Source organism: Citrus sinensis, chromosome 8 (assembly GCF_022201045.2).
Source record: "Citrus sinensis cultivar Valencia sweet orange chromosome 8, DVS_A1.0, whole genome shotgun sequence".
NCBI classification, from domain to species: domain Eukaryota; kingdom Viridiplantae; phylum Streptophyta; class Magnoliopsida; order Sapindales; family Rutaceae; genus Citrus; species Citrus sinensis.
The window spans coordinates 17237004-17309092 of record NC_068563.1 but is presented as its reverse complement, the minus strand read 5'-3'; the positions used below and the strand labels follow the sequence as shown (position 1 = coordinate 17309092).

The window sequence follows — 72089 nt, the reverse complement described above, 5'->3', positions numbered from 1 at the left end:
TGAGATTCCGATCCCTTTTCCAGTGAGCAAAGCCTTCGATTCCTTCACGTAAGGGCGGGATGGATTGGTTCAAAAGCTTCTCCAGAGCTTTTCAACCTTGAAAATGGTTGTGGGTTTCATTTAATAAGAGAGAAAATAGTGTTTTGCTTCTTTGGTTTTTTTTTAATTTATGAAATCACTAATTCACCCTCATATACTAACATTTACGAAAACGTGTACTAACGTTAGGGGAAGTCTCTGTAATTACATGAATACTTTTATTAGACTATCAATACACTAAAGCTCAAGGGAAGTCCTTAAAAATAACCCTAGAATTGAATTGATAGCTAGAAAAATTATGCATTTCTAGCCAAATGTATAAAGAAACAAGATTTGATAGTAAAAAACCAAAAACAAACACAAAATAAACATTTAATCAAAGCAATCGCATGTAACCAACAACTCTGTAATATGACATAATTGGTCGTGGCTCGTGGGTTGCAGCTGGGATTGGGTTCGATGGGTTTGGTCGTTGCTCGATTGTGTCACCGGCGTCATGGGTCACCGTGTGCGAGCCGTCAGGAAGTGGCTCATGGGTCGCGATTGGGTTCGATAGGTTTGGTTGTTGCTCAATTGTGCCGCCTGCATCATGGGTTGCTAAGTGCGTACCGTCAGGTTGTGGCTTGTGGTTATTATTAGGTTCGATTGGTTTGGTCATGGCTGGGATTGTTCATATGATTTATGAACTAGGGTTTTATTTGTTTTACTTAATTTCTTTTGTGCTTTTATTTTTTTTTCTAAAGCACTGCAAATTTGATTGGATTATTCAGATTAACCCAGATCTTATCCAATTCGATTCAAATCCAAATCCGATTTGAATTTATTTGGATCGGATCGGATCGTGTTGGATCGATCCGAACCTGATCCGATGCCCAGCCCTATTGACGAGACATTGTATAATTGATTGAATGAAAATATAAAATAATAAAAATAAATCATGTGAGTTAAGTAATGTCTTCATTCAACCATTTATGAAATGTCACATCAGTTTGTACAAAATAGTTTATACAAAACATTTATATCTATATCATTATTCTTTTTATAAATGCAATTACAAGTAATTCATCATTTTTTTTTCAATTATTGTATGTTAATTTCCATGTGCAATGTAAAATATGAGAAATATAATGAAAGAAAACTAAGAAATATAATAAAGAATTTATACAAATTATGTTATACAACCAAGCATTTTGAAAGAAAAAGATTTTACAACCATTGACTTGTGGGTATGATTGCGGGTGAAGAGGTGGAGCTAAGATCAAAATTCTGGGGAGCCAAATTTTATAAAAAGTAAACTTTTAGGGTTTAAAGTTAATATATATATATATATATATACATATGTATATGTATATATATATATAGATATGTATATATATATACATATGTGTGTGTGTGTGTGTATATGTATATATATATATACATATCTATATAGATATGTATATATATATATACATATCTATATATATATATATATATATATATATACATATCTATATATATATATATATATATATGTACATATGTGTATATATATATATACATACACACACACACACACACACACACACACACACATATATATATATATATGTAATTATTGAGTTAAATTGTTAAAGTATTAAACTTGTAGTGGCAAATCATTAAAAAAAATCTATTTTATAAGATATCTATATATATAGGGTCCTTCTATCTTACATGCATGTAAGATAGGGATTGCCATATATATATAGTTATATATATACATACACATATTCATGTAATTTTCTTAAGACTTAGCAAGTGATAAAAATTTCCACTATATGATAGGGCGATAAAAAGTAGCATATTAAAAATAGTTAGTTAAATAACAATATTAGACAATCTCTAAATTACATTTAGTAACATACAATCATAAAAAATAATAGGAAAATAAGTAATAGAGTAGGTGGGTCAAGTAGCCAATTTCATATTTTAAATGTAACTTAAAGACACTACTAGAAAAATAGTCTTTACTGACACTTGCCTTGCGACACTTTATTAAAAAGTATCAGTAATTTCATGCATTTGGGGCATTTTCCGTGTTTAACAAACAAGTATCATAGATCACTGATATTATAGTGTCAATATATTAAACATCAGAAATCATTGACGCTAAGGTATCAATAGCAAAAAAATTATCATTTTATTTTTGTTTTCGCCTCAACTCGAACCCAAGATCTCTAAACTTCAAACTTTTACTTTTAATAGCAAAACCGCTGAGCCTAAAAAATTTTATTTGTTTAATTATTAAAGTCTTAAAAATATAAAATATATCCATTGCAATCTAACGCCGCCTCTCTCATGAAGTCTCTGAAAATTAAAATTGAGAGAAAACAAAACTTCTCTAGTGTCATTTTGTAAGCTACCACGCCAACTAATTTTTGATGAGATTGGATGAAGAGACAGAGAGAGATATCTTTGGTGGACTACGCTTCATCCTGAGACGATGACATATCAGAGCAGAAAGATGAACAGTCACGAAACCCTAACGAACAACCACAAATTTCTACCCACCAGCCTTCTCCTCCTACTCTGCTGGCAAATCCGACCCGGAGCTTGAACTTCGCCTGCGGTGCGGTAACGCACCACCCTGTTGTGCCAGCAGCCAACTCCAGCGTGTCAGCACATTCAACATAGCGTTCAAACTCATGTGCCTTCCAGACCAGGGGTCTTCGAGCCTGCTGCGTACGATTAGCCAGCCTTGCAGCTCATTGACGAAACTAGTTCGGATTCCGGGGGTGGGCGTCTGGGTCCTAACCAGATCTTCCTTACTAAGAGGTTGATAAGACCTCAGGGTAAGAAAGTGAAGGAGATGAAAGGGGAACGTGGTACAGATCCTTAACTAAGAAGTACTCTTTAGCAGGTTCCAACAGAAAGTCAAGATCTATTGATGTTCCGTAATTTCTCTTTTCCTCTTTTAATTTTGATTAAAATTCAATATAATTATATTCAACTAATTTTAGGGTTTCTCATTTGTGGCAAGGAAAATCTAGATTGTCGACTTCAAATCAATGGCTGAAAAATGTGGCACCGCCTTCATTACACCATCAGCTTTCAAAAAACATCTGATGCTTCTGTTCTCTTGAACTTGGCCTCTATGCTTGTGGTTTCAAGAACGGACGGTGCCTCTTGAGTTGCGATTGTAATGGTGAACAAATTAAAGGGTACTATTGATGGGTAAGATAGTTAATACAGTATATCCTTTCGCCATTAATAAATAATTATTTTTTTATTACTTTATTGAATTGCATAAGCTTACGATCTTACTTACTCTAGACTTGATAAATATAAAATTATGGGTGAGTATTGCCCATACGATTGTTGATTTTTTTTGTGAGTACTATTTTTTCCCATTGTGGAAGAGCTGTGAATTGATTAGTTGATCTCAAGATAATCATTATATATTTGGCTAAATTCTGATACTTAGCTACCATGTGAATATTGGGTGGTAGTACCCCTAACCTTTTCGTTCTCGGTTCTTACATCATTTTTCTACTCAATTCAGTACTTCATCTTGATTTCAGTTTTTTGATTAATCAACACATTTGACGGTAGAAGTTCAAATTATTATATGGGGATTGATGATATTCGAGTTGCTGCACACTTGATTTTGAGGTGAAAGATTAATTAATAGTTTACGAAATTATGCTGAAAATTTGAGGATTGATAGACTGTTGTTGTGAACTTGGTTGTTTCCGAACTTGACTAAATGACTTTCAATTGATTTGAAAGTTTGATTAAACTAAGTTTAAATGAGAACATTTTAATTCTGGAAATTTTGGAATGAATTGGGTTTATATTTGATTTTGAATGGATTTATCAATATGGTTGGTTGTTGTCCAATTTTATTAGAAATTACATATGTACCATGTTTGATATTGCAAACGTATAGTCTAACAGAGTTAGAATAAGCTGAAATCTGGATAAACTACACTTCTATTTACATACTTCGAATCTGGAAAAATTTATTTTGATTGAACTTGTAATTTATTTTTAATGATTTTTCAAACTCTGCTGCCTCTGCAGTAACTTCTTTTGACAGAATTGTTCATTAATTTTTGATCCTATCAAACACTAGCCTAATGATATCGGAATAGCCTCAAATTTTAATATGTTGTTGATTTATATGTCCACTTAAAATCTGGAAAGTATCATTATGATATATTTAGTATTTTAAATTTAATAAATATTCAAACACCTGCTGCTACTTTTACAGTTTCATATGCAATTTTAACTTATATAGTTTTATCATGTGAGAAGCAAATGTAGAGTTGTCCAAATGACTTGGAAATTTTATTTGTGGTGCATTGACATGTCTAATTATGTTTTGTAAGTTTCATAGCATTCCAAATTGAATTAAAGAAAATCTTAAATTCAAGCTGTCAATGTTTCCTATTAAATCTGATTAGTGATAAATCTACTAACTTGCAGTACTTTTCAGGAAACAAAATGTGTCAACACTGTGAATTGCAATGGGAGAAGAAAGTACCAAAAGCATAAATCTTTTTTCATTATATTTGGGACTATTCTTAAAGGTTAGTCTTTTCCTTTTTCCTTTTTTTCTTTTTTATTTAAGGTAATCATATTCATTTTAATTTTGCTTGATTTTGCGGGATAGTTGATACAAGCCCGTCCTAGCCATTGCAAAATTGACACTAAAAAGGTTCCAGTTTTTCATATTGTAGTTTGAAAAGTCTGCAATGTTTGCTATGCTGATGCCCCATTTGAATGTTGGAGCCCCAAAAATGAATGGTTTTAGGACCAGCCGGGTGGTTCCAGAAAGCTAGGAGCTTGTTAGCTATTCTTTTTAATTGAACTAATTTAACTTAAATATTAGTCCGATTATTGATTTCTATGGTTTGTGATTGATTTGAGTTTGACATTCTTGTTTTGTGTTGGTTTGAGTTTGACATCCTAGTTTAAGACTTTGAAGGCTTCCAAGAAATGATTTTGGATGATGAGCATATGAGTAATAGTTTGAAAATTAATTTACTGTATCAAATATATACTTAGTGTAGCATATTAATTTTAAGAACTGTGGATTATTCCATGAATATTCTAGTAAATGGTTATGTTATATATGCATGTCTTAATATATAATAATTATATTTTGAAGTTTTTTTTTCCCTTTCTAGGTTTAGGAAAAATGTTTAAAGTGATTTTGGGTTATGATGTCAATCAAGTTAAAGCAACATGACTTGTGAGTGGAAATATATAATGATTATATTTTTATTCTACCTTTTTTTATCTTCTTAAAGTTTTATAATTAGGCAAAATTAATGAATACTTAATTACAATTTAGGGTGATATTCTTTAAATAGTCCACATGAATAGATTTAAGTAGTATAATAAATCTCATACTCATTTTATAAAGGCTTAACTAAGTTTGCAAATATTATTTCTTTTAGTAGTAATAATTTTGGATCGAACTCTCAAATTATTGAAATATTTTATGTCCAAACTTTATTATGCCTAATATAAATATAGAGATTCATAGTTATTTTATGCCCAGTTTAAAGAAACTGCAGTTTGAGGACTTATTTTTTGCCTTGTTAAATAAGCTTTTAGAATGAATAAATTGAGGAAATAAGTGGTGATTTATTTATAATAGAACATTTGTGATAACTTTTAACTATGCACAAAAATCATTTGGTATATGTAGATAGAGTAACATGCTTGTGCTAAAAGTAGATATTACATTGAAAACTTCTTGTCTGCTATAGTTTGCTATATATATAACCTTTACCAAAAGAGAATAATTAAGTTTATTTATAAATAGCTTATAAATATTTTTTTCTTTCGAACAAAATAATTTTATTTCTGTTAATTGTTGTTTCTCTAATGGCTGGATATTGGCAGCTAATTTTTTTTTTCTTTTCCATGTATTCATATGCAGATTTGATCAATGTGTTTGAAGTGTTTATTCTTCAACTTCACTTATATCCTAACCCATACAGTCTATTGAATGGAGAAGCTGCTGGTGTGATAACGCAATTATACTACTCATATTCAAAGAGTGAAAGGCAATCATCCTTCTTAATTTAGCTTCTAGATTTATTAAATTTAGCCACAAGTAGTAGGCATTTGATTGGATGGTAGAAATTGTTATATATTGAATTTGGATTATTTAGTTATGAGAGTATGATATCTCATATTTTTGTTATTGAAGTTTTGGAATTTGTAATATATACTAATAATATTTAAATATGAAATGAAAGATTTTGTGATATAAATCAATTTCTTTTTGTTATTTTGTGGTGCCTTTTAATTTTACCAATAAATCAATAGGCAATGATCCAATTAAATTTTTTATTTTTTTAAAATAAATTAACTAGTGATACCACAGTAACAGTAATCATAGACACTAATAAAATCTCAATAACTACTAACACTATGGTGTCATAATATCGGTGATACTGTAGTAATAGTAATCACTGACACCACTTACAAGTGTCACTATTTTTCTGACTCCCAGATTACTGACACAATTAACAAGTGTCAGTGAAAGTAATTTCTGACACTATTCTAAAGTCAGTAAAGACCATTTTTCTAGTAGTGAGAGCTCCTTTGGCCAATGTGAGTACAGTAGTTTGAGTTTCCATACTCAATTTCTCTCCCAACTGAAGAATAATTGAGTGGAAGCAGCATTTTTCTTTATAAAATGTATGAAATGTGACGGAGTAAACATCCCTCAATTATTAGTGAGAGAAGAAAATTTATATAATACTTCATAAAATTTAACATAAACTAGTTTCTATAATAATCTAACTATAAATATAAATAGCTGTACAATTGAAATATCAGTATAAAAGAAAAAAAGGGTAACGAATGAAGACCCAAAATACAAACTTGATAATTTACTGTATGGTTGACCAATGCAAAGACATTTTGTCTTTCTAGTTCTAGGCCATGGAATATACAACTTAGGTTGGGTAAGGAATGTCATGCGTCGACTAATCCAAATCCCGATAACAGTGCGCTCCACCTCCACGTCCATTTTGTGCTTCATGCCAATATATATATATATAGTCAAAAGTCTTGGCAATTTTCTTCACTGCTTTTGGTTGGGATTTGTAACCGAATCTGCCTATGTATTAACCGAGATGGTAAAAACCTCAACGTCCGTTTTTTATTCTAAATTACTGCATATAGAGGGTTTATTCAACTTACAAATATGCTTCTGAGCATGCATCTTGGTTATGACTATTTTGCCTCCAAACAAAATGTTGCTCCATGCTTGCATGTTGGTGATTATCCGCTGAAGTACTCTTCGTAAATGTACATGCGTACAAAATCTCCATTTTCTTTTTTTAGTTTTAAGTTCAAGAACTTCAATCTTAAGATTATAAATCATGCCTTTCTTTTTTTACTATAAATTTTTTCAATAAGAAACATCAAACCAACATTTTTTTCCTTCATTCAATACAGTTGCATATTCTTTCGATATGAATTTAATTAGTTGCGTTTCAAGAATATTTTACATAAGTGGTTATCATAAATAATGAATGATAACTAAAAATTAATTTTTTTAATTTTTTTGTCAACAGAAACAATCATGCGTGGTGGAAACCCGGCCCAGTTATTCCATATAAATAAAAATGTATGTTTTCTATTTTCTCTTTAAGGTTAAACTTCTACTACTGGCTAATTATGGTTGGTTAAAATTATACTCTTTTTTAAGAGTAATTATATGATAGTCCACATGGATTTTACTTAAGCTACGAGAGAGACATCACAGAGTGGTTCATTAATAGGGGTGGGCTACATTATTATGTTAATTTTAGGTATTTTCCAGACTTAGTGAGGGATTAATGTCATTTGCACAAACTAAATGGGGTCCAAAGTGTCGGTCAAGCTGCATGCATGCTAGCTGATTCTTGCTCTGAGTAAGTAGGTCTTTAGAAAGTGATTGTTTTGATCAATAAAGCATGCTCAAGTATGCGACCTTTTCACATGCAACCCAACTTACTACTTGCCTTTCCTTTACCCCATTTGAAGGTCTCTAATTCTAACGTGCAAGATGGATGTTTCAAACTTCATAAAATATTAGTAAAATAATTAAGAAAAGTTACTTCCTAGAATTGAATATATTAAAAAGGATACCTTTGAGTTTGAAAAGCTGAAGTAGGATTGTGGAACATATCATTATATTTTGGCGTAAAATGTATGCATATGCACATGGCTTAGATAATGACATCCCATAGTATTTGTGTATTTATAGGGTAACATGACCTTTTTATGTATTTGAAAAAGAATGAGAGAATTAAAGTGATGATCAAATGTACACACATATATATATTGTGTACGTTATAATTCTAATAGAAGAAAATATTGTAAAACTTATTATACATTTGTAAAGATAAAGCGTCGGAAAATTATGCTAAAATAATTGTATTGGGATGATGGGTACTGACAATGGAAAGATCATGCGAATGATATGTGTGATCATTTATGTTTCAAGCAATCATATGGTGCAAGTTATTATTCTATTAAAAGCCTTTTTGAAGTTTGGATAAAGTTATTGAGAAGCATTCATTCTCATGATTCTAGAGATTGATTTCATTAATACGTGATTCATCTGTGTAACAAAATCATTTTGGACTCAAAAGTTTGCAGTTTTTCTCCTTTTTTTCTCTGTGGCTATCTGTATTAGAATTAATTGTTGGAGAAGTGGAAGACTGAAAAAATCAATTGAAATTAGAAATTGAAATCCTAAATTATCATTATGTTACACAACTTATGGTTGTTTTTTTTTTTTTATCCCTTTTTACACAAGCCATCTAACTCTGTTCCAATTAACAAACACAATTTAAAGAACTTCTGAAGGAGAATTGATCCATTGCCACCGACTGCACTATCCTCCTTAGGAATAATATATGTAACTGCACTTTCAAGATTGCATGTGAAAATCTTTGTATTATATATGATAACTATAATTCTGATTATGATTAGAAGGTGTATTTAGCTATAAATCAAATAAAGTAGATCTATTGAAAAACAAAGACTGTGAGAAAGTTATTCAAGAAGAACTTGCCAATTATGGCTATCAAGTTCCTCATGATCATGCCAATTATTATTACGTAATACATGCACTGTGTAGCTCTATATATGTATTAAAAGTGCTATCATTATAATCAACACTCAACTACCCAAAAAATATTAATTAAGAACATCTTTCAAGAATTGTGTTTGTTGACTGAAAATTAACAGGATGCAAGGACAAAACTGAAATTAAATATATATTTAAGAGATTAATTTGTCATCGTAAGACCTAATAAACTAAGAGAAACATGAACATTAATAATTACTTGAGTATACAAGCATGATAGTCATTGATTGTTTATGGGATGCATGTATATCTCTGTATCCTTTCATAATTACTAAGAAAAGTACGTTTTTAAACGTGCTACTTTGTCTATCTTTCTTAATAATATGATTTTTAATCCTTGGGATACATATTGAGATAAGAGAGGTGTTGAATTCTATGTTTTTAATATGTAGTTAAAAGAAAATTTTTCAGTTCAGACTTCTAACCAAGGACTAAAATTTGGGAGGAGTTGACATTGGTATTAACATATTTTTATAATGTTGCCAAACAGTTTGCAATGATATAAAAATATATTCACATTATTATCAATCGATCCTAAACTTTAATTGAGTTCAAGGTCCTACAATAGATAACCACTCTACAGTTATATATATATATATATATATATAAAGAGAGAGAGAGAGTGCGGGTGCCATCATTTTTTTTTCATATATATACACACATTATTAAACCGTGTGGTTTAATAAAATTAATTTTGAATACTATTAAATTGCATAATTTTATAGTATATTAAAAATTAATTCTATTAAACTGCACTGCTTAACAATATATATATATTAAAAAAATCGAAGGGGCCGTGAATGATTATATATATATATATATATATAAAGTTAATCATCTGAGATTATAACTTTAAAAAATAAATAAGTGATTCATAATGAAGGGCATGAGCGTATGAGCTCTTATGCATGAACTCAAAATCAAGGGCCCACAAACTCAGATTATTGGCATGTGTTAGGTCCCCATAGCTAGGTCACGAGGCCTTCCATCATTTGATTTGAATGAGATTAATTCAAGATTTAATTATCATAGGCAACTCCAAGAAAATTATAATTAATAAAATAATTAGAATTTAGATATCTAATATTGAGCTGTATTGTGCTAAACCTTTTATATAATCTTCTATTATGTATGTATGTATTTATAGTAATGTACGATAACCAATATATAATTTTAAGGCTCATATAAATGATATGCCATCAAACGCCCCTTATATAAACACCAAACATGCAACACCTCAAAATCAACAAAAAGCCCAAATTTCATTTTATTCTAAAAATCTTGTCTTTCAGCTTCTTTTTCTTCAGTCATGGATTTTAGCAATTTGAGAACCAACTCATCATCAGTACCTTCACCAACAAAGACTAAAAGAAAGCAGCAGAAGCAGCAGCAGCAGCAACAACAAAACCACATGCGACAAGATGAAATAAGATTCTTAGGAGTAAGAAGAAGGCCATGGGGTAGATATGCTGCTGAAATAAGAGACCCAGCGACCAAAGAGAGGCACTGGCTTGGCACCTTCGACACTGCCGAGGATGCTGCTTTGGCTTACGACCGCGCCGCCCGCTCCATGCGTGGTTCCAAAGCCCGCACCAACTTTGTCTACTCCGACATGCCGGCTGGCTCCTCCGTCACCTCTATTATCTCACCTGACCATTATCAACCACCACAACACGACGACGTCGTTTCATCACTCTTTGCTGTCACTGCTGCTGCTGCTGCTGATACCAACACTAACAACAATAATATTAACCAGCTCTTCAACTTTTCTGATCAGTTTTCAGCAGAAACAATAAGAAGGTCTACTACTTACAAGCCAATTACGAGCGTTATGGATGCTGCTGATCAAGCTGATGATCATCAAACGTATACGAATGGGGACTTTTGTGAGCTGCCACCTTTGCCTCCTGATGCTTCATCCAGTTCTTGTTATTATTACAATTATCATGACCCTGCTGCTGCAGTTGCTGGATTAATGGGAAATTCTGATTTGGGTTTTGGAGCTTGGAATGATCAAACAACGGGTTTTGATTATTCATCATCATCATCTTTCAGTACTACTACTACTGGAGTGCAGTACTTTATGCAGGAGCAGCAGCAGCATCATAGCGGCCAAATATTTGGGGGGATGCCATCGGTTTCATCTGATGCTGTAACGGATGGGTTTGATTTCAGTTCATCTTCCTCATCATCATCAACTTATTTCTTTTAATTAATTAACTAATTACAATAATTCAATTACACTAATAAAACACTCGCATCAAGACGTACCCCAAATTAGTACTACATATGTAAATAAAATTAACTGATGACCCAATTATTAATTACTACATAATTAAAGCTATAATTATTAAGTTAATTAATGATTGGGTCATCAGTTAATTTTATTTACATATGTAGTACTAATTTGGGGTACGACTTGATGCGAGTGTTTTATTATGCATTATCTGGCGAGATAAGAGTAATGTTAATTTGTTTGCTTGTTCAAGGAATTGGAGATGCAGTAGCATTACTTCCAAGCCTTAATGTATCTGCTTTTTGATTTTGTCAATTTATGGAGCTTATATAAATTTGTGCTGATTTAATTTATTCCTTTCTCTGCATTCCAATTTGGGCTTTGCAGCATCCACTACCCTCTGATTGATTCTTTGTTTTTAACAGAGACGACTAATGATTCATTGATGTAAATTATAGTCTATAATTTAATTACTTACTGATGACGGTCAATTCATTAGGACGAAATTCGTATAACAAATCTAAACTATTTAATCAGGCCAAGCAATTGTCATTGAATACTAACAATGACGGACCTAACGAGCGACCACAGGGCTACAGGCCTACAGCCCTGGGAACAAAATCTCTTAAATTTATTTACTTATTTAGCATATCTAATAAATTTTAGAGTTAATTATATTTATTTAAGTTCCCGATAATTTATTTCATAAAGGCTTATAACAAAATTTTAAGGTGGAGCTATTTGAATGCACTAATTTTCTCTTTACACCCTCTTTTTAGTTAAGAATTTTATTATCTAAATAATTTTTGATAAAATTATTTCATTAACCTTTCTTCTCTTTCTTTTTTTAATTCCACAAATTCTCATAAATTCATTCAGATATGTTCTTTTAGCTACAAATAATGGGTATCACTGATTAAGAGAAACAAAACATGCCATTTAAAAATGAACACAAAAAAAAAATTAACCATGAAAGTTAATGAATATTAAGAAATTAATTTTTATCAAACATAAAAACCAATGAATATTAAGGAAAAAAATCTTGCACACAGAAAGTATGAAATAGAGATCATGATATTCAAAAGAGATTGAAATTTAGTGTTTAGTTCACAGAATGTGAAAGTAGAGAGAGAATGTGTAATTGTAAAATAGAGAGAGAAAGAGGTTAATGAAGGGTAATTTTAAAATTTTTCATTTTAAATTTTTAATAATGAATTTATTTTTTAGAATGGGTGTAGAGAGAAATCAAATGGGTTCAAATAACCTTACCCTAACTTTATCTTATTAAAATTTAAAAAACCTACATTCTTTAAATAATCAAAAGAGTTAACGGCTTGGCAATATAATCAAATTAATTTTTTTGGTTTTCGAAATCCTTATTTTAATCTAAAAAACAATTTGACTCATGAATTTCTTTTTCAATTCAACATCCTACACCTAGAACCTAGCGATGTTTCACTTTTTGCAAATCTCCAGGCTGAAGACTACAAAATACAAATCCTCTTCTAATTAAGTTCCAACATGTATGCTTAACTCTTATCTTTTATAATTATCATTATAGATTATTATTTCTACTAAGTTATATCAAGCAATAAATAAATAAATAATTATTTTGTTTGTTTATACAGTAAAAACTAAAAAAATATCATTATTCATTATCATCAATTTATTTTGTCTGATAATTTAGTTGCATATACAGAGAAAGACATTTTTAATAGTATTGATAATGAAGTTATCTTACAACATTTTCAAGACAAGTGTAATAATGTATTAAATTAATTTCAAATCTTGTATTTTTGTTTCTATTAAGATTGTTGAAATCTTGAAATTTAGGCTATTATTATAACTTTTATCATTATTTTTATTAAATTAGTTTATTATCTCATTACTAGATATTGATGTTATTGTTAAGAATAACTCCTTCCGAATAAATTGTCTGGTCCCTCACTGAAATACTACCTGTCGATATAAAATTATAATCCAATTAACTACTTAACTTCAACTCCTTTTTTAATATCTATATGTAGCGCCGTAGCCCATAAATCCTTATGGCATGCCCACGATTTGAACACGCATTCAATCATAAGAATAAGACGATCAGGTGTTCACCAACTTAATTAACAAAAAAAAAATTGTTTTTGTTTTTGTCTTTTAAGAGTGAGTAAAACATCATTAAATAAAGACCACATTGGCCAAATTATAAATTAAAAAAAGGAGGGAAAGGCCAACGACTATAGATGGAGAAATGAAATTAAACTCCGACGCGTTGGTGTTGTTTGAATATCTTTGCTATCGCTCTCAAACTTGGACTCTCAAATGAGGAAGAAGAGGCAGAATATATTCGTGACAAGGACATCAGATCAATTTTTTTTTTATATGATTAGTTATAACAGAATTGGTCCTTGAAAATTCCAAGCAAATGTATCATTAAAAGTGTTAAAAATACGCGGGGTGCGACAAACATGACTACCTTTAGCTACCAAAAGTACATAATGATCATTTTTTTTTATACTGATTACACATCAGATTATTGTATTATAGATATATTTACAACTGCTATTATAACAAATATTACACTAATATTTACAATTAGATATACATAACTGAGACTTACATTGTTACATTAAATCTATGAAGTACATGCCCAGACAAGTAACCTTCACAGACGAGGAATATCTCTGCTCCACTCGCATTTCGCAATGGAGAAAGACTTACAAATAAACTACACACAATTATGCATAATACTTAATTGAGAGAGTTTTGAGTCTATGAGGACTCGAACCCCTACCCTCACAATCCTTCTTAACTGTGAGAGTAGAGGTTTACCGCTGGGCAAGTACATAATGATCATTAATTCGCAAATTAAGATCCCAAAAATGACAGTAGAATGAAATTTAGACTCGGTATAATATTGTCTTGTTGTGCTTTTTAGTTATGGTTGCTACGAAATTTAATAGAAAAGTTCATGATATTTGGCAAACGGTAGTTATTAAGTTATATATAATATAACTTACAGCAACCTAAAATAGCTACATAATACTAAAAAAATGATAGTATGTGAAATAAACAGAATGTCATAAGTAATTACTTTTAGGTTTACTGTAAGTTACATATAATGTAATTTAATAAAACTCATTGGCAAACACTATAGGAGAGTCATGTAAAAACTAGTAGGGGAAGAGTCTGTTAGAAAATAAACCAACTTTTAGTGAAAACCTTCACCTAAAATTCAAGAACATTCATTTTATATCACTAAGAATCAACAATAGAATATGCAGAAGCATACATGTATCCATAATGCGCAATTGTTTTATAAAGTCATGTGGTTTGTCTCTTAAATCATCACGAGAATCCTTTAAACTTCTTTTTGCACTCTCTTTGATGATTGGATGTCAACAGAGAATAGAATGGTACGTGTGACCTAGGGACCATAACTACTTATATCGATAACTTTTTCTGTTATCATTAGATATTCCTATTTTAACCATCATAAAAATAGAAATAGCCCTTAAGCCTTTACACACTAAAGATCCACATCATATCAGATACATTAACACCTATATTACTAAAAACCTTAGTAGATGACTTTTAATTGAACTTAGCCTTATATGATAATTCGCAAAACATAATTATTCACATTTAAGCCCAATGTTGAATTAAGGATCCAACAATCTCCCACTTAGACTATATGTGTAACATTATAATCATGCTTTACGAAACATAATCCTATGAGCTCAACCTCACTTTCATTATCGAAATGTATCTATAATCAATCTAATCCATCAATTTTATCAACATAGGATCAAAATGTCATTTGTTACAACTGTTTTAGCTTGACCCATCAATGGCCACTATGCCAAAACAGCTGAATGACATGGATAATGATGTGGATGTTTAGCGTGAAATTTTCATGCAATGTGATTTTAACATGCCTATTTCTAATTGGTCTATCTTAAACCTTAGTGAGATCAAACCATACCAAAGTTCAAAGTGTGAATAAATTAAAACTTCATTTATTCAGAAAATAACCTTAAATATCCATAAACTGAAATGACTAAATAATGACTATATCATAAGAGCATTTAAAATCACAAACTCCCACTAAAACTAAATTTTTTTAATAACACAACACTTATATGAGCAATGTTCTCATAAAACATTTTGGGTGGCAATCCCTTAGTAAGCGAATCCGCAATCATAGAGTCTGTGCCAATGAGCTATTAGACAATTGTCCACTCTAAACTCCTTCTTGAACAACTAGGAACTTGATGTCAATATGCTTCAATCTTGTCAAGCTTTGGTTCTTATTAGAATATAACACGACTAACTTATTATCACAAAATAACTTGAGTGGTTTATCAATACCATCTACTATACACAGCTCCGTGACAAAATTTTGTAGGCATATTTCGTTATTGGAAGCCGCATAATATGCTATAAACTCTACTGCCATCATAGCAGAGGCTATAAGAGACTGTTTAGCACTCTTCCAAGAGAGATAGCACGCCCAGTGAGCAGATAGATGTAACTCGAAGTAGATTTCATATTATCCTAACATATAGTAAAATTAGAGCCAGTATACCCAGTGATCTTAAGCTGATCTGGCCTCTGATACATGAGCATCTAGTCTTTGTTCTTTATAAGTATTGCAAGACTTATTTGGCTGCTTCTGATGAACTGCTCCTAGATTACTTAAATATCTCATCAACATCCTAGTAACGTACGTAATACCCGGCCGCGTATAAAACTAAGCATACATTAGACTTCCTACTGTCGATGCATAAGAAATATTTTTTGCATATCTTTTTCCTCATAATCATTCTTAGGACACTAATTGAGACTAAACTTATCTCCCTTGACCACAGAAATATCTCCAGGTTTGCAATCTTACATGGCACATCTCTTGAGAACCTTTTCGATATAGCTCTTTTGTGATAATTCAAGAATACCTTAGGAGTGATTCTAGTATATATGTATGACTAATACAAAAAAAGTGTTACAAAGATCTTTTATGTCAAAATTCTCAGCTAGAAATCTCTAGGTTTTGTGCAATGAGCCTATATTTTTACTGGTAAGCAAAATGTCATTACCATATAGAACTAGAAAAATATACTTACTCCAATAAAACCTTGAGTATATGCAATCATCAACTAGATTCATCTCAAAGCCAAATGAGAAGATCACTTGATGAAACTTAAAATACTATTGTCGAGATGTTTGCTTGAGCCTATAAATGGATTTCTTAAGTTTACAAACCATATTTTTTCGATCTTTTGACACAAAGTTTTTTGGTTGCACCATATAAATTGTCTCATCAATATTACTATTGAGAAACATTGACTTCACATTCATCTAATATAACTCAAGATTGAAATGCACACCAATGTTGTTATGGTCCTAAAAGAGTCTTCAAAGAAACTGTAAAGAAAGTCTCTTATAGTTGATGCCTTAATGTTGTATAAAGCCCTTTGCTAGAATATGCATGCCTTATAGCTTTCTACATTGCCTTTCAAATTCTTTTTGATCTTAAATATCTATTCGCAACCAATAGGTTTTGTGCTATCTAGCAATAGGATAAATCCCATACGTCATTCTCCTTCATGAACTTTATATCTTTATTCATGGCAGTAATCCAATTTTATGAGGGGGTGGACATCAGTTTGAATCAGTTTGGCTTCGAGATAAACTGAAATTTTCAACTCAATTCGGGTCTAAATTAAAAAAAAAATGATCGGTCTTTTTGAAAAATAAAAATCGAACCGGAACTGATAGTTTGGTTTGGTTCGATTTCGGTTCAGTTTTGATTTCTTGATTTGGTTTTGGTTTTTCAATATTGATTCACTTAATGTTTCGGATTAATAAATTGACTTTTTAGTTCAACTTAACAGTTGGGATTTTGATTCAAGTTCGATTCAATTTTCTGGTGCATTTTCTATTTCAAAGTCTGTACTCCTCATTTTCAGTACTTGTACAATATATTCTGGACTTTTACAGTCAACAATTTTGTCAATTACTACTACATTCATCAAATTATATCATCAACTACTACTACCACATCATTCACCACCATCATTAAATTAACTTAATATCGTCCATAACATAAGTATGTAACAACAGAAAAAAAAAATTACAAAACTGAAAGGAAACAAAATAAGAAACTGTCAAATTCCCAAGTACCAAGCAATATCTAGGCAACATCCATAACCATAAGATACAACATAAAAAATAAAAATCAACCATAAGAATCACCATTACTTTGCTTCCCTTTCTCACCAACTTCTGCAACTCTAATAACTTCCAGTATCCACACTTCCCAACTTAAATCTACACAAATAAAATTAGAATAAGTAAAGTAAACATAAATGAAACTATAAAAATAATATATTAAGTTCATATAAATGATACTTGTTACTCTAAAACATTACTCAATCACCAACTAGTCCTGCATGTGCTTGTTGTGCTAACATTGGCCTCACAAATTCAACAAAGAAATAAAATAGATGTATCAAAATCATTATTTATAATATTGAAGACTACAAATAAATTATCCAAAGTTAACAAGTAATGTTATTACCTGCTTCAACAACTTCATAAAATTCAGTTTCTTTCTCAGTTGGGTCTGTTTTGCGATCCAATAAGAGTTTATCAATGCAAATGTTTAGTACAAATCATCAATTGTTTTAGGAGTCAAAGAACTCCAAAATGGGTCAAGAACGCAACCACCAATGCTAAATGTTGACTCTGAAGCAATGGCAGAAACTGGAATTGTCGAAATATCTTTGGCAATTTGAGACAAATTAGACACTATGCCAATTCAAATCCATCAATTTAAATATCAAAATTGTCATTCATCATCTTGATTTTATTCGACAAGTACCTTTCAACTTCATTTTGCCCACCATATCCATCTTGTGTACTTGTTTTGAATCTTTTAATACTGTGCAAAAGGATCAAGAGAACTAGAACCAGCACACTCACTAATCTCACTATTTTGAACCACGCAACTAGTGTTAGCAGCATTGTTTGGATCACCAAAACTGTAGCTTCCATAAAGCTTTATCAATAACTCATTAAGGCTATGACACAACTCCTCAACCTTCTTGGTTTCACACATACTATTAAAACGCCACATAACAAAATCCATTTTACATTGAGGATCAAGTAATGCTGCTAATATAAAAAACATGTTGACCTTTTTTAAATTATCACCCCAATATTTGACAAACTTTGCTATCATAAGTCTCATCATGTAGAGTAGTGATAGACGTACCAGGCATGTGATAGCCCGAGAACACCGAAATGACAGTAGTAAATGCATTTAGAAATTTTAATGAATTGCAAGTGATTTTCATGTGATCAACAGTAAAATAAAGTTAAAAAAAACAGTAACAAAGATATTGCAGCCATTCCCCCCTGTTTTCTTCTCCAAATCTCAACGAGATCACATTCGTACCCATCTCCAACCAGTTCACCATCAAGCCCGAATGTAACACCATTTGCTTGGTCCTTACTCTTGGTAAGTCAAGCATCTTTTTGCTCTTAATTAGCTCTTGTCGTTTCAATTTATTTTAATTTTTTGATGTTATGGTATTCAATTTTCATCCAATCTTTTGTTATTTACTCTTCCAGTTCCAATTTTATTTTATATTATTTTATTTTTTAGTATTTGATTTTAGCACGTTTGATCGTTCATTTGCTCAAGTGCATTTTATTTAGGTCTTGATTTTCAATCGAGATGGTACATTTGGGTTTTATTTATTTAATGGTCATTTGGGTTTTGTTTATTTAATGGACATTTGATTTTAGTATGTAGCATTGTTTGTTCATTGCTGTGTCAATTTGATTTATTTACATTTAATACGAAAGATTTTTATTGTGTAGAAATTGAAAGTTTGGAAGAAGTCCACGAAGTTGAAGAACTTGATGAGGTTGAGAACAACTTAGAAGAAGATATTGGTAAATGTCATAATATTAAGACTGAGAGAAACGTAATAGACAAGCTAAAGATTGGGATGTTGTTCGATAGTATTGATGAAATGTTTACATATTACAAGGCATATGGTAAACAAGAAGGGTTCCCAGTGAAACGGAGAACTTGTAAAAAAAGGAGTGATGGAATTATAAAATATGTAACATTTGTTTGTGGGCGAAATGGTAGTTCTGAAAGTACATCTAGTAATATCTTGAAGCCTCAGCCTATTGGAAAAACTGGTTGTCATGTTAGAGTTGGAGGTCGTGTAAACAAAGAAGGAAAATGGAAACTTCGAACTTTGGATCTTGAACATAATCATGGAGTAAGTCCGAGCAAGACTAAGTATTTCTGATGCAATCGCTTTATTGATCCACGAGTAAAAAGACCAATTATAAATAATGATCGAGTAAGAATTAGAGTCAACAAAAATTACAATTCTTGTGTTGTTGAAGCTGGTGGACATGACAACATCTCATTCTTAAAAAGAAACCGTAGAAATTTTGTTGCCAATATGAGGCGATTACGACTTGGGGAAGGAGACGTTATTGCACTTCATACTTATTTTTTTAAAATGCAATCAAAATATGAAGGGTTTTTCTTTAGTATGGATTTGAATAACGAGAATCGATTAAGGAATGTTTTTTGGGTAGATCTGAGGAGTAGGGCAGCTTATAAACATTTTGGAGACGTTACATTTGACACCACTTATCTAAGAAATAAGTATGACATGCCATTTGCCCCATTTGTTGGAGGTAATAATCATAGTCAATCTATATTGCTGGGATGCGGATTGATTTCATACGAGGACACTGAGACATTTACATGGTTATTTAGGACGTGGTTACTATGCATGTCTGGAGTTGCTCCAATTGGAATTATCACTAACCAAGACAAAGCAATGAAAAAAGCTATTGAAGCAATTTTTCCCAACATTAGGCATTGATGTTGTTTGTGGCATATACTTAAGAAGGTGCCAGAGAAGTTAAGGGCATACAATGAATATTATTCTATTTCTTCTGCATTCCAGGCTGCCGTTTACGACGCACAGAGCCTTGATATTTTTTAAGATAATTGGCATGCAATGATTTTGAAATTGATTTGGGTAGCAATAAATGGCTAAGTGATTTATATAATGAGAGGTATCGTTGGGTACCTTATTTTTTGAAAGATAACTTTTGGGCAAGAATGTCAACCACTCAACGTAGTGAGAGTATGAATGCCTTTTTTGATGGATTTGTTAACTCAAAAATGTTACTGAAGCAATTTGTTGAGCAATATGACAATGCACTAAAAAGTAAGGTTGAAAAGGAATCTTAGCAGATGAAAGGTTTTTCTCCCAACATGTTCCTTGTGTAACTATTTTTGAGATGGAGAAACAAATTCAAGAGGTATACATGCTATCTAAGTTTAAAGAATTTCAAAAAGAGTTAGTTGGGTTGATGTATTGTCATACACTCGAGTTTGTGGGAAAAGAATATGTAGTTCGCGAAATTGTCAGTATTGGAGAGGTTAAAAAATTGACTTCTTTTAAAGTTGTTTTTGAAGAAGATTTGGGTGAAGTTAGATGCAGTTGTTTAATGTTTGAATTTAGAGGAATTGTCTGCAGACATTCACTTGCAGTATTGATTTGAAATGCCATTTTCGTACTTCTAGAAAAGTACATCCTACAAAGATGGCGGAAAGATGTTCGAAGAAGTTATAGTAGGTTCAAGATGGGTTATGATGTATGGATTTCCACAGAAGAACAAGAGCAATATGAAAAATTGTTGTCTGCTTTTACTGAGGTTGCAGGCGTTGCTTCAAAATGTGCAGAAAGTTGTAATATGGTTTTGGATTGGATTAAGAACACATTGAAGACGTTACCAAAAAAAGTAAGTTCTAAAGCCAATCAACCAACTATTATTGGTCAGGGAAATGGTAACATCAATGTCGAAAATACCACAAACATACTTGATCTGGTAGCTGTTAGCCTAAAGGGCTATACATATTGTAATTTTGATGATAACAAACATATGTATTAAATGATTTAATAGATATTGTATTTCACATTTTCACTAGTTTTTGAACGGTAATATTTATGCAAGTGAAACAAGTGAAATCAAGCTCAAGACAATCAACAGACAACGGCGAAATCAAGAATAAAGTTTAGAGCTCAACGGATAAATTAGTGCGATAAATTCTTGTAAAGCCGGTATGATTTAATTGATACATGATTTAGCATTTGAGAAGCTCAAGAAATTAATATAATTAATTACTTTTCATAAACTAAAAGGTTTTATTTTTATAAGATAAAGTACTTTGTGGTTTTGAGTAATTTGGAATTAAATGTAAAGTTTTGAAATCTTTGATTTAATAAGTATTATTATTGAATTTCGGAGTTGGACCTTTTTACAAACATTTGAAATGTTTTGGGTCATACTATAATTTATGAATATTTTGGACTAAAGTGAAAGGTTTTGAGAACTTTGATAAATATGGGTATTATGTTGAAAAGGACCTTTTTGCGAAATAATAATATCTTTGGGGCCTTATCATAATTTCAAAAAGTTTTGGAAAGACAACTATTATTGGACCTATTTGCAAAGTTTTATGACGTTTTGGGCCGTAGTATAATTATAGAACGTTTTGGGTCAAAGTGTAATCTTAGTGAAGAGTGTTACTGTAGCAAAATTCAAAAATAACGGTAATATCACTGTTCATGAGCGGCTAGCAAGGATAAATCGAGCGGCTAACCGCTTGGGCGCTGGAATTTACCTATAACGGCTAGTTTTCGGGCTTTAACTATAAAAACTCAACTACAACTTCATTTTAAGAACTAATGCAAGCAAATATAAGATCATATAACATTTATTGAGCTTCCAAAACGTAAATCATCATAGATTGAATCATTGTTGAGCAATTATTTGCATATCCACTCTTAAAGATAGTTTTTGTTGTAATTTTCATTTCTTATCAAATTGTGAGTGTATAAGTGTAAGAAACACTTGGGGTAAAGAGATTGGGGAGATAATCTCTTGATTGTAAAGGTTCATTGACACCTTGGAAGTCAATTGTAAGAACTTGAAGCTTTGGGAGGCTTGGATAGTGAAATCCACGAGCTTGGTTGACTTGGAGGCGTGGACGTCGGCGGGGATTGCCGAACCACGTAAAAATCCGTGTGTTTATTTTTCTCTTCCCTTACTCTTTTATTTTTATGCTTGTTTGAATTTATTGTTTTATATTTCATTAAGGCGTTAGATTGATTTGTTAATCGAATTGTATTGCATAATTTTTAGAAACCCAATTCACCCCCCCTTCTTGGGTTGCGTTACTTGCATTTCATTTGGTATCAGAGCTTGGTTCTCTTGTTAGGACTTAACTGTCTAGAGTAAAAGATCCATGACAACCCAAAATGATTCAACCTTTAGGGAAGGACAATCCACAACTAGACCACCGTTCTTTGACGGAAATGATTATCCATATTGAAAAACTAGGATGAGAATTTATTTACAAGCACTAGATTATGAAATTTGGGAAGTTGTATGTGATGGTCCATTCATGCCCTTGACTAAAAATGAAGTCGGGGAAAATATTCCAAAACCTTCACAGGAATAGAATGAATTGGAAAAGAGAAAAGCTTCTCTAAATTCCAAAGCTATGAATGCCTTGTTTTGTGCACTAGATAAGAAAGAGTTTCATAGAGTGTCTAGTTGTGAAAGTGTTAATAAAATTTGGCACAAACTTGAAGTTGTTTATGAAGGCACGAATCAAGTGAAAGAGTCCAAAATTAGTAGGTACACTCGATAAGATGAATTGTTTCAAATGGAACAAAATGAGAGTGTGTATTCTATGCATACTAGATTCACGGACATAGTGAACACTCTAGGAACCCTAGGAAAGATCTTTTCAAATAGCGAGAAAGTTAAGAAAATTATTAGGTCGCTGCCTAAGGAATAGAAACCAAAAAGGACTACCATTGAGGAAGCCAAAGATTTGAGTATCTTACCTATTGATGATTTAATTGGTTCTCTTATTTCTTATGAGGAAGATTTGGCCGCCGAAAGAGGAAATGAGGAAATGAGGAAAAGAAGAAAAGCATTGCTCTCAAAGTCATAAAATATGAGAGTGATGGAGAAAGTGAACCGGATGATGAGGAATTGGCTATGCTAGCAAGGAGGTTCAAAAAATTTTTTAAGAAAACCGGTGACCGAAGAAAATTTAGAAACCTCAAGAACCAAAAGGAGAAGAAAGAGGTAATCATATGCTATGAATGCAAAAAGTCTAGCTTTATAAGATCGGAATGCCCACTTCTCAACAAACTCAAGAAGAAAGCTATGGTTGCTACTTGGGATGATAGCGATGAAGATTCAAGTGATGAAGAAGAGTCGCAAGAAGTATCAAACCTAGCACTTATGGCAATAGGAGATGATGATGATCTCAATGAGGTAAGTGATCCAACCTATGATGAATTGTATGATGCTTTTAAAGAAATGCATGATGAGTTGATGAAAATTGGTAAAAAAAATGCATGTCTTAAAAAGAAATTGCTAGAACTTACAAATGAAAAGGATGCCATGCAAAAATGCAATGAGTCATTGAATGAGAAGATTAAATGATTAGAATTAGAGAATAAAACCTTGCATAATAGAGCTGCATTATCAAATGAGAAACCTAGCACTTCACATGAGCATTTAGAGCCACGTGTAGATGATTTGAAAAAGGAAAATGAAATGCTCAAGAAAAAGAATATTGAACTTAGTAATGTTGTTCTAAAATTTACAAATGGGCAAAAGATGTTGGATAACATGCTTAATTCTCAAAAATGTGTTTTCGATAAAGGAGGACTTGGGTATAAGCCTAACTTGAAGCAAAAGTATTATAAGAATTATTTTGTTAAAGCTACCTCAATAAGTGATCATAAGATTGTTTATCATTATTGTAATCAAAATGGTCACATGAAATATAGATGTCCCGTGAAAAGGAATGCATATTATGGTGTCAAATGTATTTGGGTTCCAAAAGGAACCGTTGCTAATGTTCAAGGACCCAAAAAGGTTTGGGTACCTAAGACATAAGCTTTTCCTTGCAGGGCTTGAAGAAAAAGAAAAATAAATGGTACTTGGATAGCGGATGTTCTAGGCACATGACCGGAAACTATGCATGATTCTCAAGTTTCACCAAAATCGAAAATGGTGGAGATGTATCCTTTGGAGACAACTTAAAAGAAAAAATTCTCGGAATTGGTAATGTTGGTAAAGTTTCCTCAACTCTAATTGAAAATGTGTGTTTGGTTGAAAATTTGAAACACAATTTGATTAGCATTAGTCAACTATGTGACAAAGGTTATAAAGTTGCTTTTGATAAATCAAGATGTGTTATTGAGAGTGCATGTGATGGGAAAATTTTGATTATTGGAAATAGATGTGGCAATGTTTACACGATTGATATTGAGTGTGCATCTACTTATGATAAATGTTTTTCGGCATTGCATGATGATGGTTGGTTATGGCATAGAAGACTAGGACATGCAAGCATGGATTTAATTTCAAAAATTTAGAAAAATGATTTAGTTAAGGGTCTTCAAAAATTCGGTTTTCAAATGGATAAAATTTGTAAAGCTTGTCAATTTGGAAAACAAATCAAAATCTCTTTCAAAAACAAGAATCATATCTCTACTTCAAAACCTCTTCAATTACTTCACATAGATTTGTTTGGACCTTCTAGATATGCTAGTTTAAGTGGTAAATTTTATGCATTTGTAATTGTAGATGATTATTCTAGATACACATGGGTATTATTCTTAGCTAATAAGGATGATGCCATTGATGCATTTGGAATTTTCTGTAAAAAGGTTCAAAATGAAAAGGGTTATTCTATTACTTGTATTAGAAGTGATCATGGTGGAGAGTTTGAAAATCATGCATTTGAAAATTTTTGTAATGATTTTGGTATTGAGCATCAATTTTCATCACCTAGGACTCCACAACAAAATGGAGTTGTTGAGAGAAAAAAATAGGTCTATTCAAGAAATAGCTAGGACCATGTTAAATGAAAATGCATTACCAAAATACTTTTGGGCCGAAGCTGTTAACACCGCTTGTTATGTTTTAAATCGGGTGTTGATTAGACCTCATCTCAATAAAACTCCCTATGAGCTTTGAAAAGATAGAAAACCCAACATTGGTTATTTCAAAGTTTTTGGATGCAAATGTTTTATTTTGAACACAAAAGATAATCTTGGTAAATTTGATCCAAAATCTGACACTGGCATCTTTCTCGGGTATTCAAACTCAAGCAAAGCATATAGGGTTTATAACAAAAGAACTTTAGTTGTGGAAGAATCCATGCATGTTACGTTTGATAAATCTAACCCCTCCTTTACGGAGAAAGGAGTTGTTAATGATGATGCAAATGGAGACTTACAAGAAGAATCATAAAAAGAGAATCAAGAGAATGCACCTCAAGAAAATCAAGAGGATAGACAAAGAAGAACAAACAAATATGGAGCAATAAGAAGGTATTTCTCAAATACTCCCCAAGGAGTGGAGGTATGTTTCCTCTCATCCTGAGGATTTAATTTTAGGTGATCCTTCAAGAGGTATTACAACTAGATCATCACTTAGAAACACATGTGAGCATGCTGCATTTATTTCTCAAATTGAAACAAAATCTTTTGCGGATGCGGAAAATGATGAGTCTTGGATTATGGCAATGCAAGAGGAGTTAAATCAATTTGAGAGAAATAAAGTGTGGGAATTGGTTCCTCAACCGGAACATCAATCCATTATAGGCACTAAATGGGTATTTAGAAATAAAATGGATGAATCCGGTGTGGTTGTAAGAAATAAAGCTAGATTAGTGGCTCAAGGATACAACCAAGAATAAGGACTCGATTTTGATGAAACATTTGCACCCGTAGTTAGATTAGAATCCATTAGGATGTTGTTAGCATTTGCATGTCATAAAGATTTTATTTTATTTCAAATGGATGTCAAGAGTGCTTTCCTAAATGGTTATATTATGGAGGAAGTTTATGTGAAACAACCCCCTGGTTTCGAAAATGAAAATTTTTCCAAATCATATTTAGAAGTTATCCAAAGCATTGTATGGATTAAAACAAGCACCTAAAGCATGGTATGATAGGCTTAAAAATTTCTTGTTTGATAACGGTTTTTCGATGGGAAAAACGGATACTACCCTTTTTATTAAGAAACAAAATCAAGATATACTTGTTGTTCAAATTTATGTGGATGATATTATTTTTGGTTCTACTAATGAATTTTTGTGCAAAGAGTTTTCCTCTTGTATGAGTAAGGAATTTGAGATGAGCATGATGGGAGAATTAAAGTATTTCCTTAGACTTCAAATCAAACAAAACAATGAGGGGATCTTCATCAACCAAGCTAAATATGTCAAAAACTTGCTCAAAAGATTTGGCATTGATGAATCAAATACCAAGAATACTCCAATGAGAACAACAATCAAGCTTGATAAAGATGAAAAAGGTAAATAGGTTGATATTAAAAAGTATCGAAGTATGATCGAATCTTTACTTTACTTAACCGCAAGTAGACCTGATATCATGTTTAGTGTATGTTTGTGTGCAAGATTTCAATCATGTCCCAAGGAATCTCATTTGCTTGCTATTAAAAGAATTTTTCGTTATTTGAGTGGAACCATAGATCTTGGCCTTTGGTATCCTAAAGGAACTCATATAGATTTAACTTGTTATTCAGATGCCGATTTTGCCGGTTACAAGGTCGATGGGAAAAGTACTAGTGGAACTTGCCATTTTCTAGGTCATTCACTTGTTTCATGGTTTAGCAAGAAACAAAATTCGGTTGCACTCTCAACTGCTGAGGCAGAATAGATTGCTGCAGGTAGTTATTGTGCATAAGCACTTTGGATGAAATAAACACTTAGAGGCTATGGTATTAATCTTGAACAAATTCCTATCAAGTGTGATAATACTAGCCCCATAAATCTTTCAAAGAATCCCATTCAGCACTCTAGAACCAAGCATATAGAGATTAGACATCATTTCTTGAGAGATCATGTACAAAATGGTGATATTGCATTAGAATTTATCTCTACTAAAAAACAACTTGCCGATATTTTTACAAAACCCCTTTGCGAAGAACAATTTTCAAAAATTCAGCATGAACTTGGGATGATGAAATTTTCGCATTAACATCTCTATTTATGTTATTGAATCTATTAAAATTGTTTGCTTGATGATTGTTGATGTTTATGAAGTGTTTGATTTATTAATTCTTGAATGCTTATGTGCTTCATGAATATATGCTTGTTGGATGGATTATTTTTGAATTAATCATCTTTTGAATGTTTGAAATCATGATTCATACATTAAATTGGCTCTTGAGATGTTTCGGGATCACAAAATGATCACGGAATTGATCAAAACTAGCCGGAAAGCAACTATTGTGCAGACTAACAACAACCAGGCGGCTAGCCGCTAGCCACTTGGAAACTGTCCCACACCCGAGAGCAAGCGGCTAGCCGCTTGGTCACGGGTTTTACCCTTTTTTTTTGTTTCTTCCTTTCTTCTTCACTTGTTCTTCTTTGTTTCTCTCTCTCCAAAACCGTGAATAATTCTCCTCTATTTCCATTCAATTTCTCTTCATTTCTCACTCATTTTTATGCCCAAATCAATCATTCAAACTAATACCCATGCATTTCATCTTCATTAAACACTTCTCCATCATCATTTCTTCACTTGTGCTTTATCATTTCATTATCATCTCTCTCACACGTGAATAGTGCTTCTCAATTTTTTTTCTCAAATCTCTTCATCTTTCACTCATTTTCTTATTAAAATCAATCATTCAAATCATTATTCATCCATTACTCCGTCAATTTTCACTCTCAAAACAACATTTCATCAACTCTCCACATAAAACCCAAAATAAAAAATCTCACTCTACCCGTTTCTCTCTCTTCATTTTCAAGCTTCTTTTAGCCTATTTTTAATTCAATCTACATCATAAATTAGATTCATTCATCTCTAGGATTGATTTTCTTGCCTCAAACAAATCCATTTCACTCAAATTTTTTTTAAACCCAAAGTTGCATTTTTAAGCTTATTTTTCTTCCAACAATGGCGCGTGGTGATAAGTCCAAAGGAAAACATGTGGCCAAAAAGCGTAAAGATGGTCATGGCTACAATTCGGAGTTTATTTTGACTCATTTTCCACGACCCCTGCTTCGGAAACATTTTGTCGACAATTTCATACCAAAGTCGGTCATTACTCCTTATTTTGTCAATCTCAGTAATATGGAGAATTTAGAAATTTGTGATAAATCTCTTAAATATTTCCTTATTGCTATGGGATGGAAGAATGTATTGGTTATTAAGGAACATTATTATGAAAATTTAGTCAAGGTTTTTTATTCGAATATGGATACGGAAGTTTCGAATAGAATTGTTACTAATGTTGGGGGAGTTCATATTAAATTTGATGTTGCTTTGTTAAATTCTATCCTTGGAACTCCAAATGATGGATTGGAACTATATAGTGCTAGAGTCAAAATAAAAAATCCTTGGTTTTCACTTGAGAATGTTGTTCGAAAAATTTGTCGACGGCATGATTTGTCCTCTGCGTTTTGTCAATCACCTTTGAAATCTCAACCATTACCTCTTCAAACTAGAATCCTTCATTATGTTCTTCATCATGCTATAACTCCTAGGGCTGGACATGCGGATGAAGTTAGCCGTTTAGATGTAGCCATATTGGACTGCATTCTAGAGGAGAGGGTGCTAAATATTGGTTATATTATCCTTCATCATATGCTTAGCACTCCCTGTGTAGCCAAAAGATCCCTTCCTTATGCTAGTATTATTACCCGAATTCTAGAGTATTTCCATGTCCCTATAATCAAGCCAATCTCCTTGAATTCGAGGGAATTAGGCGATGAAGCAATCGCTAATTTGGGTTTTTATTGGAGGACCGATAAATGGTATAAAGATCAAAGAAACAAAAAGGTTACGAAACTTGCTCTTACAGATCATCGTTTCTTTAACGATGTCCGTCCCCCACACTTGCTTCCTAATCTTAGTGCTTCACATTGCTCACGTCCTCCACCTTCCGATGGCCCTTCCCACTCTACTTCAGCTGACTCTGAGGATCCGTTGCAGCAGCTGTTAATTAAAGTGGATTCACTTTCTACGTGGCAAGACAAACTTCAATCCCAGCTTGAAGCTTTTCAACTTCAATCTATTTCCGAGCGAGAGCGTCTCTTTGAGCAGCAGCAGCGCTTATTTGCTCAACAGCAGCAGCTTCTTGATGGCCAGCAGCAACTTTTTACCGCTCTTGGATTTCCACCACCATCCTCTTCATCACATCCACCATCTCCTTAGCACTCTATTTTTATTTTTTCATTTGTCATTCTACACTACATCTCTCCATACATTGTTGTTTTTAATTTGCGGATGATATCTTGTTGTTTGATATTTGGATATGTTATATTTGGATGATGTTTTCGGATTCTTGGAATATTTTAACTCTTTGGTTCATTATATGTTTAATTCTTATGTGTTGCTTGATGAATTGGTGGAGTTGTTGGTTTTGTTATAATTGTTTAAGCTTATATGGAAGTGTTTGGTCATTATATGTTTCTTAATTAACCATTGACATATTATTGGTCTTAGTGTGAATTTATAGTAATTTTGATGATGAAGGGGGAGAGATCATGTATTTTGAATATGGAGACATATAATATGTATTTTGTTCTTAAAGTATTTGTGCATAATTTTGAAATATTCAAGGGGGGTTTTTGTTTTGTATTTGATTTATATGTTTAATTATATATGCCATGTATTAAGGGGGGAGTATAAATGTCAAAATACATGAGATGTTTGTCATCATCAAAAAGGGGGAGATTGTTAGCCTAAAGGGCAATACATAATGTAATTTTGATGATAACAAATATATGTATTAAATGATTTAATAGATATTGTATTTCACATTTTCACTAGTTTTTTAAGGGTAATATTTATGCAAGTGAAACAAGTAAAATCAAGCTCAAGACACTCAACGGACAACGGCGAAATTAAGAATAAAGTTTAGAGCTCAACGGACAAATTAGTGCGATAAATTCTTGTAAAGCCGATATGATTTAATTGATGCATGATTTAGCATTTGAGAAGGTCAAAAGATTAATTTAATTAATTACTTTTCATAAACTAAAAGGTTTTATTTTTATAAGATAAAATACTTTGTGATTTTGAGTAATTTGGACTTAAATGCAAAGTTTTGAAATCTTTGATTTTAATAAGTATTATTATTGAATTTCAGAGTTGGACCTTTTTATAAACATTTGAAATGTTTTGGGTCATACTATAATTTATGAATATTTTGGACTAAAGTGAAAGATTTTGAGAACTTTGATAAATATGGGTATTATGTTGAAAATGACCTTTTTACGAAATAATAATATCTTTGGGGCCTTATCATAATTTCAAAAAGTTTTGAAAAGACAACTATTATTAGGAAATTCTAAAATTGGACCTATTTGCAAAATTTTATGACATTTTGAGCCGTAGTATAATTATAGAAAGTTTTGGGTCAAAGTGTAATTTTAGTGAACATTGTTACTGTAGCAAAATTCAAAAATAACGGTAATATCGCTGTTCATGAGCGGCTAGCCGGATAAATCAAGCGGCTAACCCCTTGGGCGTTGGAATTTGCCTATAACAGCTAGTTTTCGGGCTTTAACTATAAAAACTCAACTCCAACTTCATTTTAAGAACTAATGCAAGTAAATATAAGATCATATAACATATATTGAGCTTCCAAAACGTAAATCATCATAAATTGAATCATTGTTGAATTATTATTTGCATATCCACTCTTAAAGAGAGTTTTTGTTGTAATTTTCATTTCTTATCAAATTGTGAGTGTATAAGTGTGAGAAACACTTGGGGTAAAGAGATTGGGGAGATAATCTCTTGATTGTAAAGATTCATTGACACCTTAGAAGTCAATTGTAAGAACTTGAAGCCTTGGGAGGCTTGGATAGTGAAATCCTTGAGCTTTGTTGGCTTGGAGGCGTGGACGTAGGCGAGGATTGCCGAACCACGTAAAAATCCGTGTGTTTGTTTTTCTCTTCCCTTACTCTTTTATTTTTATGCTTGTTTGAATTTATTATTTTCTATTTCATTAAGGCGTTAGATTGATTTGTTAATCGAATTGTATTGCATAAGTTTCAGAAACCCAATTCAACCCCCCTTCTTGGGTTGCGTTACTTGCATTTCAGTAGCAACTCGGAAAAAAATGTCGTCCACCTTATAAAAGGAAAGAGTCAACTAATTTTAAGAAAGGTAAACAGAAGAAAAAGAAAGCGATACCATTAAGCATTAGTGTTTAAGTAACTTCAAGCATTAGAGTCATTTGAGTTGAAATGTCATTTCTCTATTAATATTTTAATTTATTTTACTCCAATTTGCAGGAATCACAAGGAAACATTCCATTGAAAAACGACTTGGGAAAGAAAAGTAAAGTTATACCATCAAGCATAAGTGTTGAGGCAAGTTCATGCATTAGGGTCATTTGAGTCGAATTGTCATTTGTCTATTTGTACTTAATTTATTAAACTACAATTTATAGGAATCACAAGGAAACATTTCATTTTCTGAGGGGATCACTGAAATCGCTACACGGGAGAGCATTGTGGTAAAAATAACTATTTGTACTATATTTTGATTGATTAAAGTTAATTTGTATTATATCTATACATTTTCTTTGTAATTTAATTTTTTTGTAGGTACCTGAGAATGCTTTCCATTCGCTGTTTAGATATGATCGGCACATTGTAAGTGGAGTTTGGTTTTTTGCGGCTTTATGTTTACTTATTATAAATTTTAATAGAAATAATTTGGCTATTTAATTTACAATATAAAAACACAGCCACTTCCACCACGTGCCACCATGATGCCTTGTTCGAATTCTTGGCCAAGTTATGGAGGAATTCAATATATGAATTTTCAACAACTATTACTTCAACAATTTAAGGAAGATAGTTGTGAAAGTAAACTTCCAAGTAATGAATAAAAGATTCTTTGTATGGTGTTTTCGTGGATTTTTTTGGTTTGTAATCTAGATATTGTTGCATATTGTTGATGCAACAGTGGTGCATATGTGCGGGTATATTTTAGATTTTTTTTAATACAGTTACTAGTTGCCTTAAAAGTGATGTCATGTACTTTCAATAACATTTCAAATATTGTAGCTTTTTTGTTAATTGATAATGAAACAATTGTAATGGGTATGATGCTCGATGTGGTTAAATTGTAATGTGAATTTTGTTGGGTACTGTTGCTGCAAAAGTGGTGTTTAAAATATGTATGGCCTGAAATTTCCCAAAGAACTTGTTGTATTCCCAAAGAAATTTTCCAAAGTGATTAAGAAAATGAAAGATTATGGAAAAAAATATTGGTGAAGTGCCTATAATATATCAGTTTCCATGTCAAGCTCAGACAAACAACCAAGACAGATTTCACATGCTCTTTGAATAGAGCAGGATTAAGAACAGAAAGAAACCACATGAAGATCAGCTACATTCACTGAGAATTACAGTTAAGTACTATTGCTAGTTCATCTATAAACAATAAACATTCAATCTACACTGCTAGCTTTCTAAGATGTCAAATTTCTTGTTGTTATACTTTCGGTCTTCTGCACATTCAATGCTCCTACAGTTAACAACCCCTTATGATCACCGCATTCTTCACATATTCACAGTGAGTTTCGAAGTCACTTTTGCTAGATGACGTTGCGATTAGGAGACTACTGGAATTGACAAACAAAAAACTATCACCAATCAGACAACAGATAATGGTCAAAATACATTTCAATACAAAGAAAACAAATTCGTAGCTTTTTACTACTATGGAACTCAGCTATCTAAAATATACAATGTTCATTTTCCAACACTCCAAACATTTATACAAAACGAAACCCATCATCAAATTAAAATTTCCATGAAAGGTCAAGGCCAAATGCCAAAAAACCGAAAACCATCATCATAGAAAACCAAATCCTCATACTACTCTACATGTCAATTATCTAAATATATAGTGTATATTTTTGAACAGTCCATGCACTCATACAAAATCGAACATATCATCAAATAAAAATTTTAATGGAAAATTAAGACCCAAATTCCATCAAACAAAACCCATCACCATGCAAATCAAATACCAAAACATAAATAAATAAAATGAAAAATAAAACATACTTGGAAGAAGATGGTGAAGACAAGTGAAGAAGCTAGAGTGGTGTTGCTGGGTTTCGTTTTAGAGTGATTTGGGTTTAAGGGATTTGGGGATTTGGGGGCTACGGAACCAATTTGGAAGATAATGGAGCTGGAGACTTTGGGGCTGAATGTTTTCATTTGGAAGATAGTGGAGTTGGGGATTTTGGGGCTGAATGTTTTCATTTTTTTTTTATTTTTTATTTACTACATATCACGTGAAAAACACGTGAGCTCATTAAAATTTCAAAACACAATTAATGTTGTCGCTTCGGTCTTCTCGGGTTTAAAATCCTCGGTACATTTATCATTTTCCCATCATGTAACTGAACAAAACATCATCACTATTATCAAGAGACTTCAAATGAATATAAACTTTCTGCATTTCATTGAAATAATTATTAACAGTCAGAAAAATTAAAATTATTAAATTTTAAAGTCACATCATTGTTATTTTCTTTCATTCTACATACAAGGCCTATTATAATTAATATATAATAAACAAAAATAAAATAATTTACAAAATTCAAAGTGCAACAACATATTCATACTGAGCAAATTATTTAAATAGTCAAAGAAACAAAAAAAATCAGTAAATGGACTGATGATTGTAAATATATCCATTTTTATAAATAATGCACCTCCTATCATGCAAACGTCCTATACTTTTGCAATTACACAAATAATATTTTATTCAATTATGTTACATTTCTACATAGAAAGTAAGTTATTAAGGACGATGAAAGCATGATGTTATTTCTGAAGATCGCTATAAACTCATGTGCTGTAAAGTAGTTAAAAAATAAATATAAACAAATAAATACCACCATACATAGTGAATAATATATACATAGATAGATATAGATATATATATATGTGTGTGTGTGTGTGTGTGTGTCTTTGTGGTCCCATTGGGATGAGAATGGAACATAATTTTACACGCCAAGTCCTGCCTTTATTTGTGGGACAAAAGGAGGATCAACTATAAAATCTTATCTCGTCTTATTTATCCCAATAATAATATAATTTTAAAACTAATCTAAATTTTTAATTATTTTATAATAAGTAACGATTAAAGTTGATACCTAAAGGCTAAAATTAAATAATAAAAGAAATATAATTAGAAAGTGAAGTGTCAACCAAAAGCCATAGTTAAAGTAAATTTTTTTAATTTTTTAGGGTCAAAATATAAGTTAGTTACTGTCTAAACCTATAGCTTTTGAAGTGTAAGCCTTAATATTAATGTGTAATGGACGTAAACAGACAATTAAAAAATGTCAGCATAAAATTGTATTTGAACATGCATGTAGTGAAAATAAAAACTATTATTGGATTATTCTACATTGTATTTATTCAAGATTTTTGTTATATTAAATTATGATGATCCTTAAAAGAAAAAAAATCAAAATTTATTTATTTACATTCAGGACTATTCAAGACAATAGGATGAGACTAGATATTTAACAGGACAAGACTAAGATAAATTTTTGTTCCAAAAAATAAAGGGATGGGAATGACACTTTTTTTTTATCCCACTTAAATATACGAGACAGGACTGGAATTTGCAAATCCCAATGCATCCCATCCTTCAATATATTTTCTAGATCTTTAGCAACTATATATTATTTTCTTTTAGTTAAATGAATCTTCTATGTAGAAAATTGAAATTATTCGATCCATTTCAACACCTGCTACCTCATAATCATTTACCCAAAATTCTATAAATTGTTAATTAATATTCCTCTCGTCTAGCAGCAAGTCATTAGGTTAAATGTTGAGTGTTAGAAAATGTATATTTATAAAGGAGAAAATCATCATTTTACACTTCAAGTTTTACTAACACCCTTATTTTTATGTATTTAAGCTTCTTGTCATTTAATTATGTTTGTTGTATTATAATTAAGTATTTTATGTATTTTAGGGGTATCATAGTCATTTCACAATGAACGAGAGATCAGACGGCAAAACGGTCATCACTTTTGAACTCAAGATGGTCGAAAACCTTAGGAGGAGCATAAAAAGAAAAATGGCACAGTACGACACTATTCACATGTATGGTACTGTCTACGTTACTGTTTACGACACTGTTCACATAGACGGAATGATGACATGGCATTGACCGATGATGTGGCATTGACTTGATGAGGTGTCACGATCTGTTGGACTAAAATTTTTATGTACTGTTGATTGATGACGTGGCAGCATATCAGTGGACCAAAAATCTCGCGTACGGTACATGCATTACATAGGATTATTTTCAACCAAACCGTGTCACTGTTCAAACTGGGTCAAACCGTGTTACTGTTCAAACCACGTGGTCAAACCGCGTACTGTTGATTGATGACGTGGCGCAATCCTGAGCGTCCAAACTGTTTTTAATCAGATGGCCATGATTTACTCAATGTATCTATAAAAAGGGGGCCTCCCCCCCTAATTTGATATCTCTGAATTCATTTTTGGACTCTATTTTCTGTAATTCCTTCTTTATCTTGTATTTTATACGTATTTTAATAAATTTCCATTTTGCACCTAGTTCAATTATGAGTAGCTAATTTTCTTTTAAGCTTGGGTTGAAGGTGAAGTCTCAACATGTGTCATGAGCTTTATTTGGTAAATTTATTTTCTTTTCCCCTCTAATTTTTGTGGATGATTTGACTTTTCGTCGACAAATAATAATAATCTTGTCTAGATACTGGCCTGGTTACACCGGCTCCCTAGTACAAGGTTATTATTATTTGGCACGATAAGCCCTTAGCACCATATTGATTAGAGTGTGGTTCATGAGGTGTGGATTTTCCCCTTATGATTTAATTAGTATTAATAAGAAATATTTAGTTCGTGGTGCATGTTGATACGGATCCAGATACCCAAGTACGTCATTTTAATAGATTTCTATTCAATTTATTCTCGCAATTTAAAATCCAATTTTAGAATAATCTAAAGTCACTTTCACCACAAATCCAACCACCCTCATACAAAATTAATTCTACATATAATTAAAATTTACCTCATCGTAGGATCGACACTCGTCACCATTAATCTATTCTACAATAGATTCGTGCACTTGCAAGTTCAATAAAATTTGCACAACATTAAATCTCAAATATTTTTCACTTTTCAATTTGGGGATTTAGGGTTCGATCAATGGGTTTTACAGGCACTGATGTTTTTTAACTTTTGATTCGAAAACCAAACCAAACCATTCATTTTGGTTTGGTATTAACACGTTCGGTTTTTTAGCTTAAAAAAATATCGAACCAAAAGTGAAAAAATCAAATCAACTTCCATCACTCCATTATCAAAGTCATGGTTCTTGGAGAAATATAATGTAGTTATCTGGCACTACACTTCCTTTTTCTCTAGTGGATCTCCTTAATGACATAGGTTCTTGGGGTGGTAGGGTTTGTTCTTCTAAAGCAATTTCTTGTATGGGGGTTCTTTATTGTCTTGATATGTTATGTCTTAAACAGAGCCAAGAATGAGATCCTAATCAATGGCAATAATAACTATAAGAATATGCATATATTTATATCTTCCCTTGCAAACTCGATATCCTCAAAGAACCAACCATTTTCCGACTTGAAAATCGACTTAGTCGGGGATCATAAAGCTTGCACCTCCTAGATCATTCAAAGTAAGCAATAAAAAAGCAGTTCACTGTCCTTAAGTCCAATTTCCTTTCATTAAACCTTTAAGGATGTGCCTTAGCTAAACATCCCCAAACATACAAGTGCTTTAGATTGGGCTTCTTGCCTGTTTAAAGTTTATAAGAGGTTTTGGCAGCTATTTTAGTTAAACTCTGTTAAGAATATATGTTGCAGTCTTAAATGCTTCTCCCCAGGGTTATCTTAATAAAGTAAAATGATAAATTATACTCCTTACCATATCTTTAAATGTCTTATTTCATCTTTCAACAACAACATTAAGAGTTGGCAAACCCAACATAGTGTACTATGGGATGGTCCTGCATTCTTCTAGTAACTTAGCATATGGTCTCAAACGTTGTTAGCCTGAATCATCATATCTACCACAATACTCACCACTACTGTCAAATCTGATGCTTTTAATTTTTTAAAGAGTTGATTCTCAACTTTAGCATTAAAATTTTTAAACACCTCAAACGACTGTGATTTTTCATGGAGGAGATAGACGTAGTCATATCACGAAAAATCATCTATAAACATTATAAAATATTGTTGACCATTCCAATCAGCCATAGCAATTAGCCCACAAATATCTATTATGTATGAGTTCTAAGACTTCTGAAGTCTTGTTGGATTCAAATCTCATTTCATTTTTTTTGTTTCCCCTTTATATAGTTAACATAAATATCAAGTATCTCCTTTTATTATGAAATCTAAAGGGTTGGGAATTTTGTCTGATTCAAGTGTCTCTACACTTTGTCTGGAGATATGACCTTATCTCTTGTGTCATACATAACCAAATTCTCATTTATTAACATTTTCTTTATACCTCGTGTACTTAATTGTAGAGATTCATTAAATGAAGCTATTGTATCAAGTAAATAAACATTATCATCGGTTGACAAAGAATTGGAACCGACTAGTTTTGAATCATTAAACAAACTGAATTTTTCATTCCTAAATGAAAAAAAAAAACTAGATTTATCCAAAGCATAAATGAAAATTAAATTTGATCTAAAAGACAGAACAATAAATGTTTCATCAAGATCCAAAGAGAATCCAGTCGTTGATAATAATCTAAAATTTTCAATTGCTTCAACTTCAACTTTCTTACCATTGCCTACATAGATGTATCTTTCACCATCATTGGAAGTACTTTCAGAAGTAATTCCATCTATAAGAGATAGGGGAGAATCAACTATCAACACAATATTGAGATCTATAAATGTGAGAACTATTAAAAGGTTCTCTTGCTATGACTTAAAATTAGAGCCATTTAATATATGAATATAATTGATGTTGATAGTAATATTAGAAGGAGTCGTAACTAAATAGAGAACAACAAACAAACAATATGAGCTCTAATAACTCTATGAAATGAGAGTTATTATGGAACTTTTAGACTTAAATCAATACTACTTAGAGAGTAAATTATGTGTTTCTATTCCATTTTTGTTACATTTTGCATAAATAATCATTTTAGTCAATCTTAATAAGTTTTGCTCGATTTAAAGTAATTTGTACTCAAATTGTATGCATAATTGTAGGTTTCCAAAAGCTTATAATTCATGGAAGGAATGCTATGCAATAGGCTTGCAAAAATAAGGAAAGAACATGGCTAAAAAAGAGTTGAAACAAATCTAGAACAGTGCAGTTGCTGTAGATATTGCCGTAGCAACCATTGCTGTAGCAATCCTGGAACAACGACAGAGAAAATTTCGCGCGGCATACTTGCAGAATTGCGATCTGCAGTTTCCTAATCTAACTTATGCGCGACCTAGGCTTCCGTTTACCTTAATTTTCAACTATAAAATAAGCACACATCATAAGGAAAAGAGAGAGCCGTCACCCAAGGAGAAAAACACAAAGAAACAAAAGAAAAACAAGATTCAAGAGAGAGATTAAGGGCTGCACAAGAGGAGAATTTGCAGAAATCAATTGGGAGCCCAATCCTTCTTATTCTTCTCTTGTTTTCTCGTTTTCTATTTATTTATGGGGATGTGTTTCATGACTGAAACTTTGTTCGTTATTTTTCTTTTGCAAACCATGAACTAAATTTATTTGTGGTTTAGTGATAAACAATCTTGATGGTTGAGTGATAACAAAGAATATGCCTCATTAAAATATTTACATAATTGTTATTGTGTAATAACAATCAAATTAATTATGAGAAGATGAAAAGCCAAATCTAAAAGAAAATTTCTCTATTTATTAGATAATAGAGAATATACAAAGATGAGAAATGGTGATACCACATCACCTCCTCAAGTCTCAGCTTTATATATATATATAGATATATAGATTATTCACATATAGGTAGGCTTGGAAATTTAAAGGCTTGGGCTGGGCTTTATCAAGTTGGACAATCAAGCCCCAACTTTTTCACACCCATTTGCATTTGACAACATGGCAACTCAAACTTTTCCACTTGTTTTGGCGACCAACTCCAATAAGACACATTGTCTCTAACACGTGCACTACCACTCTCAATCACTGACAACCCATCATTCACAATTAAATTCAAAATATGAGCCACACACCTCATATAAAAAAATTACCACCCAATATCATTGACTCAATTGACAACAATCCATTCAATCTTTTAACCATTGCATCATTAGTTGAACAATTATCTAAAGTAACCATGTATATCTTTCTATCCATATTCCAATCCAGTAAACACTTTACCAAAATTTACGAAAGACAATCAGCTGTATGTGGGGCTTGTACATATATAAAACTGTCTATTGAAAAATAATAATAAAAATTATGCAAAGTTATAAAAAAAAAATTTAATAAAGTACCTATAAAAATTTAAATATTTAATAAAGTAAAAATACCTTAGGATTCGACTTTGCAAATGCCAAGAGTTGTCAATGAAATGTCCCGTAACAACCATATAACATTTCTTTTGATTATAAGCAGTCCATATGTTTGTAGTGATTGCCACCCTACTATTATTAATCTCCAACAAAAAAGTTCTATAATATTGAAAAATTTCTAAGAATGCAGAATATTTTTACACCATAATGTCATAATAAATTTTCTAACAACACAACACAGGACAATATTGTTGGAAAAACCAACAACCAACAATTAGCAACAAAACCAACAACACAGCTCAAAATCATTATCCAATAGCACAATATTCTTCAACATTTTCTATATTAACCAACAACCAACCTTATTATATTCAATTACTATTTCTAATAGAAAAATTCAGCTCAAAATACATTCATTTCAAATAAACAAATTAACGATGAGTGAGGGAAATAAAGGATTTAGGGATTTTGGATTTTGGTTTCCTATTTTGGGGTTTATTTGATTGTTTCTATGTTTTTTTTTGGTTTTTTTTTTAATTTGAATTTTATAGTATACTATAAAGTTTATATATATATATATTATTCATTGCAAAGCCTTTAATTGAGCCCATTATATATGAGCTTTACAAACTACAAGCTCTTGTCCATAATTTTAACCCCCGGGTTGGGGTTAAAGCCCGAGGGTCTGGGTCAAGTTGGCTCAGACTTTTTTGTCAACCCTACGTATAAGTTCAGCCTTGGATTAAAGATACAACAAACAATATTAGATGAAAGATCCAACAAAGTTTGCCTTTAATTAAAAATTAACTTTTAAATTTCAATCATATTTTGTATTTGCCCCAATTAGTTTTTTAATTTGCCTCGTAGACTTTAAAATAAAAGCTACTTTTTTATCACAAAAAATTGCTTTAAATTAGTAGATCAGATGAAACATTTAATTAAAAAACCAAATTATTTGAAGTACATTAGTTTTCCTTTTGTTATTTCACGAGCTTATTTCCACCACTTGATAACCATTTTAAGGATCAGGCTACGGTGCAACTGTAGTACCGTACCACAGTTGCATCCAGCCGTTGAATGCACTTAGATTGGTGGAGTTTACTGACATCCAACGGCTGGATGCAATTGTGGCACGGTACCACAGTTGCACCACAGGTTTCCCCTCATTTTAAATCTAATTTTAACAAAAATTGTAAATGTATTATATGTTTTTTCAAAGGGTGAAATTATTTTAATTTCCAGCTACAGTTTTACGTGTTGATAAGCAGACTCGCATGTTAATGGAATTCTTTTAGGATTAAAAAAAAATGAAATTTTTATTATTAACGAAATGGTAAAGTTAATTTTTATTATCTAAAAAAGGGTAAATTTTGAGTTAATGATAAAATTAAAAACTTGCTTCCCGAAACAACACCATATTTAAAAAAGATAATCAAAATAAAAAAAATGATACTAAAATTATAAAATCTTTCTGAATCAATTTTTAATCTTTACAATACTTCTTTTTATATTTAAACCCAAATGGTCAATCAACTAATACTATTTAAAAACCAGTCGGGTAGGCTTAATGGAACACTAATTTAAAAGCCACATTGACAAATTTGTCCTAGTTCGTAAAATATTACTGGACATCAGCATTACATATAAATTTCTCAAACCTTTCGTTGAATTTCGTGTGATAACTTTTTGTTGTTTTACTCTTTTTTGTTTTTTTTTTTGAATAAAAAGTTGAAAACAAACCAACATCAATGCACACGTGTCAACATTTGCCCCAGTCAACGGGCCGCGAACTGTTCGTGTAAGTGTATCGGCTTTCAAGTCCCCAAAACATACGCAAACACATTTGACTAGTGACGACTTCGAAGAAATATGCTATGTAAACAAAAGCAAAAGCTTGACCACTGCACCGAGGGCTGCATGTTTACATGTAAAAAATTGAAAGAGAAACTCGTTTTCTCTTTCACTTTCCGTTTTCTCACTATTTCTTCTAACTTTCCTTTTTCCAGGGAGCAGATTAATTTCTTGCTGCTTTATTTATTTGTTATTTATTTATTTATTTCATCTTTAGTGAAGCTTTTGGCTATATATATTCAGGTAAGTTTACCAACTTGTTTACTTTGTTTATCCTTATTTATTTTTCAATTTTTGTTTTCCTGTATTAATTTCATCCATAAGCTTTATGCATTTCATAGGCAACGATAATTTTTTTTTGGTAATTAATTTGAGATGGGGTCCTTCAAAATGAACCTAAATCAGGATCGCCAGAAATTAAGAGGACTGAATTGACTGTGATTCCACAGTTTCAATGTTGTAAGTTGTAACATAATCACATCCCAGATCGCTAGCGAAGGCGAGTCGGGGGGTTTTATAAGCCTCGAGTTTTCTTAACTAATTTTACACGTCCTTGTATCAAGTAACAACTTGAACTTGATTTATTTGGAGATAGACAAGTGGTAAATACATACTCAGTTGGGGATTTAGGAGGGTTGATCGATTTCAATGGACTTCGATGTTGGAATTGAGGATGTGGGGATAGCAGTTTTGCAAGAATTATGGAATAGGGTGGCACTTCAAGCAGTGGATATTGCTAGCGAGACCAGAGATGTGGTACTTGGAAAGGACAGTCTCCAGGGTTTTTCGCGGACAATTGGTGAGTTAAGTACCCTCATGCAATCGTTGGATGTCAAAAAAATTGAATCTGTGATCGGTTTGGAATTTACAAAGGCAGCTCTGGAGACCCTAGGTGCTCAGCTCAGGGAAGCCCACAACATCATCGACGATTACAAATCCAGAAGCCGCCTACGTCTCTTACTTCAATCCAACTCTGTGCTGTCGCGAATGCAACATTTGGCTAGGGAAATTGCCATTACTATTTCCTCATTTCAGCTTGTCAATCTTGAAATAGCACTTAACTTAAAGGCCATGACTGACCAGATTGTCGACAGTTTAAGGTCAATGGAATTCCAGTCGGTGGCTGCAGCTGAAGCAATTGCTTCAGAGATTGAGAGATCCGCGTTGCAGAATAACAAAAACCGAGAGAATGCTCTAGAGCTATTGAGAAAGATTGCTGAAGCTGTTGGTGCTAGTGTGAATGCATCCCTTGTGCAAACTGAGCTGGAACTTCTGAAGCAGGAAAAAGAAGAGTTGGAAGCTGAGAAGAAGCAAGCAGAGGCACTTCAACTAACTCAACTGATGCAGCTATTGTACAGCACAGAACTTGTCAGAAGGCCACAAGATGAGGCAATTCCTACATATTGTCAGGTGTACCCTATTGAATCATTAGTATGCCCTTTGTGCAATGAGCTGATGGAGGATCCTGTTGCAATTGTCTGCGGCCACAGCTTTGAGAGGAAAGCAATTCAGGAGCACTTCCAGCGAGGCGGAAAAAATTGCCCCACTTGTAGGCAGGAGCTTTTATCTCTGGATCTTATGCCAAATCTAAGCCTTCGAAGCTCTATAGAAGAATGGAAGCAAAGAGAAATCGACTTGAGATTCCAAAATGCTATTATCAAAATCAACTCCGATGATCAATCTAGAAGGAAAAGTGCCTTAGAGGAGATGAAAAATATTATGGAGTTGCCTCAGTATGCAGAAAAAGCAGCCAAAGGGGGACTCATTCCAAAGTTAGTAGAATTCCTAAAAGATACCAGGCTAAGCACCGAGGCCATACTGAAATGCCTCTACTTCCTAGCCAAATACAGTGATATTCACAAGGTAAGGGATGTTGATTGTGAACAGACACTTTTCTTTTTTCTAACCACTTGATCTAATGTTAGAGCTGTTTCTGAGAATCACAGGAGGCCATTGTTGAAGCAGGAGCTGTTCGCCGCATAGTAAAGCAAATCTGTAAAGGTGAAACAATGCCTGAGGCTATTGAAGTCTTGTCAGAGCTAACCAAAAGAGAAACCCTGGGAGAGAAAATAGGGAATACCAAAGACTGTATTACTATTATGGTTTCTTTGCTCCATAATAACAATCCTAATCTCTCACAGAAAGCTCATGATGTGTTGCAGAACCTTTCCCACAACACACACTTTGCTGTCAAAATGGCAGAAGCTGGATACTTTCAACCATTTGTTGCTTGCTTCAATCGAGGTAATCTAATGGACCCTACATGATACCTTCCAACCACTGTAGTTTCGTTGTCATTTTGATAGACTCTTCTTGCAGGATCTCAAGAAACTCGAGCTTTGATGGCTTCAGCCTTGAGAAACATGCGACTCGATGAAAGTAGCATTAAAACCTTGAAAGACAGACAATTTATACACAATGTAATCCAGATGCTCTCCTCAAATTCCCCAGTATGCAAATCAGCTTGCCTAAAATGCATCAAGACGCTCATAGCGCACTCCAAGATGGTAAAGCACCTTCTATTAGACCCTGCTACCATACCTCTTCTGCTTGGCCTCATCCAATTTGTCAGGTCTGATCCACACTTAAAACATGAAGCTGCTGAGATTCTAGCTCTGATGGTAGGAGCCTGTCAGCATCCCCAATTTGAGTTGCATCATGGCTTGCAGGAACTCCAATCAGAGCACAATGTCAATGTCTTTTTGCAGCTCATTGCTAATACCGAACGTGAAACTAAGATTCAGTTTTTACACTTACTTGTGAAGCTCTGTTATAAATCTGAGAAAGTTCGGAACCTTATTGAATCCAACAATGATGCCATCACTCAACTTTTCTCCTCCCTAGACAGTGACCAGCCAGTGGTAAGACGATGGGCAATGAGGCTTATACATTGCATTTCTGAAGGTAATCCCAATGGAGTTCCTCTCCCACCATCTCCTGGCAAAGAAACTGCCATCAACACTGTAGCAGCCATTTTCACATGTTCTCCGGACGTGGAAGAAAGGTCCCTTGCTGCTGGAATCATCAGCCAGCTTCCCAAAGATGACATATATGTTGATGAAGTACTCTGCAAGTCAGAAGCATTAAAAGCCATTCATGAGGTGATTTGTAGCATGGATGGGAGACATAATGGGATCAGGACACCTGCCTGTCAAGATGCCTCTCTGCTCGAGATTGCACTGGCAGCACTATTGCACTTCACAGATCCCACCAAACCTGAACTTCAGAGGCAAGTAGGAAAGCTTGAAGTGTATCCATCACTGATTAGGGTGCTCTCCACAGGCAGTTCATTAGCCAAGCAGAGAGCAGCAAGTGCACTAGCTGATCTATCCCAATCCACCAGCGTTTCTGTCTCTAATGCAACGCTCACAGCAAAACAAACTAAGACCCTGATGCCAATGTTTGACATGACAAAACTCTTACTCAGTATGTCTTGGTGCTGCTCATCATGGGGAGACCACCAGAGTTCGTGTTCTGTTCACGGTGCTGCTTGTTCACCAAGAGAAACATTCTGCCTTGTCAAGGCAGATGCGGTGAAGCCATTGGTACGAAATTTGAATGATATGGAATCTGGTGTCACCGAGGCTGCACTTACGGCACTTGAAACATTGCTAGCAGACCACAGCACACTGTCTCATGCTATAGCTGTCATTGTAGACAGCCAAGGTGTGTTGGCCATCCTACAGGTCCTGGAAAAGGGTTCCTTATCTGCCAAAACCAAAGCCCTGGACCTCTTCCAGATGATCCAAAAGCATACACGGATCACTGATACATTATTACAAAGGTCCGAGAGGATCCTCATCCAGCTTCTCGACGATGATGCACTCAAGAAGAAAGTAGCTCTGGTCCTTATGCAGATGAACATCATCCCACATCAGTCATCCTACTTCTAAATTGGTTTTGATTCTGTAAATAGGATAAATTTGAGCTTGAAAGGTAACTATGTGGAACCTCATAAAGAATCCATAAGAACTTTAATAACATACTCTTTGAAAAAAGTTGACCATTAGGATGATGCCTCGGAAGAATATGAACAAATTGGGCAGAGTTCATGATGAGTTGTTGATTTCTTACTGCTTCCAAATCGGAAAATGCCCAACTGGCTACTTATTGAACTGAATGTTGCACATACGCAAGCTACTGGGGTTAAGTTTCACGATAATGTTGTACATGTAAATTTCCCAAAACTCTTTCATTCTGAAGTTAATTCATAGCTTCAACAATGTCAAACATCGTCCATGTGTATAATCGGTATAGTTAGCTTTATTTTCAAGCTTCACTGAATGTAACCAGAATGCCAACTCCTCAGATGTAGTATGGTGAGATAGCAGTCATTTGTTTCAAGGTCCATTTTGTATGAAAACTACATAACAATTATTTGATAGCATGCAGACCATTAAAATTTTCATTCAAAATCTCTCTTTCATCGATAGTTTAAACAAGTCCCGTGAATATGGTTCTCTCTTTTCTGCAATTGCAGCTCTGCTAAAATTGACTCTTCACAAAGAATGATTTTTAGCACATTCATTATTAAAAGTTTTCAGAATTTCATATTTCAAACATAAGAAAGTATTGGCAGACTAATGCCTTCATTTGAAAGCTGAAATCAGGACACTTGTATATTTCTAAAGCCACCAGGGTTTAAATTCTTAAAAAAATAAAATAAAATAAATAAAATTACTTGTATACTGCATCTTTGCTTTGCAAAGAAGAATTCAAAGCTTTCTCTAGTTTCTATCCAATCTTTTTGTAAACTGATTTCCTATAAAAGCTACTATGGATGCCAAGTGTTGCGTCGATTACAATGCTCTAGTGTCAGCCAGACAAGTATCCTTCCCTTGCTCTTTATAAGCAAACTCCCCGGTTTATAACTTGTAAACGCAATTCAACATTTCAAAATAAAATTTGAAATAATAATAATAATAATAATAAAATAATTTCACCCAAATTCTATCTGGGAAAAATGGCTTGCAGGGCAACTGTAAGTTTTCAGAAACATACTGTTTAATCACCAGCAATGGCCAATACGGTGGTTGATGATTGACGATGTTAATTCATTTGCAGGTTTATTGGAGATCAATGCTGATTGGCTTGGGTGGAAACCGCTCATTTGCTACATCAACTACTCCCAAGATGAAACACTTTGCACAAACTGCAGAAGCTGCTAATGGAAATCACTCTTACTCCAAGTTAGTCAATAAACACTACTCTATTAGTTAATAGTTTTAAATTCTGCATTTTATTAGACTGGACAATAATGTAACAAAGTGTGCTATTGATCCCAGGTTTTCGGCAACAGGAGAGTTTGCACCTATCTATATGGTGTTGGGACTGGTGGCAGTGGCAGTGACAATAGGGACACACACAATCAAACAGCAGCTGGCTCATTCTCCGAGCGTCAGCCTTAGCAAGAAGAAGAGGAGTTCACTTTCCGAAGTGGAAGATCCAGAAAGCGCTGTGAACTCTTCTGACAAGTTTGTGAACAAATCTTTCCTGAGGAAGGTGGCTCACATCCAGGATGATAACCGTGTGCTTCCTGATATTCCCCAGCCTGACCCTTTTACCAGAGCACGAAAGGCAGACACTCCGTAGATTAACTAGACTGCAGGAGTTGATGCGAGTCACCTGTGAAACAAACCCAGATCCAATTTCTGTTTCCTATACATGGTTTCTTATAGTTTATTAACACGAGATGGTGTCAATTGTTAATAAAATTGCTTCAACTTTTGTTTTCCTTTTCCTTAGTTAAAAGCTTTGCCTAGGCTTTCATTAGTTAAAAGCTTTGATAATGCCGATGTTAAATTATTGGGTTAATTCTACTAATAAAATGGACACCTTATTATTGTGTGTGATATATACCGGAGGATTTTGTTTCATTCTTTCCTTGTATTGCTAGCATTTAATATGTTTTCCAAACAACACGAAATGAAAATAGAAAACACAAGTTCAAACGTAGTTTTTTTCTTTTTTCCCAATTTTTCAAGAAGTTTAAACATAGTTAACAAAATTGTAAAGCTTCCTTCAATCTTCCCAAACACTGACCAAAAACATAAACAAAAACAAAATTCCTTTCTTTATAATCAGTCAATACCCTACATCTGAACAAATGACCGTGAAAGGGTCACCAATTAGGCACTAACTGCTAACCCCAAGGCCCTTTATCAACCAACCTCTCCTCATATGGGGCTTTCCTCATTTGGGGTTTTTTGATGGAGGATACCGAATTGCCATTACGAATTCGCCAAATGTCCCTATAGGATATAATCAGCCGAATTTGATGCAATGATACATGTACCAACATCAAATACTTGCAACTCGTCTAGTTTACAACAATTTTTGTAACAATGTTCACAAGTTTTTCATTATACTTGCTACGTTTGTGTTATATATAACTAAAGTTATGGTATAAATTTGTAAATGTAATAAAAAATTTTGACCAATAACAAGGGAAAAAAAACTTATATGGCGGTAACATTAACCAGATACACCTATCAAGGTAGTTTCTCCCCCAAAGCAAACTTCTTGTTCTTTCAGAAATGTACGAGGCTTCTACTGATTCTTTTGGAAGGTATATCTAAATAAAAACAAAAGTAAGCATCCACGTAGAAAATAATAACAATTGCCAATCTAACAGTGGTAAGGACAAATGAACCAAGCTTTTAAGCACTCTCTCTGAAGATGAGAGAACTCACAAGTCAGCAAAACTTTGCAATATTCATTTATAATCATTTCTGCGACACCATTTTAGATATTTAATGATTGAACAACCATCAAAAACTGCCAAACAGCATAGTAACAACCACAGAAGCAAATTCTGAACCCATCACGAAGAATACTAACTCAAGTATGAAGCACATAAGCAGGATTTATAAATATCTTGTTGCTATGATGGTTCCAGAAACTAGAAGACAACGATGAATGCAAATACTGAACATGAAACAATTGCATCTACATGACCTGTGTCTGTTTTCCCAGCAAAACAACACAGTATATAATTAGAAAATTCAACTTTAATATGAATTCATAGGAAGAGAGCGAACTAAAGTTACACTGCTAATTTGAGCTTATCTAACCACACAACATATCACCAGAGGATAGAAATTTGTATAAAGGTGTCAGTCACCAGTCACCATGCATAAGACCAGCTCTTTAATAATATTTCATTTGGTCATTTCACAAACAAGTTTTAAGTTCAACTATTGTATAAATAATCCAACAGCTTACCAATCGAAATTTCATGAAAGTATGACTTAGTCAGGATCTACATCATATCAAGCGTCTGGCGATACATCCATATACCTGGCTACATTGAAGCCAGCTAAACCATGCTAAAAAAGTTAACACATTCATAAAAGCAATATCAAGAATCCTCGGAGTAACGTTTATCACATTATAATCGAGGAGTAAGTTACTGAAAACATAAAATAAGTAAGAAGCCCATGCTTTGAGATAATATCAGAATTTCAAGTGAACTACTTATGTAAGCATAAAAGAGGGAGGATTGAAATTTCGTGAAAGCAAGACATAAGCCTCTGACAAGACGTCCAGACAGTGGCCAAAATGAAGCCAACTAACCCATGCTAACAAAGTTGGCATGTTCACATACGCAGAATCAAGCAATAATGTCAAACACATCAAAATAGGGGAATTTGTTGCCGAAAACATAAAATAATAAAAAAATCCATCTTTGAGATAATATCAGATAATATCAGCATTTAAATTGAACTAGTTATGTAAGTATAAAAGGAGAGGTCAATGATACATCCTTGATAATATGATTATCAAAACCTTCCTATTCAATAAACAATCAGGAAGGTAGAAACTTTACTGCAGCGCAACATGTAAGAATATCCACTTTCAGAAAGGCAGAATACAGATAGTCTTACTCCAAATAATCACTCCTACCCACTGCAGCAAGCAAAAAGTAATCAGGTCCTAACAGAGAATTATATAGCCAAAAACGTTTGAGCAAGCCCTTTTTGACAGTTTCTTTCAAATCATCATATTCCTCAATGAGCAAAAACAGTGTCATTGCGCCTAGGAGGTCTGTCAGGGATTGTTCCCGGCTTGAACTTTGAAGCCTCATGTTTAGCCAATTCTGGAGGCACAGGACTGTTACTCTGGATAAGCATCTGCTTGAGATCATAAAATACATCAGTATCATGGAAGGTCAAGAATGTTGTAGCCACACCAGTCTTCCCAGCACGGCCTGTTCGTCCAATACGATGAGTATACATTTCGATATTCCCAGGCATATCATAATTGATGACATGGGCCACATCAGGTATATCAATCCCACGCCCGGCAACATCAGTGGCAACAAGAACATTGTACCTCTTGGTCCTAAACCCTTCAAGGCTAATTTCTCTCTGCTCCTGCGACTTCCCACCGTGCAGAGTAGTAACACGATAACCTAACTTATCCAGATTTTTTGCAACCATGTCTGCGTTCTTCTTAGTGTTAACAAAGACAATTGCAGTCTTATCTCCAAGCTCGTCAAGCAATCTCTGCAGTCTTGAAAATTTCTCAGATTCTTTCATCATTACCACATGTTGCGATATCAGTTCAGTAGCCTTGCCAGCAGTGCCAATTGTGACCACCACAGGATTTCTCAAATACTTCCTAGCAAGCCTTTCCACAGCAGGAGGCATAGTAGCACTAAACATATAAGTAGTCCTATATATCCTTTTCTCATCAAGCTCCTCATCTTCATTCTCTGGCTTTAAATTACTAGAAGGCATTGCATCCAGCACCCCTACAACTTGCGGCTCAAAACCCATATCAATCATCCTATCAGCCTCATCCAGAACAACATAATTACATTGATTCAAAACTGCATACCGCCTCTCCAAACAGTCAATCAGACGACCTGGTGTAGCAATCACAACCTCACATCCTTGCCTAATCCTGAACCCTTGTTCCTCAATAGACTGTCCACCGACAATAGAAACGACTTTAATACCCAAATAGTGAGCAAACTTAACAGTCTCCTCCTCAATCTGCTGAGCAAGTTCACGAGTAGGGGCCATTACAACAGCATAAGGCCCCTCAGCCTCATTCTCTTCACTTATAGGCGGTAATCTAGAAATATAAGTTAACATAGGCAATACAAAAGCAGCAGTTTTACCAGAACCAGTCTCCGCAATCCCAATAACATCTCTCTGCTGTAAACCCAACGGAATGGCAGCCATTTGAATGGGCGACGGATTCTTGTAACCAACTCTCTCAACTGCTCTTAACAGCTCAGGGGTCAATTTACCCTCAGCCCAGTTCCTCATTGGCCTCGGAATCTTCGACCCTTTATAAGAAATGTTAAAATCTTCCCTGAAAATCCTCCAATCTCTCTCAGTCATTTCTTCAAGCTTCTTCTCAGACCAATGCCTATCAACTCTCATATCAAAAGTATCATACAAATCAGCAGCTTCCTCCTTTAGTTTCAAAGCAGCAGCCTCCTCAGGCTTCTCTTCAACCCCTTCTTTTTTCCTAATCTCTTCTCTCATCTCTTTCTCATTCTTGGCAGCCAACTTTTTCTGCTCCCTTCGATCCATCCCAGCACGAAACCCTCTCCCAAACAAAAGCTGAGCCTCGTGAGGGTTTTGATACAGAGCATTCATGTCACGTGATGTGTCCTCGGTATTTTCCCAGTCAAACGAAAACCTAAACTTCTCGCTCGGCTTAATGACCCTTTTCTTCGGCTTTTTAGATCCCAAATACTGCTCTTTGATCAGCTCCAATTCTCTCTCCCGCTCACGCTCAGCTAATTTCTCCAACCGCGCACGCTCCCTCGCCTTCGCTTCTTCTTCACGCTCACGGCGGTGTCGCTCACGCTCGCGGTCGCGCGAGTCGGAAGAGTTTCTGCCGTGGGTTTGGGGCTGAGAGAGGAGTTGTTGTTGTTGTTCTTGGCGGCGTTTTTGCTGGGCGATTTGTTCTTGGCGGCGTTCGAGGGCTAATTGCTCGCGTTGCGCTTTCGTCAAGAACAGGGGCTTCTTGTTGTTGCTGCCGCCTTCGTCCACTAATCGATTCATGTTTTGATTGATTTTTTTTTTCTAGGGTTAGGGTTTTGAAAAGAGATTCGCTTGGTTAATTGCAGGAGGGGAATTTTGATAAAATTAAAACCGTGCTTACTTACTGAACACGGATTTGATCACAGACGCTTGCACAATGCGCTGCGTTTCACTCTCTCACTCTCATAGATACACCGTTGACCGACACTCTTATTTTCATTTTTTTTTCTTTTCTTTTCTTTTTCTCGAAAATATAAAAATTACTGCAAATATTTTCGGACAATAAAATTCAAGAATACAAATTAGGGGTGGGAGTTTCTCGGTTCGGTTCGATTCTGAGGCTAGAACTGAACCGAACCAAAATTCATCAATTCAAAAGATTTCAAATTGAATACGAACTAAATTTTAGACCCGAACCAAATCAAATTGAAATATTCAATTTGGTTCGGTTTATATATTTTCTCAATTTTATAATTTTTATGTAATCTTACTATATTTTACAATTTTCACCTAATTTTATTGAATTTTACAATTTGTATTTGTACTTATTATTAATCACACTCTACACACATAGTAACACTAGATGTAAATAAATAAGTACAAATCTTCAAGTCAAAATCAAAATAATAAAAGTCCCAATATAAAATAGTTGCAAATCATAAACACACCTAAATTTAAAATCTATTACAAATTATAAATCCATAAAAACAAAAAACATAATACAACAAGTCCGTAATATTGCGTCGACATTTGATAAAACTCCATTATAACACAAGCCTCAACTACATCCACCGTCCATATCACTTGCATCAAAATTCAAAGTGAGCCAAAGCACTCAATAATTAAAGTAAATAAAATAAAGTGATATTTAATGATTTACAAATATATATATATATAGGGGGCGGATCAAGAGCCCTCTAAAATTACACTTAATTTTACATTAATTTTAAGCCTTTGGATTTAAAACATATCAATAGTAAGGATTTAATTAATTAAATGACATTCATTAATGCACACTTTCTCTCTTCTCTCATCCATCTTTTTCCCTAACGCTTTCTCCCTTCTCATCCAAGTAAAAATTTAGAAGGAGTTTATAAAGTAAATTATTTTTTACCAATAAACAAAGGAAATTTGAAAATCCTCCAGTTTCCTTTGTTAAGTTTTCACCAAATGGAAAGTTTATTCTTGTTGGAACTCTCGATAATACTTTGAGACTTTGGAACTATTCAACTGGCAAAATCCTGAAGACATACACTGGCCATACCAATTCGAAGTACTGCATATCATCCACCTTCTCCGTGACAAATGGGAAGTATATTGTTAGTCACTAGTAGAAAAATGATGTTCGCTGATACTAAGTTGCTGATACTAAATTAAAAAGTATCAGTATTTGGTAATTAAAGTTATTTTTAGCGTGTTTAACATAAGAGTGTCAGCGGTTGTTGATACCTTAGTATCATAACATTGTACTGATACTAAGGGGCGTATATTTTGATTTTTTATTATTTTAAACGGCTGCGTTTTTATTTCACTTAAGCTAAACGACAATGTTTTTATTTTATTTTTTATTTCACTTAAGCTAAACGATAGCGTTTATTGTTTCTAATACTACAACATGGACTTTTCATTTCCCTTGCTACCGTTTTCATTTCCCTCCAGCTTCAGAAAACCTAAACACTTAACCAAAACAAACATAAAGGCAGAAGTCAGAACAAAGCAAAACAAAATTGAAAGCACAACGAAGCAAAACCCAGAGCATGAAATAAGCAATTTGAGCTGACAAAAAAAGGTAAAAGGCACAAGAAAACCTTAAAGATCGAAGAATATAAAGCCCACATTAAGAAAGAAGATAACCAAAATTATTGAAGCAGAAAAGAAAGATCGAAGAAAGTAAGAGCAAATAAAAAATTGTAATCAGGTCAGAACACTCATCCTCTCTCTATATCGGTTCTTGCACTTTCCTCTAATTTTTTGTAAAGCCCTAATTGTTAATTTGTTTCAAATTTTTTTGTTCATGACTTGATTTTAATTTAGATAGGCTTGCATGCATGAATCATTTGTTTATTTACTTTTTCACGGGCATGCACACATGAATCGATGATTTGCATATATAACTAAGAAAATTCCACTTGGTGTTTATAAAATATGATTAAGAAGATGTGCTGTTTGTTTATTAGTTTTGATTTTAGGAATTGATGATTTAAAGTTTTTAAAAATTATGTATTTTTCCTTTTTTGTTATATAGTAGCACATGGTTGGACATGTTGCATAATTTAATATGTTTGAGCATAGAAGTTCCTTAATTTTGTCAAAATTTTATCCTTATGGCAACAAATTTTTAATTATTTCATGACAAGTTGACCTTAATTATTAAAGTTATTTATCATTTGGATGTGCTTTTGTGTGTCTTTATGTGCCGGCTTTTAGTAAATAAATAATTTTTTAAATGTGGTAATTGTGTTCATTTGCTATTTTGCAAGATGTTATTAAAGTAATTGTATCATATTTGTATTTTGTTATTTTTTGTGATTTACTAACTTAGGTTTTGCAGTAATAAAAGTATTAATACTGTTATAAATTGAATGTGGTTGGCAGGTTTTTTTATTTGTTTGATTCGATTACTGCTGAGGTTAAAAGTTTTGTTGAGTGGGACAAGAAGGTGTTTAATTGGTTTAGGTACGAATACATTGTCATTTCAACTGTAATCGTGTGGCTTTGTGACGTGTTACCTCAACTTTAATGGTTCTTTGAATGCAAATGTGTTGTTTGGTCTGTTATTACTTTATTTTGTGAGAACTTGGTTTATGTTGAGAATGGTGTACAATACTAACATTCCTTTGTTTATTGACAATTTTTTTATTTTCTTATATGTTTACATTTATATAAGTCTGGTTCATGGAAAGATAACCTCTAAAGTCATAGGCCACAACACCATTTACTAGATTGCTACTAGTCTATTTTCTTAGTTGTATAATTAATAGGATTTTGCTATTAATATGAATTTATTATTAATATTTTGAATTGTATTAGTACAAATAAAGCATTTAAAACTTGAATTAACATGTATAATTATATTAACAGGCATTATTGTTGATATGGATAAATCTTGGATATGGTCTGCTAGTCGATTGTCTGTAGAATATGAAAACAAAGTAGAAGAGTTCTTGAGATTTGCTATGGTTAATTCTGAAAATCGTAAGTTACTTAGATGTCCTTGTACTGACTGTTGCAACGTGGAGTTTTATGCTCCTGAACAGATAAGGGATCATTTGTTCACATACGGTTTTCTGCCATCATACGTAGTTTGGGATAGGCATGGAGAGGTTGAGCAAAAAACAACCTCCGTATGTTGCCATAACTATTCCGAGAGTCATCAATTTAGATTCAAAGATCAAAGTAACATTGAGTACATGATCCATGATGCTTACGAACAATGTGATAATAATCCTAAGAGTTTTAGGGATATACTTGAGGATGCTGAGAAGCCATTGTATGTAGGTTCAAAATATTCTAGGTTGTCCGGGTTAATGAAATTCTATAATGTGAAAGGCAAGTATGGGTTATCTGATCAATGTTTCACAGATTTGTTAGAAGTTCTTGCTGACATGTTTCCAGAAAATAACACCATTACTAAGTCAATGTATGAGACAAAAAAAATAATGAAAGTGTTGGGTTTAGATTATGAAAAAATACATGCTTGTAAGAATGATTGCATTCTCTACCAAAAAGAGTATGCAAATCTGAACACATGCCCTACTTGTGGAGAGTCTAGATGGAAGAAAAATAAAAAAGATGTCAAAACAAGTGGTAAACAGGTGCCTACAAAGGTGCTCTGGTACTTTCCTCCTATTCCTAGGTTCAAACGTATGTTTCAATCACCTCAAACTACCGAAAACTTATCCTGACATGCTAATCATCAAATTAAAGATGGCAAACTTCGCCATCCAGCAGACTCCCCAGCATGGCATTTAGTTGACAGTAAGTGGCCTGACTTTGGCCAAGAACCTAGAAATCTGCGATTAGCTCTCTCAACTGATGGGGTTAATCCACACAGCACACTTAGCACTACTTATAGTTATTGGCCAGTCATGTTAGTCATTTACAATCTTCCGCCATGGATGTGCATGAAAAGAAAATTCATCATGCTATCTTTATTAATATCTAGGCCTAAACAACCTGGAAATGAGAAAGACATATTGAACGCTTATTGAGAAAAATGTGTGTGAGAGCATTTATGGCACACTACTTCATCAACCTGGAAAGACAAAAGATGGGGTAAAGGCTAGAAAAGACCTTATAGAAATGAAAATTAGGGAGAAATTGGTTCCTAGTGAAAATAATAGAAGTACTATACCTGTAGCACCTTTCACCATGAGTAAATAAGAGAAAATGAAGTTCTGTCATACTCTGGTAGAAACCAAAGTTCTAGAAGGTTATTGTTCAAACTTTAGAATCTTGTTTCTACTAACGATTGTCGGCTTCAAGGTCTCAAGTCTCACGACTGTCACACTTTGATGCAACAACTATTACCCTTAGCAATCCGTGATTGTTTACCAGAAAATGTTAGAAAAGCAGTTATTAGGATGTGCTTTCACTTCAACTCATTGTGTAGTAAGGTGCTGGACAAAAAATCTCTTGACAAATTAGAAAAGATCATTTTGTCACTATGTGCTTGTTTGAACAATATTTCCTACTCGCCTTTTTTGACATAATGGTCCATTTGACGGTACATCTTGTTGACCAAGTTCGATTATGTGGACCGGTTCACTTTTGTTGGACGTATCCATTTGAGAGAAACATGAAAACATTAAAGGGTTATGTTCGTAACCACTATTGGCTCGAGGGTTGCATTGCGGAATGTTGTGTGCAGAGGAAGCACTTGAATTTTGTGTTGAATATCTCTCAAACCATGATTTCATTGGATTGCCGCATGATTGTATAGTTGATTATACAATTGAAAAGTCTTTGGGAGGTGGAGATGTTAAGATGGTTGACGCCGCACTGCTAGAGCAAGCACATCTTTGCATTCTGGAGATGTTAAGATAGTTGATGCTGCACTGCTAGAGCAAGCACATCACTGCCACATGATTGTATAGTTGATTATACAATTGAAAAGTCTTTGAGAGGTGGAGATGTTAAGATGGTTGACGCTACACTGCTAGAGCAAGCACATCTTTGCATTCTGGAAAACACCTTGGAGTTGCAATCTTATATATTGTAAGTCATAAATTTTCATTAGTATTTACGCAAATTTTTCAAAACCTTATCTAACAACAACTGACTTTTTTAGTATTGACATGGTAGGGAACATAAGATATTCTTGCAATCAAAATTTCCAAAGCAATCAAAACGGGCTCATTGGTTAGAAACTGAGCATGCTCGTAGCTTTTCTAATTGGTTACAAATGAAGGTTAAAATTTGACAATTTTATCCTTAATAATAGTGTTAAGTTTGTCATTAGTAACTCGTAATTTGTTCTCGAACTGTAGGTAACAAACATGACAGCAAATGTTTTAAATGTTGATGAAACTGTTAGGATGTTGGCAAACAAACCTAGTTGCACTGTGATTGCATATTCAGAGTACCTTATAAATGGTTTTAATTTTGCAATGAAGGATCGAGATAGCAACCATGTTACGCAAAACTGTGGGGTTAATGTCTCAGCAACAACCTTACAAGTCTCAAGCTCAAAGGATAAAAATCCTTTCACTGGTATAATGGAGTATTATAGGGTCCTTATTGAAATTTGGGAGCTGCAATATCTCATGGCTAAGAAAGTTGTTTTTAAGTGTGATTGGGTTGATAGTAGATGGGTTAAGGTTGATGATTTAGGTTTCACTGTTGTTGATCTTAATCGAGTTGGTCATAAGTCCGATTGCTTCATTCTAGCTTCGCATGTAAAGTAAGCGTTTTATGTTCAAGACCATGTAGATCCAACAAAATCAATTGTTTGTTCAGTGGGTCAAAGAGTCAATAAATCAATAGGTGTTGATGGGAGTATTGAGATGGTGATACATGAACCTTTATGTAAAGAATATCCATCCTCAAAAATAGATATGGATAAAGATGATGTTGGCATATATGAAAGACCAGAGTGTGATGATGTTCCAATTGATGATGACTTAGTAGGGGAATGAAAACTATAGTAAGTTATTCGATTTCAGTGTCTTCATTCTTTTGTATATGAACTGAATGTAAGTTATTTGAATGTGTCATATGCTTCTTTTTCCATATACTGAATTCAGTGTCTGTATTTGTTTTGATATGGCAAGGTAAATGTAATATCTCATGCTGTCACATGTCTTTTTTTTTCTTGTATTGATTTCAGTCTTTTTATTTGTTTGTATATGAATTAGATGCAAGTGATGTAAAGCTGTCATGTGTTTTTTTAAATATTTTTCCTTTGTTTATAGATTTGTTTAAATGTAAGTTATAAAGATATGTTTCAATTATTAATTTGTCTATTATCTGTCATAATTTTATAGATATGGCTGACATTGAAGAACAAAATGAGACAAAATTTTCTGACTTAGATGGGAGACCAAAGAGGAGAAAGCAGACAAAAAAGAAACATTTGCTAAAAAGATCAGCTGACGATAAGGTTATAGTGCAGTATAACCAATATGGAGTTCCTGCTGGAGATGGAGCGAATGATCTTAGAAGTTACATCAGTGTTCTTGTCCGAGATAATATTTCAATCTTGTATGATGATTGGCGACGTGTTCCCTTAGAGATTAAGGACAAACTTTGGGACCACTTACAAGTAATTTATCATTTCTTATTCACTTTTGTGGTTTAATTCCTTTTTATCTCTTTACTAATATTAATATTGTTTCTGCATATGCTGAGACAGAAAAAAATTTGAACTTGATATAAGGAACAAAAAACATGTGGTTCTATCAATGAGAATTGCTTTAAGGAACTTCAGATGTGCTTTAAACACAGAGTTTATTCAACCTAACAAAGATAACCACAGTCAATTAAAGCTGCCTCCGTGGGAGTATCCCAGAATTAGAAAATTGGAGTGGAAACAGTGTGTTGACAAGGTTTTTGGTCTTGAATTTAAGGTAAAATGTTTTACAACAATGTTCATTCTTTCTTACTTAGAAAACTTGTTTTTTTTAATGTATGATGATTGATGTAAACTGTTTTTATGAAGGATAAGAGTAATAAAGCGAAAAAGATGCGTGAGCAAATCAAGTACAACCATCGTTTGGGTAGTACAGGTTATAGTGGCATGCTGCACAGAAAGGTATCATATGACAGCCTCTTCAAATCAATTTTGTCTATATAATTCAGAAATTTTATTTTTATCTCATAAAATTAAGCTCTCTTTTATACTCGTTAATATAAAATAGAAGGATGAGATTACAGTTTTTGAAAAATAGCTTGACCGAAGTCAGTTGTGGTTGATGGCCCGAAAGAACAACAAGGGTGGTTACGAACCTGATGTGTTGCCAGTGGTAGACAAAATTGTGAGTGTTCATTATTTATTACTTAGGTTTACTTCAATATGAGGTTTGCATATGTATTTGTATATTTGAATAGCAACTTTTTTATTCTAAGGCTTGAATTTGGATGCGTATTGTTGTAGGATGAATTAAAGAGTCAAGTCGGCCAAGGGTCATTTCAAACTCATGGGGTAAATGAAATTCTGTCAGCAACCCTTGGGAAGCAGCCGAATGGTAGTAGAGTCCAAGGACTGAGGAAGTCAATCACCCCAACAATGTATTTTCATATACCCAATACTGCAGACTTGCTTGAGCAAAGAATGACCATTGAAAGAAAGGTATATGAAGAAAGGTTTCAGATGATGAAGGAGATGATGGATGCAAAGCTAATTGGCAAGCTAAATGGCACTAGTCATACAGAGATTGGCAGTTGGAGCTATGTTAACACTAAATCTCCAACAGTTGGAGATGATGACAAGAATGCTCAATCAAAGGCAAAAAGAAAGGTTATTATCTTACCTTAATTTACTTACTTTGTATTACACCTAATTTTTACTTTTTTATTCTAATTATTGTGTTATGTTTACATATTCAATAGGCTGCAAACATTATAGAGGAAGATTCCCCAAAAAATGGTCAATCAATTGCCAAAACAAAGGTTATTATCTGACTTCTATTGTTCAAACTTTATGTTACACTAAATTATTATTTTATTGAACTAATTACTGTGTCATTTTTACATTTTTAATAGGTTGCACATATGATGGAGGCAGATTCTCATAATGAAAGAAAATTGGCAGAAACTCCTTAAGTTAAAACTGAGAAGAAGACTCCAAGGAATACTCCCAAAAGGACTCAAAAAAGGTCTCCTAGACTTAACCGAACTCTAAACCAGCAAAGAAAACAAGAAGACCCTGTAGTTTTCTGTCTTGGTTCTAAAGCTCCTCCTCCCATGAAGCCAAAGGTGATTAAAGCAGCTGCTAGTAGAAAACTAGTCATGCAGAAGAACACTAGGCTAGCTACACAGAGAAAGAATAACAGTGCAACAATAAAAATGTTCTCGGTTATAGTTTAAAATTTTTTACAGAAAGAAATTTTGATTGAGCATGATGAATCCATTTTTGGTTATCAAACTGTAACCCTATTGACAAAGGATGTTTGTCAAGTGATAATTGATTTTGCTGCATTGCGGAATGAAGTGATTGACTTCTGGGCAAGGTAACTCGCTGTCTTATATTCTTACATTATATAACTGTCATGTTTTATTCATCGTATATAATAACGTTCAATTATTAATATTTTACCATATCATAGGTACTTACATGAATCAATGGAGAATGATAAAGGGATGTTTCCCGTCGGATTTGGTCAGGTGATGCTTGGTAGAGCCAAACCACAAGAGGAATATATAACTCAAAAGTCTCAGCACATATCTGAACTGTTGCGAGTAGCTCTACCTGGACATATTACATTAATCATATATAATCTAAGGTAAGGTCTTCTAGCTTTTTCCTACACTAATAGGCAATAAGTTGTTTTTAATCCATTAAAATTTACTTTCCATGACATAACAACATGCACTCTCTTTGCCATTTTGTTTTAATGTATCTTGTATTTGGTATTGAGTTGGTGACTAAAAGGATGATTGCTTTCATAGCAAGGAGTATAGTCTAGTTTTGAAGTTTCATTTCATAGAATTCCAGTTAAGGCTATTCATATGCAATTTCACTTCATTTATTCTAATTATTTTTGTTGATTGAGATAATCGATTTATCTGGCTACTAATATTACTATTTATGTGTTGAATTGTAGCAATCATTGGGTGTTAGTTGCAATTGATATGTTAGTCTCTACTGTCCATTATTTGGATTCAGCAATTGGAGAAAAGATTAATGTGAATTTGGAGCAAATAATCAATCAGTTAAGTTTATGTAGACTTTTATTTTAATATTTCATATACCTTACTTATTAAATTATGGTTATTATGTTGATCTCTATATTCATTGTGGTTATTACCTTCAAAGGAGTTAGAATGTATCAGTCAATCAAGTTCAAAACTAAGTTAAACCTGAAATGGGTAACTGTTCAAGTAAGTAAGGGCTTTTTACATTTTTGTCTATTTTGTTTCAATTTGTAACTTAACTTTTTTATGTTTTCAATTGTGAAACTAATTTTATAAATGTACAATGGCCCCAACAAATAGGTGGTTTTGAATGTGGGCACTTCGTTATGAAGTACATGTAAGATATTGTGGGAAATGTGAACATATTGAAGGAAAATGTAAGTTTGAAATCTTATCTTTGTTACTTGGCTATTTTCAACCATGAACATATTATTTACGACATTATTTTCATTTCCTCAATTAAAGTTTAAGGGGGTAACTGAGTATTCAGATGAGGATATTATGAAGGTTCGAAATGAGTGGGCTGCCTATGTGGGTAACTTAATCACTCAGTTAAGAAAATAGGTACATATCATTGTTGAATAATTTATTTTTATGTTACCAAAGCTTATATTAGAATGATATTTAATGTTGTTGTCTTTATTTTTCCTTTATACTTTTAGGGAACGTTGCTACTGTTTTTCTCACTTGAAGTTGGTTACTACTAATTTCCCCTGATTTATGCTGATTTCATTGAATATCATTGCTACTGATTTATGCTATAACTCATTCAAACGATTTGGTTTTTGTTGTTTCTAGTTTTAAGATGAACAAATTTGTGCATGTTTGAATGTTTATGATACTTGTGGTATCGTTTGGCCAAAAGTGCACTGATTTGGTTATTGTTTGTTTTAGTTTGTAATTCGAATTCTAATCTTGTTGAATGATACTATGTTGTTGGATGATTATGATACATTGTATGTTTGAAATTAAGCTTACAATAGCATTCATTATCAGCTGCAAATTTGATTTATGTATCAAACAAATTTTATTTTTTTATTTTCTCAAATAAATTGTGACACCAAATTAACATCACTGTAACACTTGCTATACAATCAAAATTTGATTAAATACCATTACATTAGAATTCCTTTTATACAAACGAGTTATAAATTCTTTGATACTATAAAATCACAATTTTTTTGCTACTTTCGAATTATTATGTGCGTGATGTCTTAGCATCAAATTGTTTTTGATACCATAGAATCAATATGTATCTGATGTCTTGGCATCAATATTGTTTTAATACCATACAATCAATATCTACGTGATGTCTTATAATCAAAATTTCTTTGATACCATTGTAACACAAACTTGCTGATACTAATAACTACTATCAGTGTAACACTGGCACGGGCTATGCTGACACTATAACACAGTGTCAGCAAAACATGTTTCTGATACCATAATAGTATCAGTGAAGGTCATTTTTCTACTAGTGAGTGGTTCTGAGGATAGTTGTGAGTACTTATAGGAGCTTCAGACCTGGAAAGTAGTTCATAAATTGGAAGGTCACACAGATCCTGTCATATTAGTGGCATCTCACCCCACTGAGAACATCACCACATCTAGTGCACTTGACAATGACAGGACCGTGAAGATTTGGACTCAGGAAAAGGAATGAATTGCTTCTTAGTTAAGAATTCTCTCGACATTATTGCATTTATCACACCATTGAAGAGCTGAGTTTCTCCTCTGTACTTCTTTTTAGTGCTATCTTTAGCTGAAATACATTCTTATATTGTAGCTTAATTTGGCAACTACCCTCTTCGGTCATGTATTTATGAACTTCCTTTCTTTGACATCATATGCCCAGTATTTATATTTATGTAATCTTTCGGCAAATGGAAATCGATAATATCGATGATGGGAAGCCAATTAAAAAAAAATATTGGGGAAGAAGATGGATTAGAGGAGAGAGAAAGTGTGCATTAATGATAAAAAGTAAAAAGATTAATGTCATTCAATTTATTAAATCCTCACCGTTGATATGTTTTAAATCCAAAGGCTTAAAATTAGTGTAAAATTAAGTGTAATTTTAGAGGGCTCTTGATCTGCCCCCATATATATATTTATCAATTTAATTACCTAACAAATGATTTATCTTGAGCTGTAGTTTTCATGTCAACCTACCAAGTTGATCGACCATTGTTGATTTGCGAAGTTCTACATAGAAAAAAGTTAACAAATTGAACATGGTTCATATTTCTTAAAAATTAAACAAATTGTATAAGGTTCATAATACTTAAAAGTAAATTAAAGTTAAAATTTTACAAAATACACCTTCTACAAGTTGATCCATAAACTTATTGTCTTCAATTAATTTATTTAAGTCTGTTGTTGCATCCACAAAAAGAGAAGACCGCAACCAATTCTATAACAATACCAATGCTTCAACCATGTCTGGAGTCAATGAGCTTCTTTATTGATCTAGTATACGACCTCCACCATTAAAGGCATACTCATAAGCAACAGTAGACACCAGAATAGTAAGAACATGCCTCGCTATACTTGACAAGATTGGATAATTGGCACTATTCACCCTCCACTATAACAAAATATCCAATTTAGCGCCCAAAGTACTTTTTGCAGTTTGTTTAATCTTTTCCATCTAGTAAAGATCCAACTTATTTGACAATTCTAAGTTATCTTCAGCAATCGTAGCCGCTTTACTGAATTTGGAGAAAGAATCCTTAATCATAACATCATCATCATCACCCAAATCCCAAAAATTTGAACAACTTCCACTTCCAATAGCTAAATTTTGGCCTCTACTTGTACTTCTGCTTGCACTTCCACCAGCAATTCCACTACCGCCTAGTTTATACTATGCATTATAAAACTCATAAAGCTTAGTCAACAAATTTTTGACCATTTCCTTCATCTCAACACATTTGGCACTATCTTTACCATATAATTTCTCAAAGCAATGTGTTGGGAATTTCATTTTTCCCTGTGGATCAAGTATAGAAGCAATAATCAACAACTTATTTATCTTGAAACAGCCCTCCCAATGCTTATCAAATTTTCCTTCATTTTAATTGCCTTCAAACCCAAAAGGTTATCATTACTAGTAGACAATGATTCCAGAGATTGTTGAATTTGACATATCAAATTGTAACAAATATTTGATGTCACCTAAAAAAAAGTAATGTCAATAAAGCTAAAGTAAATTTTGTATCATATATCAAAATTAAAAAATGTAACAAAGATTTGATTTTAACTTCAAAGATGAAGAAAATTGTGAAGTCACATTGTAAAAAATCTTCAAAAACTTGACTATGTGACGAGCATTCTTCCAATCATGTACAACAGTGGTCCCTCTTTTTTCTTCTTCCCACCCTCTTTTTCATTGAAATAAGCATCATAAAGCCTATCCTCAAGTGTCATCCGATTAAATACTGACTTAAATTTTAATGTTGTATGCAACATAAAATTCCACCTAGTAGGCAACCCAAAACCACACTTCGTCGGCAATTAATCTTCTCTTGTTGCACACAAATTTAAAATGCTTGCGTCCTTGGCGGTGGAAGACCTCACATACTTCACAGCATTTTGAATACTAACTATACTTCGCTCCAATTCCCTCAACATTTTAGTAACAATCAAATTCAATATATGTGCCCAACAACGAACATGCAAATAATCCCCATTCAACACTAAGGCATCATCTAAGGCATCATCCCTCCAAGTCTTTACTCTATTAGTTAAATACCTAAGAGCACCTTCCTTTAGACTTACATTATCAATAATTATAGTAAACACTCGCTCAATACCCCAGTCAATTAGGTAATTTTCAAGTTGCTTACCAATTGTCTCCTATGAATGATCATTAACAGTGTTAAAACTAATAATCATTCTATGTAAATTCCAATCTTTGTTAATAAAATGAGTTGTGATGACCATGTAGGTAGCTGTTGTAATGGAAGTCCAGATATCAGTGGTCAAATATACCTGCTGCTTATTCCCCAATAAGCGTTTCAACTTAACCTTTTCCTCTAAATCCATCTCGATAGTATCCCTAGTAATGGTTCTTCGTGATGGGAGAAGATATCTCGGAGCAGCCACACTAAAAAAATGCCTAAACCTAGATTCTCCACAATAGAAAAATTCAAATCATCAAGAACAATCATTTTCACGGTTGCTCATCTGCAAGCTTCCTGACTGAATCCTTTTGCTATAATTTCATCACTACCAACATCTTGAGTTAAAGTTGTTTGATCTTTTTGAAAGTCCTTGAATTTTTTGCACCTTTCTCAGTTATAAGTCCTCAAAGTGCTAATCTCATACCCTACCGTCTCGCATTCAAATTCTTGACAGCAATAGTTACATTTGCACTTTTTATCATTACCTAAAAGTCTAGTGAAATGTTGCCACACTACTGATCTTGGAGCCCTTTTTTCCTTTAATAGTGGTGGTTTGGATGATGAAGACTTTTTACTCTTGTTTTTGCTAGTGACAACTATTGGCGAATCATTTTCATTATTATCAACTTCAACTTCATGATCAAAATCATTGGCTTTACAATCAACTTTGTCTTGAACTCTTGAATAATTGGACATCTAAAATGAATAAAATATAAATAAATAAACAATCTTGATTTATTATTTTATTTAACAATTTATTAAATTGAAAAAAATAAATTATAATTTAACTTATTTTCACAAGAACAATTAAAGTATGCCTACATATCGTAATTTACTTTTAATCATAGCTAATTAAATTAAAATTACATGATTATGGCTAATGGAAGTATAAATAACAAATTGTGCGATTAGTGATCCATTTAATAAATAAAGCATAATAGCATATTATGAATTATGAAATAAATTATAAAGTGTACATGTTGATTGCTGCCAATGTCACTAGCCCATTATAACAAGATTGGTTCTTGAATCAATAAATTCCTAACCATATATGTAACTTTTGTCCCCATATTTAATTTTCCCTTCAAAGCTCTTCTGCTAAGTAATTTTTTTTTCTTGTATCACGAACAATCATATTTTCGTATTACAAATCACAATTAAAACTCCATCAAATAAATCATTTGACTTTTGCAATTTTTTCATTAACATCTGATGTAATAGATTGAGCCAACCTCTAACATGTACTTTCAAATTCAATGTCATGGGAAAAAATTAACAATTTAATTTCATCTAGTAACACTAGCACAAAAGCAAACCTCACAAGTTCTAAACATTCTAATTTCAACTAGTAACACCAACACAAAAAAAAGCCGTATAGCCAAAATTTATTTAAAAAAAACATCTGCAGTCTGCAGCAATGAAGAAAGCGGGCTGACGGCAAGCGGTTTGGACTAATGAAAGTTGGAGAAGAGTCGCGAATGAGGCATGAGCAATGTCTGATGAGACTGAGAGGAGCGTCGCGAGTGAGGCATGAACTATGGTAGACGAGCGTGAGACCGTGAGGGTGACTGTGCATAAGGGGTTAAGCTAATCGTGCTTAACGAGCTATCGGGCTAGACTAAGGCCGTGACGGCGTCACCATAAGGCTACGACAGGGACCGAAGGAGAGAGATGAATGCCCATTGATTTAGGCTGGAAGCCGTGTAGAGAATTGGGTTAGGGATTGCAATTGGAAATCGATTTTAGGATTTTTGGTTTTTATATTTTAAATTAAAAATATTTTTTAATTAAATTCAACCAAACCGATCGGTTTGTCGATTTGGAAACAGTTTTAAGCCAAACTGAATACAAATCAGTTCTGATATTTTCAAACCATTTAGTTTATAGCCTTAGAACCGAACCAAATTTTTTCAGTTTAGTTCGGTTTGGTTTGAAAAAACTCAAACCATTTACCCACCCCTAATTAAAATCGAACCATTTGCCCACCCCTAAATACAAATTTAAGGATAACAAAGAAAATCTTCCATCCATACCCTTGTTTCTGTGCAGCTTAAAATAAAATACACTAAAGCATCATTCGAAAAAAATTGGTTTAGTTCTTTTTGTTTTAGATCTAGTTTGATAACTTTATAATTCGAAACCGAACCAAATTTTCGACTCGATTCTCGGTTGAAAAACCTAGAATTGGAATCCAATTGAAAAAAATTGAACGTATTTTTTAAATTCTGAATATGGACACCTGCATAATATTATAAGGTACCATAAGCAAGCTCATTATCTTATAGTACATTTTAACTCACTATAACCATAATATATTTACACCTTGACCAAACTAAAAAGTTCAAACCCTAATTTCTAAATCCAAATCGAATCACACACAAATACATAAATACACTGCCGACAACAAATTGCTTTCCTTCGCATTCATCTTCGTCCCCACTCCCCAGCTTGTTGCCTATTCCCATTTCACTTTATGTTTAAACTTAATGGCTATTTTAATATAGTTTTTAGAATTTGAGAAGCCAATCTTCTTCAACTTTGAGTTGTTGCTACTGCCTTCTTTCGTGAGAGGTAAGTAATGGGTTATTTTTTTTACTTCTTTTTGTATTTAATAAAAAAAATTAAAATTACAACATACTGTGATTTTTATTTTCAATTGGTTATTTTTTATTTTTTTAAATTTCATTAATAGTATTATTTTTTAATAGGTTATCAAAGTTGAAGTTGTCCAAGATGAGGGGCAAAAATAATGGAGTTTCTCATGGATGATGTTTGTTGTTACATGGTTATTTGTTGTTAGTTTGTTTTATTTGTCATGTAATAATTTCTTATGGATGTTGGCTGTTGGGTTTATTATTCGTTATTTTACTTTATGTTTCATGGATGAAACTTTTTTTAGTTTTTTTTTCTTTTCTTGTTTTAGACTTTATGATATTGTATTAAGTCGATTTGTTTGTGATGGACTGATGGTGTTGAATGATCTGGTTTGGTAATAATATTGATGAAATTATAAATTGAAATATGTATATTTGCATTTGCAGGTGTTAGATGGGTGGGTCGTCGATCGACCCGTATTTGGTAACTGCTATGTGCAGTTTAGAAGTTAAAAACGAAGCTGATATAAACTTCCCACTTTGTTTACAACTTTGAGAGAAAATTAATAACGCAGAGAGTTTGTGTGTGGCAAAACAATCTTCATCTTCTTCTATTCTTCATCAAAATTAAATAAGAACATTAAACAACTCAATTTAAAGAAGGTATTTATACTGTGATTAAAGGAGGATTTTCGCTTGTAATTTTTTTCCGACCATCAACGTGATCCAACACTTAATTATTTCGCTGCTTAGAAAAAGGTATGGCTTCTTGAATTCCTTTTATATTTTTCATCAATGGTATCAGAGCTGGGTTTTTGTGTTGGAATTTTATATGTTAATTATTTTTTCATGAAATGTGTGATCTGATGGCTCTGAAATTTATGTTCTGGAGTGCTAGAATCATTGTAAAAATTCTAGAATTGAAAGACATAAAAATATCTTAGGGTTTAGATTGCAAGAACCTTAACAAAACATGAAACCTGAAACTTTATTTGATCATATCTTTAAATCTAGTCAACCTGACAATGTGAATAACATATCATTGGAAAGATCTTTTCAAGAGCTTTCCAACAATATGTGATTTGTTAAAAATAGACTTCAAATGAGAAAGTTATGGCCAAAACAAAAATCTGATTGGATTAGGGCACGAAATCAGAAACCCTAATAATGCTAGAATCGGTCTTTTGACGATTTCAACTTATTTTGACCTTCATTTGAAAATATGAGGCACCATTGGATTCAGGACAAAAAATTGAGTCGGACGGTGCAGGATCCGATATCATCGGAGTCGAGAAAGGCGGCGCGTGGGTCACACTTTCTCATTGTGCACATGGGGGAGCACACGATACTGTAATATACTATAGTGCACTGTAGCGCGCGTGAATAGTACATGCCTACCTTTGCGTGTAGGGATGTAAATCCAAATTAATATTTTCCATGTATCTTGCTATCCAGGACTCCGATTTTGGCACCATTTGCATCGTTTAATCTTAAATTTAATTTTCTATTTATTTTTAACATAAAATCAGAATTTCTAGTTATCTCTCTTTTTTAAAATAAAATTTTGGATTAAATATATAAACTCTCATGGATGAGCATTATATGTTTATAAATATTTTGCTCTAGTAGGAGCTCGAAAGTATTTTTCCATGGAAATTGGCTAAAATTTGATTGTATCTCATCTTTAGTCATTTGTTAACAATCACTAATATGAATTTTATGTTATTTTTCTTGGATGCCTCCCATTAGAAAATTATGGACTAAGGAAAATGAATTAACGATATATAGGCTTGGGTTGCACCTATTGATTTACTTCAGATTAATGATAATTTATCTCATGAAGAACTTATGAGGAAAATGGAGAATTATAAGATAGACCCAGACCGTTCTATGTGTATAAATATAGAAGATATATACGAGGTCTTTAGCAAACTAAAATATGAAAAATCAAACTCTAAATATACAGACTAGGATTACTATCAATGGGTTCTCATAAATTCCTTACCCAATGATGATAATACGCTTGTCTTTAAGGCTCATGCATTAGAGCAAATTTAGAATAATATATATTATATGCTGACATGTGAAATTGAGCTAATGGAGGAGTGCTGTCTTGCTTAAAAAATGAGGCGTTCAGAATAGGAGACAACCTAGTTGCCTTGGTAGAGGGCAGATATTATGATATGAGAAAACCATAAATAGGATCATTAAGGAAGAACAATTATCTTTATTTGGAGATGCACATGAGTATAAATTAGATGAAAGAGTCTCGAGCAATAAAGAATATTTTAAGATCATGCAGAAGATTCTATATATTAGATTGATCATATTAGATTATTTCATTTGTTTGTTAACTGTTATTGTTTTAATATTGGTTTTATTTTATTGATTGAATAATATGTTGCTATATTTTTATTCATTAATTTTTACGTTAGTTATTGCTCAACTCAATATGCTCTTTTATTATATTTCATGAATTATTCTGTTGAGTGGGAGTTCTAAATTGAATTTAATAAATTCAAAAATAGAATTAATAATTTTGCACATAAAAATCAAATTAATGATGAATATAATAAAGGGAATTGGATGATGATTGGAAGCTTCGTAACCTTTTGATTCCATTCCCGATATTAATTTGTCATTTTTTTTGTTCATGTTTGTTGGAAAATTAATTATTTGTGCAATTATTGATTATGCCTTTATTGATTGTATTTTGAATTGTTTCTATGTTAAAAGAAAGTTGAGATGATATCTGCATTTAAGAACATTGTGGCCGAGCTAAACAAGGGTGAGAAGCTGAATGGTGACAATTATGATATTTGGCACCATAAAATTCAGTACATCATTGAAGACTAAGAGATTCTAAAAGCTTTAAACAACACCTTAGCTGAGCCTGAGCATGGCAATACTGCTCAACACAGGAGGGATCTTGAGGCCTACAAGGTTTGGAAAAAGAAGAATAACAATGCTCACATAATTATGTTGAGCAGCATGCAAGATGACCTCATGTGTGAGTTTGAGAAGTATGATAATGCTCAAGAGATATGGCTCGCTCTAAAAGACAAGTTTGGTGGCACTTTGACCACTAAGCTCAAAAGGTTTACGATCAAGTTTGATTCTTATCAGAACCATCAGAATCATACTATAAGGCAGCGTCTAAAGGAGATGTCAAACATGATTCGTGAACTTAAGGCTGCTGAACATATTATGACTGATGAACAACAAGTCCAGGCAGTGATAAGATCTCTACATGATTCCCGGGAACACATGAAAGTGAATATGTCTCGTAATGAGAATACCAAAAAATTCAATAATATTGAACATCCCCTTGAGCTGTAAGCAAAGCGCCTTGAGGCAAATAAGCTTTTTGATCGTGTTTATATGGATGAATCAAGCTCGCGTAAGGCTTTGGGATTCAAGTGTAAGAAAGGCCATAAGTATAACACAGAAGGGTAAGAGATCTTATCCTAATCAGAAGAAGCCAGATGCCAAGAAGCACTCAAGGGGTAAGCGTGTTGACAAGAATAATGACAAATCCAAGATGAAATGCTACAATTGTAGTAAGCTGGGTCACTTCGTTCGTGAGTGTACTGAGCCGAAAAAGATGATGCCCAACCCTACTTTATTGAATTATGCTCTGGTTACAAGTTCTATACTCCTAACTGATGCTCGTCTTATATGGACTTTAGACTCAGGAACAACAGACCATATAGCTCGTGATCGAGATGCATTTGTGGAGTATCGTTAAGGGACTAGATAGATATACATGGGAAACAACACCAAAGTTGAATAAAAAGGAATAGGCACTTGCAAACTGACTTTGCGTGGTGGTCGTATTCTTTTGTTACATGATGTCCTATATGCATTGGAAATTCGACAAAACTTGGTTTCTGTTCATGTTATTCTTGAATTAGGTATAATTTAAACTTTCATGGCGTTTGTTTGGAGATTTTTTTAAGGAAATTATCATTTGTATACCCTTAGTTTACTCCATTATAAAAAATACTACAACACTTTGAGGGTGTATCAATCGTCCACCCTAAGTTGACAAAATGTATCAGCTAACCACCAAACCGTTAGTTGCCGTTTAAGTATGATGACGTCAGAAGGGTAATTTGGTCTTTTCATATGATACAAGCGATAATTTAAGGGTATACAAGTGATAAAAAGAGAATTTAAGGGTATACAAGTGATAATTGTTAAGGGTAAAATCATCAATTCACTATAATTCCGTTAACTTACAAACGACAACTAACGGTTTGGTGGTCAGCTGATACATTTTGTTAACTAA

General features: G+C 33.1%; 5 protein-coding genes and 4 long non-coding RNA genes across 9 annotated transcripts; 7 read left to right on the top strand and 2 right to left on the bottom strand.

Annotated features, from left to right (window-relative positions):
• The first annotated feature begins 10475 nt into the window (after positions 1-10475).
• On the top strand, positions 10476-11378 carry LOC102617613 (ethylene-responsive transcription factor LEP-like). The gene has a single exon (XM_006487548.2). It carries the CDS (start codon positions 10476-10478, stop codon positions 11376-11378), a length of 903 nt encoding a protein of 300 aa, XP_006487611.2.
• A 21411-nt stretch (positions 11379-32789) lies between these two features.
• Positions 32790-33934, bottom strand: LOC102629617 (uncharacterized). The gene is made up of 2 exons (XR_371643.3): positions 33610-33934; positions 32790-33161 (listed from the first exon to the last, which is right to left on the bottom strand). It is a non-coding gene; the product is annotated as an uncharacterized LOC102629617 (long non-coding RNA).
• Positions 33935-41922: 7988 nt separating this feature from the next.
• On the top strand, positions 41923-45950 carry LOC102629331 (U-box domain-containing protein 43-like). Its single transcript, XM_006487522.4, has 3 exons — positions 41923-43804; positions 43888-44185; positions 44261-45950. The coding sequence occupies exons 1-3, from the start codon at positions 42590-42592 to the stop codon at positions 45832-45834; spliced, it is 3087 nt and encodes a 1028-aa protein (XP_006487585.2). The 5' UTR covers positions 41923-42589; the 3' UTR covers positions 45835-45950.
• A 200-nt stretch (positions 45951-46150) lies between these two features.
• Positions 46151-47795, top strand: LOC107178199 (hypothetical protein). The gene is made up of 3 exons (XM_052432943.1): positions 46151-46922; positions 47006-47130; positions 47227-47795. The coding sequence occupies exons 1-3, from the start codon at positions 46905-46907 to the stop codon at positions 47531-47533; spliced, it is 450 nt and encodes a 149-aa protein (XP_052288903.1). The 5' UTR covers positions 46151-46904; the 3' UTR covers positions 47534-47795.
• A 1844-nt stretch (positions 47796-49639) lies between these two features.
• LOC102628771 (DEAD-box ATP-dependent RNA helicase 21) lies at positions 49640-52126 on the bottom strand. The gene has a single exon (XM_006487520.4). The coding sequence runs from the start codon at positions 51964-51966 to the stop codon at positions 49951-49953; it is 2016 nt and encodes a 671-aa protein (XP_006487583.2). The 5' UTR covers positions 51967-52126; the 3' UTR covers positions 49640-49950.
• Positions 52127-55040: 2914 nt separating this feature from the next.
• On the top strand, positions 55041-55850 carry LOC127899358 (uncharacterized). Its single transcript, XM_052432715.1, has one exon. It carries the CDS (start codon positions 55041-55043, stop codon positions 55848-55850), a length of 810 nt encoding a protein of 269 aa, XP_052288675.1.
• A 1218-nt stretch (positions 55851-57068) lies between these two features.
• Positions 57069-58529, top strand: LOC127899217 (uncharacterized). Its single transcript, XR_008051181.1, has 3 exons — positions 57069-57162; positions 57250-57355; positions 58431-58529. It is a non-coding gene; the product is annotated as an uncharacterized LOC127899217 (long non-coding RNA).
• Positions 58530-59102: 573 nt separating this feature from the next.
• LOC127899219 (uncharacterized) lies at positions 59103-59588 on the top strand. Its single transcript, XR_008051183.1, has 3 exons — positions 59103-59197; positions 59304-59420; positions 59540-59588. It is a non-coding gene; the product is annotated as an uncharacterized LOC127899219 (long non-coding RNA).
• A 7801-nt stretch (positions 59589-67389) lies between these two features.
• Positions 67390-68446, top strand: LOC127899218 (uncharacterized). The gene is made up of 2 exons (XR_008051182.1): positions 67390-67775; positions 67913-68446. It is a non-coding gene; the product is annotated as an uncharacterized LOC127899218 (long non-coding RNA).
• Positions 68447-72089: the final 3643 nt, after the last annotated feature.

Bases quoted from the DNA above. Each gene is read 5' to 3' on its own strand.
- LOC102617613 (XM_006487548.2), top strand. From the start codon at position 10,476: ATGGATTTTAGCAATTTGAGAACCAACTCATCATCAGTACCTTCACCA.
- LOC102629331 (XM_006487522.4), top strand. From the start codon at position 42,590: ATGGACTTCGATGTTGGAATTGAGGATGTGGGGATAGCAGTTTTGCAA. The intron at 43,805-43,887 runs GTAAGGGATGTT...TGAGAATCACAG, and splicing joins AATACAGTGATATTCACAAG to GAGGCCATTGTTGAAGCAGG. The intron at 44,186-44,260 runs GTAATCTAATGG...CTCTTCTTGCAG, and splicing joins TGTTGCTTGCTTCAATCGAG to GATCTCAAGAAACTCGAGCT.
- LOC107178199 (XM_052432943.1), top strand. The intron at 47,131-47,226 runs GTTAGTCAATAA...TATTGATCCCAG, and splicing joins GGAAATCACTCTTACTCCAA to GTTTTCGGCAACAGGAGAGT.
- LOC102628771 (XM_006487520.4), bottom strand. From the start codon at position 51,966: ATGAATCGATTAGTGGACGAAGGCGGCAGCAACAACAAGAAGCCCCTG.
- LOC127899358 (XM_052432715.1), top strand. From the start codon at position 55,041: ATGGATAAATCTTGGATATGGTCTGCTAGTCGATTGTCTGTAGAATAT.